General features: G+C 35.2%; 8 protein-coding genes across 13 annotated transcripts; 3 read left to right on the forward strand and 5 right to left on the reverse strand.

Annotated features, from left to right (window-relative positions):
* Positions 1 to 853: 853 nt before the first annotated feature.
* LOC127803937 (protein DA1-related 1-like) lies at positions 854 to 10,021 on the forward strand. 4 transcript variants are annotated; one of them, XM_052340589.1, is made up of 13 exons: positions 854 to 1,251; positions 1,409 to 1,507; positions 2,008 to 2,154; positions 2,451 to 2,541; positions 4,299 to 4,434; positions 5,466 to 5,586; positions 5,742 to 5,825; positions 8,324 to 8,443; positions 8,588 to 8,800; positions 8,903 to 8,965; positions 9,075 to 9,190; positions 9,305 to 9,363; positions 9,458 to 10,021. In XM_052340589.1, exons 3-13 carry the CDS (start codon positions 2,047 to 2,049, stop codon positions 9,757 to 9,759), a joined length of 1,413 nt encoding a protein of 470 aa, XP_052196549.1. In that variant the 5' UTR covers positions 854 to 1,251; positions 1,409 to 1,507; positions 2,008 to 2,046; the 3' UTR covers positions 9,760 to 10,021. The 4 variants fall into 4 exon arrangements, with proteins under 4 accessions (XP_052196549.1, XP_052196547.1, XP_052196548.1 ...); XM_052340587.1 differs by having other exon boundaries at positions 855 to 1,251; positions 2,004 to 2,154; XM_052340588.1 differs by lacking the exon at positions 854 to 1,251 and having other exon boundaries at positions 1,266 to 1,507.
* Positions 10,022 to 10,657: 636 nt separating this feature from the next.
* On the forward strand, positions 10,658 to 14,190 carry LOC127803171 (pentatricopeptide repeat-containing protein At5g66631). Its single transcript, XM_052339227.1, has one exon. It carries the CDS (start codon positions 11,224 to 11,226, stop codon positions 13,246 to 13,248), a length of 2,025 nt encoding a protein of 674 aa, XP_052195187.1. The 5' UTR covers positions 10,658 to 11,223; the 3' UTR covers positions 13,249 to 14,190.
* A 91-nt stretch (positions 14,191 to 14,281) lies between these two features.
* LOC127803736 (pentatricopeptide repeat-containing protein At5g66631-like) lies at positions 14,282 to 15,244 on the reverse strand. Its single transcript, XM_052340176.1, has one exon. It carries the CDS (start codon positions 15,242 to 15,244, stop codon positions 14,282 to 14,284), a length of 963 nt encoding a protein of 320 aa, XP_052196136.1.
* Positions 15,245 to 16,639: 1,395 nt separating this feature from the next.
* LOC127803737 (pentatricopeptide repeat-containing protein At5g66631-like) lies at positions 16,640 to 17,395 on the reverse strand. Its single transcript, XM_052340177.1, has one exon. It carries the CDS (start codon positions 17,393 to 17,395, stop codon positions 16,640 to 16,642), a length of 756 nt encoding a protein of 251 aa, XP_052196137.1.
* Positions 17,396 to 17,833: 438 nt separating this feature from the next.
* On the reverse strand, positions 17,834 to 20,593 carry LOC127804275 (protein LYK5). Of its 2 annotated transcripts, XM_052341112.1 has the most exons (2): positions 19,683 to 20,593; positions 17,834 to 19,533 (listed from the first exon to the last, which is right to left on the reverse strand). In XM_052341112.1, exons 1-2 carry the CDS (start codon positions 19,810 to 19,812, stop codon positions 18,026 to 18,028), a joined length of 1,638 nt encoding a protein of 545 aa, XP_052197072.1. In that variant the 5' UTR covers positions 19,813 to 20,593; the 3' UTR covers positions 17,834 to 18,025. The 2 variants fall into 2 exon arrangements, with proteins under 2 accessions (XP_052197072.1, XP_052197071.1); XM_052341111.1 differs by having other exon boundaries at positions 17,834 to 20,593.
* A 132-nt stretch (positions 20,594 to 20,725) lies between these two features.
* On the reverse strand, positions 20,726 to 31,838 carry LOC127804276 (cold-regulated 413 plasma membrane protein 4-like). Its single transcript, XM_052341113.1, has 5 exons — positions 31,672 to 31,838; positions 31,375 to 31,500; positions 21,404 to 21,511; positions 21,242 to 21,312; positions 20,726 to 21,098 (listed from the first exon to the last, which is right to left on the reverse strand). Exons 1-5 carry the CDS (start codon positions 31,728 to 31,730, stop codon positions 20,863 to 20,865), a joined length of 600 nt encoding a protein of 199 aa, XP_052197073.1. The 5' UTR covers positions 31,731 to 31,838; the 3' UTR covers positions 20,726 to 20,862.
* Positions 31,839 to 33,777: 1,939 nt separating this feature from the next.
* Positions 33,778 to 34,761, reverse strand: LOC127804250 (probable calcium-binding protein CML41). The gene has a single exon (XM_052341077.1). The coding sequence runs from the start codon at positions 34,537 to 34,539 to the stop codon at positions 33,913 to 33,915; it is 627 nt and encodes a 208-aa protein (XP_052197037.1). The 5' UTR covers positions 34,540 to 34,761; the 3' UTR covers positions 33,778 to 33,912.
* A 30,350-nt stretch (positions 34,762 to 65,111) lies between these two features.
* LOC127803236 (probable vacuolar amino acid transporter YPQ3) lies at positions 65,112 to 68,064 on the forward strand. Of its 2 annotated transcripts, none has more exons than XM_052339324.1 (12): positions 65,112 to 65,560; positions 65,692 to 65,734; positions 65,820 to 65,846; positions 65,964 to 66,092; positions 66,189 to 66,295; positions 66,418 to 66,589; positions 66,740 to 66,844; positions 66,964 to 67,059; positions 67,174 to 67,194; positions 67,329 to 67,387; positions 67,608 to 67,698; positions 67,818 to 68,064. In XM_052339324.1, the coding sequence occupies exons 1-12, from the start codon at positions 65,316 to 65,318 to the stop codon at positions 67,902 to 67,904; spliced, it is 1,182 nt and encodes a 393-aa protein (XP_052195284.1). In that variant the 5' UTR covers positions 65,112 to 65,315; the 3' UTR covers positions 67,905 to 68,064. The 2 variants fall into 2 exon arrangements, with proteins under 2 accessions (XP_052195284.1, XP_052195285.1); XM_052339325.1 differs by having other exon boundaries at positions 65,116 to 65,560; positions 65,994 to 66,092.
* The last annotated feature ends 2,687 nt before the right edge of the window (positions 68,065 to 70,751 follow it).

A 70,751-nucleotide genomic window follows, 5' to 3' on the forward strand; every position in this document is an offset into this window, starting at 1 on the left:
TCTCTAAGTTATATAAGATTTATAAATTACAACATAACAGAGCTTTCATAATATATCTAGAGAGTCTAAAAAGCAAGAGCTAAAATAGAAGAGCCACAAGGCAAACGTTAAGGGAAATCAAACAGCCACTAGACAGACTAGACTGAATTGAATTTGAGAATAATGACCAAAAGAGAGACAGAGACAGAGTTATATTCTATAGTAATCAGCCAACTTGATGTATTGTGATGGGCATTTTAATAAAAAAAAGTTGGGCTATTGGGTGGACTAATTTAATTTTCATATCAATCAAGCGTCGTGGCTGTAATTTTTCCTTTTATTTTATTGAATATATTTGAATGTGTGTGTGAGAGAGAGAGAGAGAGAGAGAGAGGAGAAGTGAGTGTTTTCGGGTCGGCTTAGCCTGTGACCTTGGACTAATTCTCGTCTTGGACTTGGTCTGTTCATTCATTCCTATAGGCCCAAAAGGAAAACAAATTTGAGACCATTAATGAACCAAGGGCCCAACCCAATTGCCCTGCTCTAGTTTTGTCATTTTCCACCATCACCCAGCGTGATCGTAGGTGGGCCTTTGGACCCAAAAATGGCCTAGGAGATCCATTAATCTTAGCAATAACAAAGCCTTCTTAATCATCATCGTCAGCTCCATTTTGACCTAAATAAGTTAAGACTGGTGAGATTACATTGGTAATGTTAGTTAATTTCTAAAAGTTAAAAATTCATGCAGAAAAACATGCGGTCCTGATACAACCCTCGGGGAATAATTTTTCTGTTAATGAGTTCAGAAAAAACCCGTTTTCCCAGGGTAGGTAGGGCGTAACTGAGCACAATTTTGGGATGGAATAGAAGCAAAACAAGGGATTATCTTGGAGGGACTAATTTCTAGAGCCTATTTCCAAGTATGGCAAGGCAAAACTGTAGACGTTTTCGTCTCTACAGATAGAAGGATCTAGGATGTTGTTACAACAGCAAGGAAGACCCAAACCCATTATCAATTTGTCTTCCATTTCGTCAATTTGTTCATTATAAGAGGTCTTACGTTTGTCTGTTTCTTGACATGTGGTGGACGGCGGTTGAAGATTGGGGCAGAGGTCCCACATGGCGAAATCCTTTTGAATTTTTGGACCAAACTGGTCTGCTGATCCGATCCTATGGCTATGGACACCAGTATTTTTTAGAATTAAAGGCTTCGACTTTCTCTCACTGCTGCCGTCCTCCGTTTTGCCTTTATTCGGCGGCTACATATTTCAAGTCTTCTTCTGTTCACTTTTTTCTTCCTTTTTTGTTGTTTTCTCTTCTCTTTCTTCACTAGAAGCTTCATCGGACTGTGTGTTCAATCAGCATACGAGTTAATCTTCCTTTATCTTCTTCTTCTTGATGACTGATTGCATTTTCTTTTGCTTTCCAGTTCGTGACGGTGACTGTGCTTGCAAGTGACTGACTGATCATCAGGCCTGTCAGGGATTCATCGGCCTTCTGTCTCTGCATAATCTCTCAACATATCTTGGTGAGTTCTGACAATTGAGGTCACTTTTTTCTTCAGTCTATTGGCAACTTTTACATATGAATTAGAAATTTTTGAAAGCACATCAATCTGGAAAAGCTCATTTGTTGGATTTGGTGGTGGTTGTTCAATATAATTGTGCGCTGTGGAAATATTCATAATAACACTTAGGTAGAATGTTTAGGATCTTTGTACCACCTGATGGGATCCACGGAGAAGCAAAATCAAAGAGAAATCATACCCAAATAAAAGGAGAAAGAAAGCAAGATGATTTAACTGAGTTCAGCTTTTCTATGGACCGATGTCCACAATTTCTGAAAGGGAGACAATACATCATCACCAATAAAGTTACAGTTTTTGAACAGAAAGCCTGCAAACACTCTCATCTCATACTACACCGATAATTCAATTGCATCCTCCCTCAGATAACCCTATTGAATGCGTGTTTCACAAAAACTATGAGGTACTCCGTCTAAGTTACTATAAATTTTTATGTCAGGCAGGGAAAAATTTTCTGCTAAAACCAATAAATTTACCGCATTATGGATTGGCTAACTGATGCATACAACGCCTGGCGGGATCACATGTCAGAAGGGCAACATCGTGGAAAGTATGGGGATGACAATTCTTGGGGCAACCCTTCTACTGCGGTACTTTTGTTTTTCCTTTTTTCTTTCTGTTTACTATAAGCTCCTTCTATTTGGTTGTTCTATTTATTTGCTGTGGTAATTACTGCTGTAATTTATTTGATATGGTGCATCTGCATTCGGTTGGTTGTTTGGTATGATATGTGATCATTATTGATTCTAGGCTAAGCAAGCATGTTTTCAGTAATGATGGGACAAAATACTTGTATCCCTCTATGTTTCTTTATATACAAGCTCCCAGGTGAATTCCTGGTAAGTTCTCCTGTGCTAACTCTATGTTGTTGGGGTCTTGGATATAGGGTGCATATTCTGAATTTGAGAAGGAAGATATTGACCGTGCTATTGCACTTTCCCTTTCAGAAGAAGATCACAAAGGCAAAAAAGTAGTCGGTAAGTTATCAATAATATAAGCAGTGACCTTGAACATTCAAGCTAATAGTGAATAGGGAATTCATGGTTCTTATCCAACATTTAATGTTGAATTAGTGTGAGTTGTGAAATAGATAGAGGAATGACAAATGAAGATGAAGGTAGTTCTTCTAATACCATTTTCTGATATGTAGGTGCATGATCATTTATTCTTGGTGGATATAGTCTTAATTAGGTTTTACTTTTATTCTAGTTGAGTTAGCTTGTGCTGGGTAGGAAACTAACCAGCACTATGTTCCCTACTATAACTGTAAATTGTTGTGTCAATAATAGTTGTAAGATGTACAAAACCATTGAAGAACCTTTGGAATATAAGGCACCCATATTCAGTTGGTTTAGGATGTAGTCATTGTATTACACTCCTGCGATGACCTCTTGGAGGAAACCTAAGCAATCTTTAGATAACAATGTTTGCATTAATCAGTAGTGTTAATGGTATGAGTGGTTCTAATAAAATTGAAGTTGTCAGCATATGGGTGACTTCTTGCATTGAAGTTAATTTTGCTGATAGTATGTTCTCCTTCATATGTGATACTCGGTGCTGTGGATCATAGTTGTCAAGGGTGCAGCTCTGTGAGCCTCATCACCACTGAGGCGCAGTGCCATGCTTGCTGTGCTGCCTAAGGGCACAAGGCTCACCCCTCATGCAATGTGCAAGGCTCTAGGCGCATGAGGTGCATTCCTTGTATATATAAGTGTATTAAAATCCTATTTCTTGTCCATTTGTCATTTTAGATCTTATTTCTTGTTGATTTGATTACATATTCTTGCGTGTTGGTAAGAGGCAAACCTAGCGGAGGCCTGTTGGATCTCGCAGTCACCTGGATCCTTTGGCAATGATGCCCACTCGCTAAAGAACTACTCATGTCTTTGTTCTGCTTCATGTCTTTTTTCTTCTTTCTTCTATTTTCTTTTGCAATTTTGAAGAAACTAAATCTATGTTGTAATTGTTTTTTGCTGTGTGTTTTTTGTTGCAATTTAGAAGAAACTAATTCTATGTTATAATTGTTTCTCTGTGTGGTTTTTTGTTACAATTTAGAATAAAATAATTGCTAAGAAACAAATGTTTTCATTGATCTACTGATTTTTTTTTTCTCTCTCTTCTAATTTCTTTTGCATTTTAAAAGAAACTAATTATTTTTCTGTAATTTTTTGTGTTGTGTGCTTTGCTGTAATTTTTTTTCTTTCTTCTAATTGCAAAAGAAATTGAGAGAAACAAATTGTTTTCCTGTAATTTTTTTTACCATGCATTCTGTTATAACTTTTTCTTTCTGCATTATGTTATAACTTTTTCTTTCTTCTAATCTCCTTTGTGGTTAGAAGAAACTAATTGTTTTTTTGCAATAGTATTAGTAGTTATTATAGGGTTAGTTAGTTGTCATTTATGATTTTGAGTTTGCATTTACCTCCTTATAGGTACATATTGAAAAGAATATTGCATAAGTATATAATTATTTTGAATAAATGTGTGCCTCATGTGCCAGAGGCTCGCACTTCGCCTTGTGCCTCAATGCGCCTTGCGCCCTTGACAATTATGATGTATATTGTAACTGAAGGCAGAATCAAATATGCCTCTGTCAATGATTCCCCTCATTCTGGTTCTAAGCTATCATGATTTCCATCATATATCTGCCTTTAACCGGAGGGAAAGGCACCTATTAATTTATTCCTTTAATTATTTGTGGGCTTTAATCTTCCTTCTTATATTGATTTACTAGAGCATGAGTCCCAATTGGAGGAAGATGAACAACTTGCTATAGCCCTTCATGAAAGACTGAATTTGGATTCTCCACCACGATCTTACCGTAGAAATCTGTCTCCACCTTATCCATACTTCTATGCAGCCGGTTACAGGTAAATGGCTCTTGTCACGTTTGTTAAAATTTCAACAGGAAAGTTAAACTTATACTTAGAACCACTTTGAAGAGAAAAGATATATATATATATATATATGCACGTATATATAAATATAGGGTGGTTGACTTCCCTTCTTATGCATTACACTGGCAACATGACAAGAAGGTAGCAGGCATATATAAACGCTACCCCTATCCTCTCATTACATTCTCTCCCTTTTGTTAATATGTACCTCCTCATAAATTTATAATCATATTTGTCGAGTTACCGTGTTGCTACCTGTGCACGGCAAGAAGTAATTTTTGTTGAGATTAATTTCTTTTAATCAGGCATTGGCTAATTCCACCTCTACCATCACAAAGGCAGGAAATATTCTATTTGATGAAAGTCTAAAATATTTTGACTTCTGATTCTTGACATTTCTGCATTGATGCCAAAACTGAACGTACATACTCTATACCAGTTCATGGCTTTATGCCTCACTTATTGCCGGAAAGATAGAAAGCGCATTTCTATCTATTTGAGGTCAAGTGGTGTGGTTGGATTTTTCATTTGTAAATCTATGCTTTTAACGTGGAATTTTGAAATCTAATGATATTTTGACTTCTTAAAGCAGCAAACATTTGGATTAAGGAGCAACTTTTTTATGCTAAATAATTTCATCCCATGCATTAAAATGTTAATGTTTGTCATTTTCAGTCCATCTTAATAATTGAATGACTCCTATCTAAAATAATAGTAATAGTAATAGTAATAATTAAATGACTTGTTTAGTACAGTAGGACCAGTTGAATTTGAATTTAATTTGTTCCTAAGTGTTATGGGAGGGAATATACTTAAGAAAACCATCTTGGAACCACATGACTATGTGCTTGAATACTTGTATTCCAACAAGGCATTGTTATGGGTATGTATATCCGTATGAATCTTTCGCCCACTCGATTCTCTTTCAAGAAGATAAATGTTTCTGCTTTCATGGGGTGTTATATGAGACCTGACCTTTTTATTTGAACAATGAGATATTGTAGGATCTGTGCTGGTTGCAATGCTGAAATTGGTTTTGGACGATTTCGGAGTTGCATGGGTGCTTTTTGGCATCCTGAATGTTTTCGTTGTCATGCTTGCAATCTACCCATTACTGATTATGAGGTCCAAAACTTGTTCCAAAACTTGTTAAAGGCTGTTTTGATTTTGTTTATAGTTGGCTAACAAAATCTTTGAACTTTCAGTTTCTGTCTTTGTTGTTCCTTTGTGTCACTACAATGATGTAGACTGAGGGTATCAGCTGTTCTTTTTGTTTACAGTTTTATACATCTGAGAATCGCCCTTACCACAGATCCTGCTACAAGGAAAAGCATCATCCAAAATGTGACATCTGCAGGAACTTTGTGAGTATCTATCTGTCACTGGCAACTATTTCTTTATTTTGTAGTATTCATTTTTTAATATACTAATAAATGCTCCTAACATGCCGTTTCCCAAATTTTATGGTTTCTGTTGACTTTATAGTTTTGGGTAGTAATTTTGTTCATTTGTTTTTACAGTTTTACTCCCCTTCTTCCGATATTGTTTTAAGGCTGAAAGAGAATGGTCAAAAACTTCACTTACTAAAAATATGGACTATAATACATCGAATCAAATGCTCTGTTTCTATCTACAAATTCAGTTCTCCAACTGACAATGTTTGACAGGCTGTCTGATGGAAAGCATGAAATTCCCCAGCGATTAAAAATTGAAAGAAATTAACAGGCCCACAATTAATTAGTTCCCTAAGAAAATTTGAGAAAAGTTTATTAACTCTCTTTGTTCCTAATTTTCTTGTAAGTGTTTCAAAGCGACTTCCTGGAAGCGTTGGCCCATTTTTCCAACAAAATAATTGCTTTTGAATGGATTTGCAATTACAGCACAACATTTGAATTTAAATGAAGGCAGATCTTTTTTGGTATATGCCTCTGGTACAGAATTTATGTAAAAAATTGCAGTACATCAATATGTTAGCATCTGTGATTTCAGGCATTATCATCTGTTTAAGGGATAATTAAAAAGAAAGATAGTGCTCACTAAATACAATTTCTTGCATGTATCTCTCCAATACTGGACTGGACCTCAGATACTCAGTTCTATTAAAAGCTTAATCTATTATAAATAGGCTCTACAATGTATATCAAGCTATTGAGTTACAATGCTGCTCACTTATTGTTCCCCTTATACTATGACTTAAGAGTCTGGACTAATAGGTACACCAACAGAAGTAGTACACAACAACAGATAGGATAAGGATGCACCAACGCAAACAAAATGAGTGTGCATATCATGAGACTGGAATCTGATACCTCTTAGAACCTGAGCTCTAATGCTATTTTAGATCTCTTGCAGTCCCAAAAGTTATAACTCTTGAAATGAGGCCAACAATGTATGCCAACCTATCAAACACTTGAGATAGACTAATTTAACTTTTCCAGAAATGGTTATGACACTTACTGAAAAAGAATCATTCAACAGTATTGTTCAAGCAAATTGCCTGGTATGTTATGAATTTGATCTCCATTGACACTCTACAAGCAAACTTGAATGACCATTTGAATAATTGGGTCTAAGAACCACCCATGAAGACAGGCAAATATAGAGAACCGTTATGGTATCAAAGTTAACTTCATTCAAGTTGTCCTTGAAATTGGCTGCAAATCATCATTGTGCTACTGCTTTCAGCCACCTTACTTTACAGCTAGCAACAGACAACTCAGAAAGTTTCAACAACGGCCTCATTGTCCACCACCAATTCATTGCCATTTTGGAGCTACCTTCAGGCCATAACCTTGTTCAAGACACCAAAAACTCCAGCATCAATTTCATCAATCACTGCTGCAGCAGATTGTTGCAGGAAGTGTAGGGCTTGCAATCATGTTAAGAAGACTCTAGCAAGTGAAGGATGTTTTTTTTTTTTTTCCCCTAAGCATTGGCCCCTTCTTGGAACTTCACTGAAGTTTTCAGAGACGCACCATGGAGGCATAGGTATTATTGAGATCCATGGTTGTATCCTGGATAGTTGGAGTTGTGACATTGTTTTAAGTTTTAACTCTCCAGAGGAGAGTTCTACTCGGCCAGAGAGAATGATGGATATCAGGAGTTCTAATTATTTTGGAACTTTATAATTCAGTTATGTGGGGCTTTAGTTATTCATGAGCTACTTTAATTTGAATTCCTAGTTTAGTAAAGATTAGGTTGTTTATGTTCTTGTTTACTAGTTTAATTTAGTTCCCTAGGTTCTAAAAGAAGTGTATACATAAATACCTTACAAGTGTAAAAATTATCTGACCCTGGAGGTCTAAATCCATGTAGCCAACAGCACCTAGGGGTATTAAAATGTATGATTGTTGTTGTTGTAAGTGTAGAAATTTTTCAGACTTGAATTATTGGTTATCAAATACAAGATTTGAATTCTTCTTTCTTGAATATTTTTTCCTCAAGAGTTCCTTCTTTTCTGTTGCTTCTTTTTTCTTCTTATCTATCTCCTTGCTTTGCTACACCACTTTGCCTTGTTATCTTCATTATTTCACATCTCTTTGGGTACCAGTGCTTGTTGGTCATACATGATAGCCTAGGGGTCATTGCGACACAATTAACTATTTTATTCTAAGATTGGAAGGGCTATTCTACAATTAAACTTCAGATACAAACTCTCTAATTTTACTTTTCTTTTCATAGTAACAATTTATGCCATCATCCCTGTTGCACCTTTGATATTTCCATTTTAAGCTCTCTGGAGACTTGCACATTTGTTATTTATTCCCTTTTCTATACTAATCTAAAAAAAACCAAAGTTTTTCCTGATTTGTCTCTCTTGCTAATATGACGCTATCCTTGGTTATCATGCTACCTCGTCTAGATCCCAACAAGTGCCGCTGGTCTCATTGAGTATAGAGAACATCCTTTTTGGCGACAAAAATTCTGCCCCTTGCATGAGCATGATGGGACTCCTAGGTGCTGTAGCTGTGAAAAATTGGAGGTCAGTTGAGAAAAAGAATTAAGTATATTTGAAGAAAGGGAAAGATAAATATCACAACATCAAGATATTCCTCTTGTAGCTTGCCAAGTTCTATTTTCATGTTATATTTTCTTGGCATTGTTAGTAACAATTCTATATAAGCAGCCAAGGGATGCAAGATATCTGGCCCTTGATGATGGTAGAAAGCTATGTTTGGAGTGTCTAGACTCTGCAATAATGGATACACACGAGTGCCAACCTCTTTACCTTGAAATACAAGATTTTTATGAAGGTTTAAATATGAAACTGATACAGCAAGTTCCTTTACTTTTGGTTGAGAGGCAAGCACTGAATGAAGCCATGGAAGGAGAAAAAAATGTGAGGCTAATGAATTGAAATTTATTGTGCCAAAAGATTTTTCTCATGTATTTCAAGATTTATTTTGTTAGTGTCATTCATTATGTTCTTTATGGTGTGTAGGGTCATCATCACTTACCTGAAACAAGAGGACTTTGCCTATCGGAAGAACAAACTGTCAGCATTGTATGCAATCAATTTACTGACATCTCATCCATAAATTACGAGGAAATAACTCATAAAGCTGTTTCTTCATTGAATTTAGTATCCATATTAATTTTACAAAAATTGCCAGATCTCAAGAAGGCCAAGGATTGGGGGATTCCGGATTCTGGACATGTTTACAGAGCCCTGTAGGCTAATGCGTCGATGTGACGTGACTGCTATCCTCATATTATATGGTCTCCCCAGGTACTTATTTTCTTATTTCTTTCTATTTTGTCTTGTATGATAGTGTAGTTCATACTGAGATTTGATTTTTCTGCTACCAAAAAAAAAAAAAAAACTGCATGTGAATGAATTCAGGTTGTTGACTGGATCGATCCTTGCTCATGAGATGATGCATGCGTGGCTGCGGCTCAATGGTGCTTTTTTCATCTATGACAAAAATTTATTTGGTACTTACTTTCTAATATGCTCGTAATTGAAAGTTTATTCATGGCATTGCTTAATTTACAGGGTACCCCAACCTAAGTCCTGAAGTTGAAGAAGGCATCTGCCAAGTGTTGGCTCATATGTGGTTGGATTCTGAGATAATGGCTGGTTCTGGTAGTAGTGTTGCTTCCTCATCTTCGTCGTCAAAGAAGGGTCAGCGTTCTCAGTTTGAGAAGAAACTTGGCAAGTTCTTTAAACACCAGATAGAGTCAGATACTTCAGCAGCATATGGAGGGGGATTCAGAGCAGGTAATGAAGCAGTGCTCAAGTATGGTCTTAGGAGGACCCTTGATCATATTCAGCTGACTGGATGCTTTCCATACTGAATCTAGTACTAGTAAAATTCTGAGTCTGATTGTTGCTTTGAACCTGTCATATTATTAGTTATAAAGCCCGAATGAATGGCACGAAAACATCATAATATATGCTCTAATAGGCAGCAGTGTATAGTGCCTAGTGCATAGTGCCTACATTCTATGAGGAAGTGATGGACCTTACACGTACCTTGCCATTGGACATTCTATCTGTTGTTGAGATATATATCATATGCAGAAAAGAAAGACTGAATGAAAGTGACTTCGTCATGCATTGCCGTTCTCGTTGCATATACATCATCCTCAGGGCCTTAGTAGAGGAGCAACCAAGTGCAGAATGCGGGCGGGGCTGCGGCCAGCATTCTACATTTTGTTGCTTTGCTCTGGAAATTACATTCAACCTCGTTTGTTTTATTTTAGATTTGTGCCTCTTGGCTTCCGTCTTAGTGTTAGTGCCCGTTGTTGTGTTCCTCCATTATCATTTAATAAAATTTATCCCTTTCATTTATGCATGTGTATAATGTATATATACACCCACCCACACATTGAAAATGATAGTCAAGTGGTAGTCTCACAGTCAGTGTACATAATTTAATCAAATCAGTTTATATAGAGAGGTAAATGAGTTCTTAATACGCTCCAATTAATAAGAACAAAAATAAGTATAGATATAATATTTATTTGAAAATATATTGAAACGAACATGAAAATGGGACTAATTAAGATCCCTAAGTTTATAAATTGTAAAAATCCAAACAAAACCAATTAATTTAGGTTGGTTTGGTTCAGTTTAGATTTTCTTTTTATTTTAAATATGATTTTTTAATCTGTGAACTTTTAAAAATATGACATAATATTTTGCTATGTTATCCTTAAATTTGTAATTGATGTTTGACAAGCCAAACGGGTTGTAATGTTTTCACTATTGAGTATCTTATCCAGCTGGATCCGACCCGTACCAGAATTTTTACAAACGTTTTTCCCTCTTGAAACGGTTTATTTGGGGGCATTTTTAAAAATGGATTGCGTTGTTTACCTTCTCAACAAACAAGCCTCGCACCCATAAACAGTTTTTAAATTACTCACCGGCGGCAGGTGCGGATTGGGCCAAGTGGCCGAAACCGCATCCAACAGAAGAGACCGTCTCCCAGTTAACTGACTGTTTCTCTCTCCGTCACCCCATGGACACCAGGTGTTTGATGTTTGTCCTATGAGGCTTTTCTGGGTTTGTTTCTTCATCCGCGACCGCGTTGAACTTCGAATTCATGCCACGTACAAGTTATCACCATGATGCCTGTGTCTGAATCTCTCTTTCTCTCCTCTTAATTGGATTTGCGTTTATATACTCCTATTTTGCTCTGCTTAGGACATAGTTTGGAGCAAGCTTTGAATTCTGGAATGCCGGTGGATGCTGAGTGACATGTTTTATGGGTTCTTGCTCAAAAATTTTCTTGAACCGCGTACTTTTAGTTTTGAATGATGCCTATCTTCGCTGGTCTTTATAAAACTGGAGCTATCAATCTTTTCTTGAAGCATTATAGAAGAAAAGAGCACTGCAATTCATTTTGCAAGAAGTGCCAATGTATATCAGCCAATCCATTCAAACAAGGAACTTTTAACAGCCTAACTCGCTACTTCGCTAGCAAATCACAAATTAACAAGGTCTCCCTTTACCTTCAACGGGCCAAACTCATTGATTCAATTCGGCTTGCTCTTCGGTCCAATGCTCCAAGGTCCCTTATCTCCCTTTTGAATGATCCCAATCTAGATTCCTTTGTGGTCACCAATGCAATCCGATCTGCTCCCTCTCTGGACTCTGCTCTCTCGCTTGCTGAAACCCTGAAAACCATACCACATTTCACACACACTCAACATACACTGCATGCAGTGGCCAAAATCTTAGCCAAGTCCCAACAAACCGCAAAACTCAAAACCCTTGTTGATGCTATCAATTCTGGGAAATTTTCAAATGTTGCACGGGTCAGCTTCATGGACCGCTTGCGGTGGTATGCTGCTGCAAGAGACCTTGATTTGCTTCTTAGTGTTTGGGATGAATGGAGAGCCCTGCAGAAACGACCTTGTGTTGAGGCTTACAACATCGTGATGGGTGCTTATGCACGTATGGCTAAGAACTCAGAGGCAGTGAAGATATTCTTTATGATGATTGATGAAGGACTGGTTCCTAATTCTAGAACTTACACTGTTATCATTGAGCATCTTGTGAACTCTGGAAAATTGGATTCAGCAGTGCAGATTTTTAGTGTATTGCCATTGATGAGGATCAAGCGTACTCTTAGGCAGTATTCACTTTTGGTAGGGGCATTCACTGTTATCAAACAGTTTGATGTGGTTAAGAATTTACTACAGGAAATGCAGACAGATGGAATGTTGCCTGGTCAATCTATGCTATTGTCATTGCAGTGCATGCGGATGGCTGGATTTATCAAGGAGTCAGTTGAGTTTAATAAAGAAATGTTACCAGATGAGAGGATCCATAATATAGAAGCTTTTGTAGATGACGATGATGACTTTCCCAATGATGATATTGATGTGAGCACAATTCACTTGAAACCATGGTTGGACCCAGTGGCTTTGGCAAGTGCCTTGAATAATTGGGGACCTGAAGAGGTATCAGCGCTGGAAGATGCAAATTTTGTATGGACAACTCGGTTGGTTTGCAAGATGATCAGAAGTTTCAATTCAGCTGAAGCAGCATGGCAGTTTTTCTGTTGGGTTGATTATCAGCCAGGTTTTACTCATAATGTTTATACGTTCTCAAAGATGGTTTCCAAGTTAGCACAGCATGGTCGTCTGGATTTAGCTGGTCAACTCCTGTCTAAGACAAAAAAGGAGCAGATTAAATTGCCAGTCAGCACAGTGAGATTGATTATCGACTTCTATGGCATTTTTCATAATGGTCAGGCTGCTATAAAGGTCTTCCGTGATGCCAAATCACTCTGTGGTCCACTACCAGAATCTAGTCTGTTGATTTTATATTCTTCACTTTTACACACGCTGGCGAAGTGTAAGATGAACTCCGATGTCTTGGATATCCTTGATGAGATGATTTTGGATGGTATTTTACCAGATATCCAAACTTTTTCTGGATTGATCCATCATTTTGCACTTCAGAGAGATATTAAAGTGGTGCAGAGACTCTTTGGGATGGTAAGGCAGGGTGGTATAGAGCCTGATGCTTATTTGTTCAAGGTACTTATTCGTGCTTTCTGCAAGTGTGACAGAGCTGTTCTAGCATTAAGAATTTTTGAAGATATGAGGAACTCCAATTTGACACCTGATGTTGCCACAAGAGAATTGCTTGTCAAGAGTCTCTGGAAAGAAGGTAAGCTTAGGGAGGCAGCTTCCGTGGAAGAGAGGAGTAAAGAAATAATTGGCGCCCCTCCACTTGCATTGCGTGGCCATTTGTATTCTGTGAGCTCTACGGATCTCACTAGAGTTTGTAAACTTTATTCTGACAGCTTTACAACAAGCCATTGTTAAGAGTTATGATAAAGGTTTCTATATCAAAGTAATTATCTGACGGAATGCTTGTACTCAGCTTCAGAGCAATGCCGTGATGTCATTTGAATTGGTTGCAGATGGATCGACAATATATGATGTCTAAATGTTAGTTAGTTCATTTCTCCTTTTTGAGTTTGCGCTGGGTGGTTAAACCCCCTTCTAACTCTACTCCAATGCCAACCTCCTGGAACGTGCCACCAGAGGAAGGTCTCTCACACTACTGGCCTCACAAAGTAGAAGAGGTTAACAGGTTCTAGTTACGTTTCCTGTAGTTTTTTTTTTTTCTCCCTGTGTTTTATTTCTATTCATGTTTTAATCCGCATCCGAGAACCTATATTGCATCTTTGCTCTGGATGATGGCCATTCCTGCCAAGATACCATCAAATGTGGGTTTGGTAATGGATTTTATCCCCCCAAGGCTACAGTGAAAATTTTATGTTACGAAAGGTTGTGGAAACCAAACAAGACACGTTAGGAAACTAACCAAATTTCACCTTCTCAAAACCCCCTTGAGATTGAACCTAGAAAGACCCCTTAATTTAGTGGCGTTTACCTTAGAGTGACTTTTCAGGCTTTTTTTTTTTTAACCGTCCACCTCATCTTCCTGTAGATCTGTACCCACACATTACACATACTGCTAGCCATAAGGTGAAAGTTCCCTCGTCTGTTGGCTTGTGGGCTTTGTGTAATAGAACTGGAAATGGTAGGTAGCTTGTTGCCTCCCCAAATTGAGTTCTTGTATTAAATAAACATCATCCTTACACACTATTCTAGCAATAAAATAGCTAGAGTGGGAGTGTCGAGACTCTTCATTGAATATATTAGTTAGGCGTCATTGTAGTGTCTATATTCCTACAAGTAGCTGGAAGAAGAAGAAAAAAAGAAAGAAAAAAGAAACAAACAAATCAAAGCTAGGGACAAGGTCTTTCTGAATTTCATTTACAGCAACCGCATCACAAGCTAGATACAAGGTCTCTCATTGCAAACTGGCTCTTGCATGTTCCTCTTCCTATCATCCAGCCATCCGCATGCACTGCAATGACAATAGCATAGATTGACCAGGCAACATTCCATCTGTCTGCATTTCCTGTAGTAAATTCTTAACCACATCAAACTGTTTGATAACAGTGAATGCCCCTACCAAAAGTGAATACTGCCTAAGAGTACGCTTGATCCTCATCAATGGCAATACACTAAAAATCTGCACTGCTGAATCCAATTTTCCAGAGTTCACAAGATGCTCAATGATAACAGTGTAAGTTCTAGAATTAGGAACCAGTCCTTCATCAATCATCATAAAGAATATCTTCACTGCCTCTGAGTTCTTAGCCATACGTGCATAAGCACCCATCACGATGTTGTAAGCCTCAACACAAGGTCGTTTCTGCAGGGCTCTCCATTCATCCCAAACACTAAGAAGCAAATCAAGGTCTCTTGCAGCAGCATACCACCGCAAGCGGTCCATGAAGCTGACCCGTGCAACATTTGAAAATTTCCCAGAATTGATAGCATCAACAAGGGTTTTGAGTTTTGCGGTTTGTTGGGACTTGGCTAAGATTTTGGCCACTGCATGCAGTGTATGTTGAGTGTGTGTGAAATGTGGTATGGTTTTCAGGGTTTCAGCAAGCGAGAGAGCAGAGTCCAGAGAGGGAGCAGATCGGATTGCATTGGTGACCACAAAGGAATCTAGATTGGGATCATTCAAAAGGGAGATAAGGGACCTTGGAGCATTGGACCGAAGAGCAAGCCGAATTGAATCAATGAGTTTGGCCCGTTGAAGGTAAAGGGAGACCTTGTTAATTTGTGATTTGCTAGCGAAGTAGCGAGTTAGGCTGTTAAAAGTTCCTTGTTTGAATGGATTGGCTGATATACATTGGCACTTCTTGCAAAATGAATTGCAGTGCTCTTTTCTTCTATAATGCTTCAAGAAAAGATTGATAGCTCCAGTTTTATAAAGACCAGCGAAGATAGGCATCATTCAAAACTAAAAGTACGCGGTTCAAGAAAATTTTTGAGCAAGAACCCATAAAACATGTCACTCAGCATCCACCGGCATTCCAGAATTCAAAGCTTGCTCCAAACTATGTCCTAAGCAGAGCAAAATAGGAGTATATAAACGCAAATCCAATTAAGAGGAGAGAAAGAGAGATTCAGACACAGGCATCATGGTGATAACTTGTACGTGGCATGAATTCGAAGTTCAACGCGGTCGCGGATGAAGAAACAAACCCAGAAAAGCCTCATAGGACAAACATCAAACACCTGGTGTCCATGGGGTGACGGAGAGAGAAACAGTCAGTTAACTGGGAGACGGTCTCTTCTGTTGGATGCGGTTTCGGCCACTTGGCCCAATCCGCACCTGCCGCCGGTGAGTAATTTAAAAACTGTTTATGGGTGCGAGGCTTGTTTGTTGAGAAGGTAAACAACGCAATCCATTTTTAAAAATGCCCCCAAATAAACCGTTTCAAGAGGGAAAAACGTTTGTAAAAATTCTGGTACGGGTCGGATCCAGCTGGATAAGATACTCAATAGTGAAAACATTACAACCCGTTTGGCTTGTCAAACATCAATTACAAATTTAAGGATAACATAGCAAAATATTATGTCATATTTTTAAAAGTTCACAGATTAAAAAATCATATTTAAAATAAAAAGAAAATCTAAACTGAACCAAACCAACCTAAATTAATTGGTTTTGTTTGGATTTTTACAATTTATAAACTTAGGGATCTTAATTAGTCCCATTTTCATGTTCGTTTCAATATATTTTCAAATAAATATTATATCTATACTTATTTTTGTTCTTATTAATTGGAGCGTATTAAGAACTCATTTACCTCTCTATATAAACTGATTTGATTAAATTATGTACACTGACTGTGAGACTACCACTTGACTATCATTTTCAATGTGTGGGTGGGTGTATATATACATTATACACATGCATAAATGAAAGGGATAAATTTTATTAAATGATAATGGAGGAACACAACAACGGGCACTAACACTAAGACGGAAGCCAAGAGGCACAAATCTAAAATAAAACAAACGAGGTTGAATGTAATTTCCAGAGCAAAGCAACAAAATGTAGAATGCTGGCCGCAGCCCCGCCCGCATTCTGCACTTGGTTGCTCCTCTACTAAGGCCCTGAGGATGATGTATATGCAACGAGAACGGCAATGCATGACGAAGTCACTTTCATTCAGTCTTTCTTTTCTGCATATGATATATATCTCAACAACAGATAGAATGTCCAATGGCAAGGTACGTGTAAGGTCCATCACTTCCTCATAGAATGTAGGCACTATGCACTAGGCACTATACACTGCTGCCTATTAGAGCATATATTATGATGTTTTCGTGCCATTCATTAAGCACGAATAAGTACCTTGAACAAATAAGCATCAGGCTCTATACCACCCTGCCTTACCATCCCAAAGAGTCTCTGCACCACTTTAATATCTCTCTGAAGTGCAAAATGATGGATCAATCCAGAAAAAGTTTGGATATCTGGTAAAATACCATCCAAAATCATCTCATCAAGGATATCCAAGACATCGGAGTTCATCTTACACTTCGCCAGCGTGTGTAAAAGTGAAGAATATAAAATCAACAGACTAGATTCTGGTAGTGGACCACAGAGTGATTTGGCATCACGGAAGACCTTTATAGCAGCCTGACCATTATGAAAAATGCCATAGAAGTCGATAATCAATCTCACTGTGCTGACTGGCAATTTAATCTGCTCCTTTTTTGTCTTAGACAGGAGTTGACCAGCTAAATCCAGACGACCATGCTGTGCTAACTTGGAAACCATCTTTGAGAACGTATAAACATTATGAGTAAAACCTGGCTGATAATCAACCCAACAGAAAAACTGCCATGCTGCTTCAGCTGAATTGAAACTTCTGATCATCTTGCAAACCAACCGAGTTGTCCATACAAAATTTGCATCTTCCAGCGCTGATACCTCTTCAGGTCCCCAATTATTCAAGGCACTTGCCAAAGCCACTGGGTCCAACCATGGTTTCAAGTGAATTGTGCTCACATCAATATCATCATTGGGAAAGTCATCATCGTCATCTACAAAAGCTTCTATATTATGGATCCTCTCATCTGGTAACATTTCTTTATTAAACTATGAGAATATATATCATCAACTCCAGGTTCAAGGCCTGAATATCTCCCATTCTAGACCTGTATAAAGCTCCGTTATGTCAGACTTTGATGTTTTTTCTATTAGGGACCTCGGGCTATTCCACTGGAGTAGGTTGCAGGAGAGAAAGCCATGAAAGAAAAAACCATGTCACTCTTATCATCTTGGGAGATGTAAGAGAGGTCTTCAATGTCGGGTTTGGAAGCAGAAGATGCCATTCAAATTATCGGTCCTGTAAAAGATAGTTGACTTGGTTCTAGCATGCGCACTAGTTCAGTTCTCAAATTTCCGGTTCTCCATGCTTCATGTGAAAGAAAATGGAAAATTCTAGGATTTTCCATGCGGCATATTCATGTAAAGCCATAAGTAGAGATAGCAAAAGAAGACAAAAGCCATAAGTAGATAAATACGAGTTCTATTCTCACATTGGCATAAGCAACAAAAATCCAGAACAAGCTTGTACATCTTCAGCCTACTTTGATTCTGATGTTTATTAACACACATTATTTTAAGTAAAATGCACAGCATCAAAAAATAAAAATAAAAATGAATGAAAGAGAGAGAAAAGCTTAAGTACACCTTTGTAACATTGACATATCGCTAAGAAACAGTAAAGTTTTCTGCATCCTCCAACTGAATCCTGGTTAGAGTTCGGAATACTTCAGCCATGTTTAATCTGCTTTCTGGTTCTTGTGCCAAGCAGGCTATACTCAACTTGATCACGCTTACTGCAAGTTCTGATCGATCTATGGTGTAACCAAGTGGGTGTTTTACTTGTAGGCGAGGGTCTATTAGATTCCCGAACACTGCATTTCCTCCATGTGCGATCGACAGTACTGCATCTGAGAGTAGCGATTCTTCTCCATCCTGCTCGGAAACCGCATCCTTTCCTGTAATCAGCTCCAACAGAACAACCCCAAATGCATAGACATCCATCATGGGTGTCACTAGTCCCGCTTCTGAGTATTCTGGTGCCACGTAGCCTTTTCTGTTGAGAGCACACCTTGCTGACGACTGTTGATTTTCTCCTTGTTCTGCCGATTTTGCAAGGCTGAAGTTTGCAATCTTGGCCCTTAGATCTCTGTTTAGTAGGATATTGCTACTATTAATATCCTTGTGTATGTATGCAGGCTGTGTGAAGTTATGAAGATAGAGAAGCCCGTTAGCGACATCCAAAGCAATTTGAATTCTGCGGCTACAACTCTGAAGCTCTTGGCAACACTCTTTGTGGAGCCAATCCTTTAAAGAACCGTTCTCCATGAATTCATAAATAAGGTAGAAGACCCCATTATTTTGGCACGCACCATAAAGGCTTATCAAATTGGAGTGGTTGATCCTGTTGAGAATTTGCAGCTCGCCAGATGCATCTGTGTTCATCTTCTTAATGGCTAACACTTCCCCGCAAAGGACTCCCCAATAAACAGAGTTGCTCAGCCTGTTTTGTGGGGCAAAATTGCCAGTGGCGGCCTCTAAGTCTTTGAATTCGTGGAGTTTCAAAGCTCGATCGACTTTGGTTATACCAAGGAGCAGATCTCTTGACAGCTGAAGTTTCTTTTTCTCCTCCTCAACCTTCCAAGACACCACACGTACGCCGTTTCCCTTACGACGCATGAAGCCCAAAAACAAAACAAAGCAGAGAAGCGCAGCAGCAACACCAGTTCCAGCACCAATATACAGTCCTTTCTTTGACTTTCTGTTCCTCGGCTTACCTCGGCTCTGAGAGCTCGAAGGTTCAGCTGGGATCGGAATTAGAATAGTAGTGAAAGGGTAGAGAACTGGATCTTCTTCAGAGAATCCATTGGCATCAACAACACTTCTAGCACTTACACTAAACCTCTTGCTAACTTCAGGAATCCTGTCGTTCCATGTAACCAAGTAAGTAAGTATAAACTTTGCGCCACTAGCAACCTGGTTTCTGGAGGGACAGGCACATCTAAGCGGTACCTGCAACTTCAGACCACGATAACCCAAATCCAACTTCCCATAAACGTTCTCGCGCATGAGTATGTCGCAAGTAGATAGACCCTGGAATGTCTGGTTCGCAATGATGAAATAGGTCTCATGAACAGTCGAGGTAACATAAGTCGTGTTGGCCTGATAGTACCAGCCTGCACAAGAACAATTTACAGGAACGATTACCTCTTTTTGAGGAGGAAAGAGCTCAGAGATTGAAACATCGTTGATGCGGGCAAGCTCTAGCGGGTCTGAAGAAGTAAGGTTTGAAATGGTAGCGACTGAGTTGTAAGGAAACTGAGACCTGAAGATGAGAAAAGCTCTGCAAGACGGGCTTTTGCCAGTACAGGAGTAAAGGAAGGCTGGAGATGGGCCTCCTTCGTCTGTGTTGTTGCAGTCAAGAACTTGGTTTCCTGCATACTGTTGTTGGGCATCGAGTACAGAATTCAGAAAGCCAAAGGTTATGAAGAAACCAAGCAGAAAGCCCTCCATGATCGTTAGTTCACTTGAAACCGAGTTATTTGCAGATGAGAAGCTTGAAGCTGCAATCAAATAGGATTGAAGACTTGGGAACTGTTAGAATAAGCCAACTGAGTCTGAGGTGATGTTTAAACGGAATGAGAATGAGCCAGTTAATTTGGAGGAAAATACAACCAGATTAAGACTTACACTTTCTTCTTCTTTGTTTATTGAAATAGCTCTTTCACTAAACAAAATAACCGTATATATGGTGGCGGCAAATATTCGAAGGCATATAAATTTGAAGACCGGTGACCCAGCAGCAACACCAACTTATCAAGTTCGTATTGATTTTATATATCTTGTGAACGCGGGCAGCAGCAGCATCTTTTTGACTAAAATGAACCCATTGAAGAATCTCTCTTTAATCCACAAAATACACCACTTTTGAAAGAAAAAATAACCCATTTGAGATTTAGTTCCTTTACTGGAAAAGATCTTTCACTAAACAAAGGGGTTCCGTGATACCTACATGATTTATAGAAAATAAAAAAACATTGGTCAAGGCCAGTGCATCTTTATAAAACGGAGGACCTTCAGAACCCTTGTTTTATTATTATTATTATTAGTGCATGATGTAAGCCGTGAAGACAAACTGAAAGCGACTTGAATGGTGTTTACAGCTTTCCATTGGGCAAAAACCAAGAGAGAATTCATTCGGATGTGCAGCAGCTATACTAAAATAAATGCTTCCTTCAGACGTTTCCAAGGACTGCATAGCTTATTCCTTGTGCATGTTTCCCTGCTCGGAAAACTTGATTCCCGGAAATCGTTTTGAGTTATAGATGGGCTAAACTTGTACTCAACTCTCTCAGTTACAGGTAAGAATGAGAAGAAAGAAAAAGAGAGCAGTTAATCTTACACAGAAACAACTAACAGAACCAAGGAGGTCTGAAATTTTTGTCATTTACACACAAGATTTACAGAATCTGTACCAGCGAGAAGTTAAATGCACTTCTATAGGTCTACCATGTTCCCAGGCACAGATATAATACAGGAAAGAAGAGCAAGAAAACTATACCAAGATGGTAAACACAACAATATGGACTAAATTCCCAATTACCACATCCTCCCATTTCTCGAATCTCAAATACAAGAACCAATATGCCAATTGTGAGACAAACCACACCCCCAACAATGCTATCTCGTAGCACATCGGCCAGGGCGTCTGGAGTGATGACAAATAGGAGAAAGCGAGACACTGCAGGCATGGCGACCAGAATGTACCAAAACAGTGAGGAACGAAATTACTACTTGTGAGTAAAGCAATGAAAAAAAATAATAATTATGCCGATAACAGTAGTGTTATGAGCGCAAGAGAACGGAAAAGGAAAGGATCCAAACCTGGAAAGGTCATGGGGAAGAAGAGATTTGCTGCAACCGCAAGAAAGGCAAGCCAGCATCCAAACTGCCCACTGTATACTTGCACGAGGTAATGTTGTTAACTTGCAAGACAGAGTGCAAATACAAGCAAATAAGATCTGGCGCAAGAGAATTAGAAAACACCTTAGAATCTTGAACAGCACTGTTGGGAAGCTTGTGAAAAGATAGAGGACAAGCAGGGTAGACGGCATGGATGATCTTCGCCTTGTATATCTCAAGATTAACAAGAATCTGTTGCAGAGAGACAGAACCAGAGAAGTATTCCAGTAAGGGAAGTGCCAATGCAATAAAATTTCAACAGAAATTTAAGCCAAGGGAAAGCTTCCCAAGAGCATTGCCAGCTATCCAACCTAGTACAATCACCTGCATTATTTACTTGGCCAAAAGAGTGGGGAAACGGGGATTGAACCCAAAAAACTAAAATACAAGCAAAAGAAAATGATGGTCGTATCTATGCATGCATGCTAAAATTTCATAAACTGAGGATTCGTTATTTCACTGTAGGTCGGGCATGGATAGCAACAAATGGTAACAATGTTATCAATCTGGCACTAATTTACAAACTATAGAAGAAATTCACTTATTTATTTTTCGTTTCTTTTCAATCGCTTGATCATGGAGGTGTATTATCCTGCCGTAACAGTTGGTGTTACAATTGTGATTCGAAATTCAAATTTGACTGAGATTGGAACTCTTAATTTGACCGTAATTATGACTTTGAATTTGACTATGATTATGATGTCAAATTTTATTTTATATGAGATTTATCTCATTTGGAGGAATATCCTCATAAATCATCTTCTGATCAGAATATGGTTTCCTATGTACATTTATAGATGATTTTAAGTCTATAAATAGGTGTTTAATATTTTGAAATTAGTTGCAGTTATATTATTTTTGTATTACCAATATTTGGTTAGTGATATTTTGTTTCTTTTTGCCCATGATTTTTTTCGATTTGGGTTTTCCACGTAAATTATGTGTTCATGTGTAGTTGATTGGTTTGATTGTAGTTTGTTGTCGATCTAATTTCGTAACAAAGTGGTATCAGAGCCGTTAGATCAGTCCATCGACGTTTGGCAGATCTTAGTCGTTGGATCTGCATCATCATCATCTGCCTCAACTGGTTTCAGGTTGCCCAGCACATTTAGCCCCCATCACCACCACATGTCCGCCTCATCATCCATCGTCGACAACCCTGCTTTCACCATCGACCATCTTTGCCCTCATCGTCACTTCAGATCTGGTCATTTTTCTCCACCTTATTGATCATTTTCCCTTTGTCGTTCATGCCTTCATTAATTGGAACATCGTCAGTCGCTATCGAGCTTCTTGTTGCCGATCTTCTCTCTCTTCCACCATTGATCGTCGGCCAGCCTTCGTCGCCTTGCTCTTCTGTCGTCTACCATCGGCCTTCCTTGTTGCTTGTCATTCTTCAACACAACCACCATTGTCGATTGAGTTTCTCCATTGCAGAAGACCATTGTTTCAGCACACCCAGATCTAGTTAGATCCAAACCATCAGGTCTAGACCCGCTTCAGATTTGGTTAGCCCAGAGTTGACCTATTAGGCCATATCCGACTAGCTAATCTGTCAACCCAGATTCAAATCTATTTTTGTCCAGATTTGTTGTCCAATCCAGTATTCTAGTTTGTTTTCTATCGGGATTTTTGTTTATCAATCTGTTATATTTTGTGAAACATAAAAAGAGGCCCAAGTCTGGGGGGCCTCTTGTGGCAACCTGGGCTGCCCTTTTAGGCACCCACTGGAGGGCCACAAGATGCAGCCAGCTTGGGCCAGCCCTCTTCTCTTATCCTTTGATCTGTTGTCGTTTTGTCTTCTGCTGCTCCTTTTGCACGATTTAATCCAGACCTTCGACGCTGCTTTTTCTGAGGCAATCCAAGCCATTCATTTCGATTATATCTCGCCTCGAGATCACCATTTTCTGATGGCATTGAAGACGAGTTTGATAGAGGGGTTCGGCAGAGAGTCGGTCATTTTTAGGGTTTCATTTTTGCTCTCTCTCTCGTTCTCTCTCTGTAAATGTTGTATAGTTTGTCTTCTGTAAGCGTTCCTTGTTTTTGTTTTGTGTAAGGTAAGCTCCTAATCTGTAAGTGATTTCGTGGCTTATTGTTTAGAAAATCAGGGTTGTTTTTGTTATCGTTTTTGTTGTAATCAGATTGAATCTATTTTAGTGAAGTGAGCTCTTCTCACCGGAGCTCAAGTGGATGTAGCCCTATTTTTGGGTGAACCACTATAAAATCTTGCGCCTCTTGTTTCTGGTTTACGTTTCAAATACTGTCAATATTGGGTGCGTTTAAATTTTTCAGTTCGTGTGATTTCATCTGTGTGGGATTTTGACGGTGTGTTTTGTGTTTGGAGATTTTGCTATCTCTGTTTATTTGTAACAGTGGTATCAGAGCTCTCTGGTTTATCGTATCCAACGTTTTAGGGTCAAAATCTCGACCGACTCTGTTTTTTCGAAAACCTAGGGTTTCCTTTACTTACTGTGTCGGTGTTGTTTTTTATAAGAACTCTAGGGTTTTCTGAAGAAAGCCTGTCAGCGTGAGTTTGCTGTACAGGTCTCAGTCAGTAAACTAGGGTTTTTTGTTTTGTGAAATTTTCGTGTATTACGAAAATGACAACAACCCAATTTGAAATCGGTACATTTGATGGAAAGGGGGATTTCGGTAGTTGGAAAAAGAAGATGAGGGTACTTCTCTCTCATCACAAAGTGCTTATAGCACTTAAGACAGATGACCGGAAATGGTCACTTGAGCAGCTGGCTCGAACTGATGAAATCAGAGAAGAGGCATTTAATCTGATTTTTCTTCATCTTGGTGACTCTGTAATCCGTAAGGTTGACAGTATATCTCTACCTCTTGAACTTTGGAATAGATTAGAATCTTTATATTCTGTAATGTCTGCTCCAAATTTAGTTTATTTAAAGGGCATGTTGTTTAACTTTAAAATGAATACATCTAAGTCTATGGATGAAAACATAGATGAATTTACTAAACTCACCTTGTTATTGAGAGGTACTGATCAGGCTTTAGGAGATACTAGTGAGGCAATGATTTTGTTAAATTCCTTACCTGATGATTATGATGTAGTGAAACATGCTTTACGTTACACTGGTATAGTACCTAATATGGAACTTGTTATATCTGGTATTAAAGCTAGAGAACTAGAACTTAGTACATCTAAGAAATCTGGCAACAATTTGTTTGTTAAAGGGAATACAGATAAAAGAAATTAAACTGTGAATACTGAACAACACAATGGGTCAAGGTATAAGGGAAAAAAGAAGGAAAAGAAGGGAAAACGAAAACAAAAGTGGAAATGTTACCACTGTGGGAAAGAAGGTCATATAAAGAAATACTGTTATGATTACTTGAAAAAACAAAAGCAAGGGGGAAATGTAATAGTAGCAGCTAGTAGTTCTAATTGTTTGGCTGAGGTGCTTAATGTTTCCTCAAGCTCAGTTTTAAATGAATGGATTATGGACTCTGGCTGTTCTTTTCATATGTGTCCTAATATTAACTGGTTTCACAACTTTAATAACAAAGAAAATGGAATAGTGTACATGGGAAACAACCAATCTTGTAATGTTCAGGGTAGAGGAGACATAACTCTTAAGTTGCATGACAACAAAATTAGAACTCTTACTGATGTAAGATATGTCCCTGATCTTAAAAGAAATTTAATCTCACTTGGTACACTTGATGAGTTGGGATTCTCATACAAAGCTGAAAATGGTTCCTTGAATGTTTTTAAAGGAGATGAACTAATCTTAACTGGTTTAAAGAAAAATGGTTTATATGTTTTAAAGGGCTGTTTTCATTCCTTTGTTATATCAAATTCTGCATGCTATGTTAACACTGATAAGACTGATCTGTGGCACTTGAGACTTGGCCATATGAGCCTGAGAGGTATGCAGGCACTGTCAAACCAAGGATACCTTGGTCCAGTGTCTGCTGAAACCCTCGGTTTTTGTGAACCATGTGTGCTTGGCAAGCAACACAGGATAAGTTTCCATAAGGGAACTCACCTGGCGAAGGCATGCCTTGAGTACTTACATGCAGATCTGCTGTGGGGACCCTCCCAGGTCCCCACCCATGGTGGCAACAGGTACTTCCTTTCTATCATTGATGATTATACTAGGAAGGTGTGGGTTTTTCTGTTAAAATCAAAAGATCAAACATTAGAAAAATTTAAAACCTGGAAGATCTTAATAGAAAACCAAGCTGATAGGAGAATCAAAACTCTTAGAACAGACAACGGTTTAGAATTCTGTAATAAAGAGTTTGATGATTTCTGTAACTCCCAAGGAATAAATAGGCATAAGACTGTTAGGAATACACCCCAACAAAATGGGGTGGCTGAAAGAATGAACCGGACTCTCCTTGAAAAAGTGAGGTGCCTTTTGTTCACATCTGGCTTGCCTAAATCCTTTTGGGGAGAGGCCTTAGCAACAGCCTCACACCTAGTAAATAGAAGCCCCTCCACAGCCCTTAATTTAAAATGCCCTAAAGAAAAGTGGATTGGAAGAAAATTAAACTTCAACTACTTAAGAACCTTTGGCTGTGAAGCCTATGCTCATCAGTCAGAAGGTAAGCTGGAACCTAGATCCACTAAGTGTGTTTTTGTTGGGTACCAGGAAGGAACTAAGGGATATAGGCTATGGGAAAGGCAATCTAAGGGTGTAAAAATTATCATCAGCCGAGATGTTATATTTAATGAATCAGTCTTCCCTTGCAAATTATCTAAAACTGATGACATAGACAATTCCACCAGTTTAGGAGATACCCAAATAGAGGTGGAGCATCAAGTTATAGATAACAATCCTTCAAATGCTCCAGCTATACCAGTCCTTCAATCTGAAGGAGACCCTACATCAAACCAAGACCAGACCTCTGATCATGAATCTGATCATGAGGAACAAAATGATGAAACAGAAATTGAGGTGGAGCAATTTGACACCCCTCAACATAATCTGGAAAATTATCAACTTGCTCGAGATAGAAGCAGGAGGTCTATTAGACCACCTTCAAGGTATAATTTCTCAGATTTGGTGTTTTGTGCCCTAGTGGCAGGTGTTGAGATGAGGAGCAATGAGCCTTCCTCTTATGAGGAGGCTGTCAGCTCAAAGGAAAGTAAAAAATGGCAACAAGCCATGGATGAGGAAATGGCCTCTCTAATGGCAAATGGAACTTGGGTACTTGTCCCTCGTCCAGAAAATCATAAACTGATCCAATGTAAGTGGCTGTTCAAATTAAAGAAAAGTATATTCCTAGATGACCCTATTAGATATAAAGCAAGACTAGTAGCTAAGGGGTTCACACAAAGGGAAGGGATAGATTACACTGAAATTTTTTCTCCTGTGGTCAAATTTAAGACAATTCGCATGATGCTTGCAGTAGTAGTTCAATTTGACTTAGAACTTGAACAATTGGATGTTAAAACTGCATTTTTACATGGAGACCTAGATGAACACATTTACATGGTTCAGCCCAATAGTTATGTTGTGTCTGAAAAACCTGATCATGTTTGTTTGCTGAAAAAATCTTTGTATGGCTTAAAACAGGCCCCAAGGCAATGGTACAAAAAATTTGATAATTTTGTTCTAGGGGCCGGGTTTATTAGAAGTCAATATGACAACTGCTTCTATTTCATGCTTACAGAAATTCCTGTTTATCTACTGCTTTATGTAGATGATATCCTTCTTATTAGCAAATCTAAGTCAAAGATTAATGAGTTAAAATCTATGTTAAATTCAGTTTTTGACATGAAAGACTTAGGTCATGCTAAGAAAATACTAAGAATGAAGATTGAGAGAAATAGAAGCAACAATAGCCTTAAGATACATCAGCATGATTACTTGGTGAAAGCTGTTCACAAATTTGGAATGGGAAATTATAAAACTGTCATAGTTCCACTGGCAGGACATTTTATTTTATCAAAATTACAATGTCCCACATCCAACTCTGAATTAATAGAAATGGAAAATGTCCCTTATGCAAATGTAATTGGAACAATTATGTACGCAATGATAAGCACTAGGCCTGACCTTGCATATTCAATTTCATTACTCAGTCGATATATGTCTAACCCTGGTAAAACTCATTGGGATGCCTTAAAACATTTGCTTAGGTACATAAATGGTACTGCATGCATTGGTTTAAATTTTAAGAAAATATTTGACACTCTAAATCTTGCTGGTTATGTTGACTCTGATTTTGCTGGAGATAGAGACTCCAGAAAATCCACCACTGCTTACTATTTTACTTTGGGTGGAAATTGTATAAGCTGGAAGTCTCAGTTACAGCCTCTTGTAGCTCTGTCCTCCACTGAGGCAGAGTATGTGGCTGTAACAGATGCCTTTAAGGAAGCCATATGGCTTCAAGGCATACTAAAAGAAATTCACTTGCTTCAAAGCAAAGTGATGGTTTTCTCGGATAGTCAAAGTGCCATCCACTTGTCCAAAAATCCTGTGTATCATTATAGGACCAAACATGTGGATGTGAAGTATCACTATGTAAGAGAAATGATAGCCAACGGAACTGTGGAAATTCAGAAAGTATCTTCAGCCAACAATCCAGCTGACATGGGTACCAAGGTATTAACTGCAACTAAATTTAAGCATTGCTTAAAATTGTTGCATATTGATGATGGCTAATTTTCTGGTCATCTAGAGCTATGAAGGTGAGGATTGTAGCATGCTTTACTTATATTTTCATATCTGATTATTTATTCATTTTATGTTTCAAGGTGGAGTTTGTTATATTTTGTAAAACATAAAAAGAGGCCCAAGTCTAGGGGGCCTCTTGTGGCAACCTGGGCTGCCCTTTTAGGCACCCACTGGAGGGCCACAAGATGCAGCCAGCTTGGGCCAGCCCTCTTCTCTTATCCTTTGATCTGTTGTCGTTTTGTCTTCTGCTGCTCCTTTTGCACGATTTAATCCAGACCTTCGACGCTGCTTTTTCTGAGGCAATCCAAGCCATTCATTTCGATTATATCTCGCCTCGAGATCACCATTTTCTGATGGCATTGAAGACGAGTTTGATAGAGGGGTTCGGCAGAGAGTCGGTCATTTTTAGGGTTTCATTTTTGCTCTCTCTCTCTCGTTCTCTCTCTGTAAATGTTGTATACTTTGTCTTCTGTAAGCGTTCCCTGTTTTTGTTTTGTGTAAGGTAAGCTCCTAATCTGTAAGTGATTTCGTGGCTTATTGTTTAGAAAATCAGGGTTGTTTTTGTTATCGTTTTTGTTGTAATCAGATTGAATCTATTTTAGTGAAGTGAGCTCTTCTCACCGGAGCTCAAGTGGATGTAGCCCTATTTTTGGGTGAACCACTATAAAATCTTGCGCCTCTTGTTTCTGGTTTACGTTTCAAATACTGTCAATATTGGGTGCGTTTAAATTTTTCAGTTCGTGTGATTTCATCTGTGTGGGATTTTGACGGTGTGTTTTGTGTTTGGAGATTTTGCTATCTCTGTTTGTTTGTAACACAATCGTTTGGCATTATTTGGAGTTATTTAATCTTTGTATTGGCTACCTTAAAGTATGATATTCTATCTTAAAGTATGATATTCTATTATCGGATTAGAATATCTTGATTTTCACTATTGCAAGTTAGGATGTGTGCAATTTTAAACGAATGGATTTAGATAAAGATGGAGTTATCGATGGAGATTTATATTAATAAATGCAGAAATATTAAAATCAACAAAGATATGTTGAGGCTAATTTGTAGCTATGCTTTAAGTGCGGCTGAAGATATCCATTTAACTGTGTGAATTTGGGTGATATTTCATGTGGTGCAGTTTTGGTTGGTATTTCTCATGAGATTAATTCTCTGTGATTTTGTTAAAAGAAAGAATTTTGAATAATTGTATATTTGAATTTCATGTCAAGGTGGAGTTTGTTACAATTGTGACTCAGAATTCAAATTTGATTGAGATTGTGACTCCTAATTTGACCGTAATTATGTCTTTTGAATTTGACTGTGATTATAATATTGTTAAATTTTATTTTATATGAGATTTATCTCATTTGAAAGAATATCCTCATAAATCATCTTTTGATCAGAATATAGTTTCTTATGTATATCTATAGATGATTTTAGGCAGTGTTTTAAAAATCGGCCTAGGCGCTAGGCGGCCGCTGGCCGCCCAGAAATTGCCCTAGTTGAGCCTCCTAGGCGTTGGCCCGAGTAATAGACCGGCTTGGGCGCCCCAAGTGGCGCCTAGTCGACCCGTGAGCCTAGGCGCCCAATTCGTTGACTTTAAATATTAGCCATTTTTAGGGTTTTTTTTGCTAAATCAAAATCGAACCTCTCAGCGTCTCCCCCTCTCACTCTCTTCTCACCTCAACGTTGTTGCTGCCTCAACACTGTCACCTCAACGTCGCCAAGCTTCATCGGCCCGCCAGTAGTTCACCGTCATCGCTGCGTCCAACTCCATCCTCGCCGCCAAGCTTCATCGTCGCCGCCTCTTATCCATCTTGTCCTCCTCGTCCTCGTTGCCTCAGCGTCGTCGCCCCCGTCCTCCCTGTCGAGCTCTATCTCCACTGCGGTAAGCTCCATCTCCGTCGTAACCTCTCTCTCTCTCTCTGTGGTTATTGGGGCATTTGCTACGTTTCGGTTTCTAGTTTTTGATTTTTGTTTTTATTTTTTATTTTATTTTATTTTTCTTTTCTATTTATATATAATTATTAAATTTATATTTAGTTTTTATTATTAATTATATATATTCTATAATATTTCTAAGAAATCCACTTAGCTGCATGCTTATAGTATTGATTGTATGACTAAATTAAAATGTTGTTTATCTGCTATTGATATGTGGCTATGTGGTTTGGATATATTATTATATAAATTTATGTTGCATTATTAATGCTTTTCAACTTTGATTTAATTAAAAATAACATCAAATTACATCACAAAATTTAAAAAATAAAAAAAAATAGCAATTTTTCTAGGCCCCAATTTGGCGCCCGACTAGCGTCTAGCGCCTAGCGCCTTTTAGAACACTGATTTTAGATCTATAAATAAATTTTTAATGTTTTGGAATTAATTACAGTTATATCACTTTTATATTACTAATATTTAGTTAGTGATATTTTGTTCTTTCTGCTCGTGATTTTTTTCAATTTGGGTTTTTTACGTAAATTTTGTGTTCGTGTGTGGTTGATTAGTTTGATTGTGGTTTGCTGTTGATTCAATTTCGTAACAGTTGAAAAGTAAAATTTGATGAACTCATTGCAAATTAAAGGTTAAGCGCCCAAGGGAGAATATTTTCCAGATGAATAATCCGGAGCTAAACTGGATGCATAGGCATTGATCAAACTGAACATGAAGGTCTATTCTTCTATGGTTTAGAAACATAAGCATAGATTTGCTTTTACTGACCAGCAAAAAGAAAAACGAAGGAAACAAAGAAAAGAAATATATGCATAGATCGAACTCTCAAACGAGAAACAAAGCAGAGACGGCGACTAGATGAACTTGTATATACAAGGAGAACTCAAGGAAGGTTCTTTCTCATATAAATACGCCATTGTTGATAATCTTGTCTATTTAACATATTTTATACCACTTTCTCGTTCATAATAATTATCGAAACAAATAGAAATTGATGAGAAACACACTTCTCATCCATTCTCTTCTAAAATTTTATTTTATTTTTTCTTCCCACATTGGGAGAGATCGATAGGATGGAAACAGATATATATATATATGTATTGAAAACTTTAACCTTAATAATTTTACAGGAATTAAAATTTCCCCCTAGTTTAGCAAAACATTACATTCCATTAAAATAGAATTAATTATCTTCTCTGTCCATATCTCCATGATTCCTTTACTATCTCAAGGGGAAAATATATAATGTGCTGAATCCATTTTTTCCCAGTTCGTTTGAACCGAATGGATAGAGAAGAGAAGAAATTGCAATGAAAGCGTGACACATGCACATGGAAAACCGAAAAGGCCTCAAAACATCAAAAATCGAATTTAAACGCCGAATTTGAATGAGGTTAAGCCGTAAAAAGTAGAGAGAAATTAGGGGAAAGTAGATTGAGATTGAGAGGGTACATGGCAGAGAGGGTTCCACCCCACTGAAAAGCGGTGTGACCGCCGCTACTATCTGAAGATTCGGTCGCCTCCGCTCCGCCTTCACCGAACCCACCGCCCAACGCCCACGATGCCATTTCAACTCCCCTACGAAACAACAAATTCAGTTCCAGAATTCACTCGACCCGCCGCAGCCGCAGCCGCCGCCTACGGCTTACCGTCAGATTCAAATATGGGCGGCGCGTTGCCCTACAAACAGAGCGCAAATCTAATCTGTTTTGAGTAATTCTGGTTCAGACGACAGGTAGGTAGACACACCTCGGAGCTTGTTCGGATCCTAGAATTAAAGTTGCCATCAGAATTGGTGTAAGTTTCATTGGTCTTCTCGTCTTCCCCACTTTTCTATTTGCTTTATTCGATTTGCTTTGCTCTGTCAATTTATATTTCTTTGAGATCTTTGTTCTTAATTGTATTTCTGCTTTTCCATTTTTCTCGCGTCTTATTAGTTGTGTTTACATCGTCCCCTTCAATATCAATTAGTTGACAATGACAGACATTAATCATTATGAACAGTAATTAAGATTCATGTGAAAGCGTGGTTCAACTTCATGTTTCCCCTGTGATTAATCTCTTGTCACGAGGGTGTACTGAGTTTGTCAAATATATGGTAATAAAAAATATTATTTATCTAAATTAGAGATGATCTTCAATTTAGAGGATGCACCTTTTTATAAATATATTTTGTAGTATTATTATTATTATTTTTATTGTGGTTGGACTCTTAACTTAAAAGAAAATGGCTATTTAAAAATTTAAAATTTTAAACATAAACTAAATATCACATAAAAAAAAAAAAACACATAAGATGTCCATAAAAATAACCTGTATATTAACTTCTAGACAATATAATCTCAAGTCCAAAAGCCTCATTATTTGACTTATTGAGAAACTATGTACTGGCAACCAACTGTCAAAATTGATAGGAATATGTCTAGATATGTTAAGTTACTGTAGGATTTGCTGTTTGTTAACTTATAGATCTAAATATCTTAGCATTTAGCCGAAATTGTTAAAAGTGTTAAAGAGTAAAATTAAGTTGAGTATATTCATTAGGAATTCCATCCCCATATAATGTAATGGTTTTACCTTTGTTTGTGGGCAAACACATATTGCCAAATGGATCATGCTACATGTATGACGGGATGTCAAGTTTGATGACCGAATTGAATTTCGTACATCAGACTTTATCATTGATAATTAAAGCATCATAAACGAGAGAAAATCGGGTATGATGAAGCCCGATTAGGCTTCATCTCATCTAGAGGTGATAGCAACAAATTGTGTGAGGGTATTTTTATCATTTAGCACCTTTAACCATTCTCTCAATAACTTAGTTATTTGTACAAGTAGTATTTTTCATGACAAATTAATACCAACCACATTATCCATAGCCAAATTATTAGTTTTACCTTAATATGAAAAAAAATAGCCTTTTATAAATGAAATATTTTTCCCAACAACCTTTCCCAAACAAGGAGCCAATCACTAACATTAGGGCCGATCCAATCATAAAACCATATTTATCATGGCATAAGGCTCCTAAAATTGAAAGGTCTTAAAGTTTTAAAATTTGTAATATATATATATATATATATATTTAATAATAGATATTTTATTAAAAAATTAAATACAAAATATTATAAATATTTTATTATATTTTGTAATTGATTGAATTTTAATTTTTTTAATAAAATGATGAAATGTTAATTTGTATAAAAAAATACATTATTTATTTTTTTATAAAAAAATTAGTACTGCCTCAACAAATCTTTCCGCTTAGGGCCCCAACGTTGTTGGGCCCGCTCTGACCAGCATCCACGTAGGCTCGATGCACAAATATTCGACTTTTCCTCAACAAGCTCTCCAAGCCCTGAACCAGTCACGAGCATCCAAAGAGGCAAAGGCCACTCACGATGGCACACAAAAGCATCGATCCTTTAGGTTTTAAATTTAATCAAAGTTGGTTGCAGTCTTTGAAGGCAGCTGGAAAAATCAATATGCGATGAATATGAAGCGAGACCGTCGGCGATTATAATGGCTCCAAAAGTAAATACCCGTGCTTGTTTGGTCGACGACTACTGTTTATTTTCTTGGGCTGGCTATAGCTAGCACAGGTTAAAGGTTCAAGTCCCACGGGTGGGCAGATTGGTGAAGCTGATCATCTCTGCACATAGAACCATTAATATTAATTATGTGTTGCCGTTGCCGGTGGCCGTGCAAGCTTATTTTAAGCCGTATACTTTATTGAGAAACAAGAACACATATATATTTGTATATATACATATATGTGTGTATAGGTTGTAGTTATCATTTCATAAAGGACATCGAGCCAAACCACAGCCGATCAATCGGCAATCGCGCGAGTTTTATTTGCAAAATTATATTAATTCACCGCAACTTATAATGTATACATATAAGGAGACGGGACTATTGCACGCATGCTTCCCAGATGTATGTAATATAGGTTTTGTTACCAAATGGAATTCGAAGTGATGATGATCAAGCCATCATTCGGTGGAACTCGTGGAAGTCGAGCTCCCCATTGCCGTCGGTGTCAAAAACCTGAATCATGGCCTTGCACTCGTCGTAGGAGTTGACTTCTCCGAGGCGACTCAGCGCTCTCTGCAAGCTTTTCGGCGTAATGCGTCCGCTTCCTTTGTGGAGCTCGAACATCTGGAAGGCTGCCTTGAGGTCATCCTTATAATTGTCATCGCCTTTGACGTCCCTCTTCATCAGCCTCAGAAAGTCTTCCATGTCTATCAACCCGTCTCCATCCGAGTCAAAGTCATTTATCACCACTTGAGCCTCCTCGTGCGACATGTACTGCCCTATGGACCCGAAATAAGCTCTCAGCTCCACCGCCGAGATCTTGCCGTCGTCGTCGCTGTCGAAATACCCGAAGACTTGCCTGAACTCATCGTCTTCTCTTGCGGTAGGCATGATGTGGGGCCTAATACTGGGAGAGGGAGATGTTGGCGCTCGAGTTGGTGGAGGAGATCTAGAGCTCCTTGAACCAGTGGAGCTGGACTTGGACCGAAGACGCTGGAGGCTTAGCTTGAGGCCTCCGCGGGCGCCCTTGAGAGGAAAGCAGCCGAATGATTTTGGAGCTGTACCCCCGGCTTCCATGGGAAGAGAAAATCAAACAAATAATTAATGAATCAATGACGATTCTCTCGAGAAAAATGGGCACGTAATTAAACCAGCTGGGACATAGAGAGGTTTATTTGTATAGTTGTCGTGTGTGAGGATGAAGTGATCTGACGGATGATTATGGGCGCCAGAGCAAGACGGAAGAAATTAAAGAGGTTGGGAGGACATGAGAAAGCAATGAAGCTTAGCTGCGGCCTGCAGGGCGGGCCAGATTACGATAGCTTTCTAATGTGGGTGGGAAGGAAATTGCATGGCAGCTTCCTTGGGAATTGATTAGCATTTCATTGGTGACCGGCAGTTGACCTTAGCTATATAGCTCACGTGTATCGAAAACGAAAAATGCTCATTGTACAAATAATTGAGTTATCGAGAGAATGATTAGAAGTGTTAAATGATAAAAATATTTTTATCCAATTTGCAGATTCATCACTCCTACTCTTGATCGCCTCCTCTCTTCTCTGCCATGGCCGCCTCCAACAAGCTTCACCTCGTCTCACCTCATCGCCGCCTCGCATCGTCTCACCGACCACCGATGCATCCCTTTGTCACCCCTCTGCAGTGCCTCGCGCGACCATTGCTGCATTTTGTTGTCGCCTCATTGTAGTGCCTTGCACGATCGCAACTACATCTTGTCATTGCCTCGTCGTAGTGCCTCGCGCCAACCGCCACTACACCATCTCGTCACCTCGCCACTGCTGCCTCTGGATGAAACCTGGGCGATGAAGTCCAAACTTCATCATCGGTCTTGTCTTCTTGTCGATACAAATAGCACGATCCATAAAAAAATATATTATTTTTCTAAATAAATTATTGTTTAACTACAACATACCAACCCCTATCTTCTTAACTACTACTTGCTTGAAAGGCTTACACATCTGGAGGTGATCGATTATTTGTTCATCGAGTAAATTTAATATAAATTCATTGAATTTTAAAAATATAAGTATTTACTCACTAAATTTTAAAGAATAAATTATATAAAATCCCCCTACACTTAGGGTAATGTGTAACTTACCCCCTGTGTTTTCGATTGTATCAAAAAATCTTCTTACACTTTTAAAATGTTACAATCAACCACAATTTATTGTTATTTTACATAATTTTGTATAATAATCTACATATAAAATACATAATTCTACATACATAATTTCACTATATCAAAAAAATTCAAAATTTTACATTAATTAACTAGTAAATTGCACAAAATTATATAAAATAACAACAAATTGTGGTTTATTACAATATTTTAAAAATGTAAGGGAGTTTTTTTATTTACAAGGGGATAAGTTGCACATGATCCTAAGTGTAGGGAGATTTCATATAATTTACGCAATTTTAAATTGTTATTATCTGCTCATTGAACTTTACTCAATGTTAACCATCCATCACCCGTTTACATATTACAAACGAAAAATGCTCACGTGACTAACAGAATCTAGAAAAATTTTAAAAATACTCACTGAATTTTAAAAATATAACTACCTGCTCACTAAACTTTGGATTGTTACTACATGCTCATTGAATTTTGCTCAACATCAACCATTCATCACCCGTTATATCACCGTTTGATCTTGCAAACGAAAAATGTCCACGTGGCTAATGGAATTCAAAGTAGCTAAATCAAATCTTTATTTTCAACCAACTCAGCGGCACTCTCTCTTTCTCTCTCTCCCTTCCCTTGCTCCAACAGCAGTGGTTCATGCGCGAGCGACGAGGCACCAGGTAGTAAGGCGACAGTGGCAAGAGGGTCTTGTTTCTCTCTCTCTCTCTCTCTCTCTCTCCTATCCCACTTCCCTTACTCCAACAACTATAGTTAGCGAGCAAGAAACAAAGCGATGAGACACAAGACAACAAAGCGGCGAGGCGAGGCGGTGGCGGCGAAAGGGTCGGTGGCAACTGCCCCTACTAAAGCTAAGTTGGCAAAAAATAAGGATTTAATTGGGCTACTTCGGATTTTGTTAACCACGCCGGCATTTTTCATTTGTAAGATCAGACAGTGATGTAACGAGTGATAGATAGTTAACGTTGATCGCAAAGTTCAATCAGCAGATAATAATAATCTAAAGTTCAATAAACAAGTAGTTACATTTTTAAAATTCAGTTAGTGTTTGTTAATTTTTTTTTGATTCCGTTAGCCACGTGAATTTTTTTAGTTTATAAGATGTAACTGGTGATGGATGGTTGACATTGAATAAGTGAGTAGATAATAATAATTTAAAATTTAATAAATAAATAATTATATTTTTAAAATTCAATGAGTTTATATTAAATTTATCCTTACTTCATCTCACTCAACAACCCAAATTTCTCCCTCCATCTTGTCAAATCTTTTGTAACTAAATTAATTTCTTATCGATTACTAAGTGACACATAATCAAATATTAACCTTTCAACCTATGAACCCACATGCACACTCCATCTGTCTAAATTTATTTCTTATTATATGAATCATCTATATAAATATTAATTCTTAATCATTTTTATTTATAATTTTATTTTCAAATTAAATACTTAACTTGTGTTTATGATTCCAACTTTCTAACACCCTATTATAATCATACCATTTTTACATTCTACCTAATAACAATAAAATACCATTAGTTAATATATATATATATATATATATCTGTGTGTGTCTGTAAGATTACTCACACATTCAAGAGAGGGTAATTAATTTTACATATACATACGTAACATCTACGAGACTACGACCTGACTAGTCGAAGATAAAATTACTTGAAAGACACTTAATTATAGCCATGCATGCTAACTGCCAAAGCTCAGTGGTGCACGTATAAGAAAAAATAAATAAAAGATTTTAAATGAAGATGTAGTAGTCGGTAAATGAGTTTGGTAATCTTACTTTAGTTTTTATTTTTTAAGTAAAATTTAAATAAAGAGGAGTGTTAGGTATAGTGATAATATTGTTAATGAAATGTGTTTGCTTATATAATAAAATAAATAAAATGAACCACCTCTACCAGACACCTTTTCGAGGTTTGGTTTTTGGTAACTTCAGGAAATTAAATTAAACAAATATTCTACCTAACAACACTTAAATATTAAGGATAATTTAGTAATTTTATCTGATTTTATGTATTGTTTTTAGTATTATGCTGAATAGAAACCACGAAAAATATTGTTGTAAAAGGATGGTGATATATATATATATATATATTCTTCTGTAAAACGAAAAATATATAATATTTAAATAGAGTTTGTAATATCTCTCCCTTTGGACATGTATGTAATTATCTTTCCAGCCAAAAAAAAAAAAAGAAATAGAGTTTGTGCTTGGAATTGTAAAGATATTGGTAAGAAATGAAAAGAAAAAAGAAGAATTGCAAAGAAGGACAGAGGCGCGCGCGCGCGCACACATATATATATATATATATACAATGTAGTTTTATTTTTTAGATTCTGTACAGAAAACTAGCAACGAAATGAATGAGGCATTATTTCATTTAAGTTAACTAAATCTTTTAATGGGAAAAAAAAAAACTAAATGAAGTTTGTAATGGGAGAAGATTTGATAAGGTTATCATCACTTGTCACAAATCGTGAGGGCTGTCTTTTTAAATTTTAAAAAGATTATAGGCTAAACTAAAAGGAAGTTGTTGTTATAAGGTTATAACAATAAATTTGTAAACAAAAAAAAAATTGTCGATGGATGACCCTCATATGGCTGATCCGAACGATGGATGACTCTCGTGGAGTGTATCTGAGTGATAGATAACTCACTTAAGTGATTGATGACTCTTTCGGGCAATGGGTGACGTGTAGATTATCCAAATAATGAGTAATTATCGAAAGAGATGGGTGAGTCTCCTAGGGTGGAGTGACAGCGATGGATGAGTCTCTTGGGAGTCACAACAGCGATGGATAAGTCTCTCGGGGGGTCACAACAGCGATGAATGAGTCTCTTGAGAGGTCACAACAGCGATTGATGAGTCTCTTGGCTAGGTTGAGAGTGATGGATGACCTGCTGAAAAGAAAATCGATTAAAGGAGCGAGTGAGAATTCTCGCATGGACCCTCTGATGCTTAAGTCAGATCCTTGTAGAAGTAAAATGTTTGAAGGTAAAAATGTAAGTACGAGAGTGAGAGATTGCATACCTAATGAGAAAAAAAAATCTCCTATTTATAACGATGAAAAGGACATCCATGTGTCGAGTGACCTATTTTTCTCGACAGACATATCGGAGGCAATTTTGATCAAGTCTTGCGAGATTATTGATGCGAGGGTGCATGGATGCAGACACACGAGCGTGTGCACAAGGGTGCGCATTAGGCACCCCGAAGGGATCTCCCTCGAGGGTGTGAAAGTACCCCGAGAGACATCTTTCCAGAGTGGAGGCGCACCTCCCTCAGAGGTGTGAAAGTACCCTGAGAGATATCTCTCCGGGGTGGAGGCGCCCCCCGCCCCCATGTTGCTGCGTGGCAGCATGAGGAGGAAGTGGCCATGGCCACTTCCATGCGTCCACGCGGCCCCCCCCCCCCCCCCCACCACATACACACACCATGCTGCGTGGCAGTAGAAGGGAGGGAAGTGACCATGTGTGGCCGCTTCATGTGGCCAGGGGCCCCCCTTCTTGGCTACACGAAGCAGCCAGGAGTGGGATCCCCCCTCCTGGCTGCATGATCAGCCAGCTTTCCCACATGGCATTTATTTTTATTTTATTTTTTTCGATTACTTTGACAAGCGTAACAGAAGCAATTGGCAGAATGAGGTTAATTTATTATGACTATAGTTATGCGTTAAAAAGAAGATGAAGAAGTTTGTTAAGATTTGATAGATCTTAAGCCTAACTTACCCCCCCCCCCCAAAAAAAAAAAAAAAAAAAAAACAAAGATAGGTATTAAGCTTAATTAGCGACGGAATTTAGCGATGGAATATTTTCATCACTAATTACCCACAGGTTAGCGATGGAATAGTAGTCGCTAAATTTTTTAAGCAAATTAGCGACAATTTATTTCGTCGCTAATATTTTTAATATTTTTTTAATTTAGCGATAGAAATATCAGTCACTAAATAATTTTAAATATTTTTAAATTTAAAATTATTTAGTGACGGAATAATTTCGTAGCTAAATGGGAAAAAATTAAATTTGAATTAAAATCTTTTAAAAACAGAAAAATTTCATCTCTAAAATAAATTAAAAAATATAATTTAAAATTATTTAGCGACAGAATAATTTCATCACTAAATAAAAAAAAATTAAATTAATTTTTTTTAGGGATTGAATATTTCCGTCACTTAAAGATTAAAAATTTAAATTATTTAACGATCGAATAAGTTCATCGCTAAATGGAAGAAAATTTAAATCTTTTGGCAACAAAAAAATTAAAAAATATATTATAAGTTGTAGGGAATGAATTATTTCGATATTAAAATGTGAAATTCATAAAATATTTAAATTAAATTTAAAATCTCATTTAACAAAGAAATTTTTCATAAATAAATGTAGAATCTATAAAAATTTAAATTAAATTCAAAATTAGTGACATAATATTTCATCGTTAAGTTACAAAATTAATAAAAGATGAAATTACAAATTAAAATCAAAATAGAAACGAAATTTTTTGCCGCTAATATAATAATTTATAAAACTTCCATTTAGAATTAACAACGAAATAAAATTAATAAACATTAAAATTAAAATTAATATCTATTTGAATTAACAATAAGTTGGAGTATAAAAATATTATTTATATATATGTATATTTTGTTTTCTTAGTATAAATATATTATTTATATAGTATTTTTGGTTTATTATTTTTTGTTTAGTATATTATTTATATATGAATCAATCCTTCTTTGTAGGATCGCTACGACAAAGAGCATTATACCCTTGATCATGAAATATCGATTGGTTGTTGAACCCTGTGAATTATTTAAAAATTAGATACTCCAAATTCAAAATTTTGTATAATATTTAGATATATTATTTTATGTTTATTATTGAGTATAAAATATTATTTATATATATATTATTTATATTTTATGATTTTTTAAAAAAATATTTGAAATATTTTTTTTAATTTTAAAAAATTAAAAAAATATAGATCTCCCGCCGTTAAGTGGATCGCCCCCCTCTAAATTTCCCCCCTCCCCATTCCCGTCCACGCCCCCCCTTGAATTTTCTCTCTCTTTCTTTTAGGGCCCGCACCTTCTCTCTCTAAATCCTCTCCCCCCTGCATTTTTTGTCTCTCCTCTCTTCCCCCTTTCATTTTTCCCTTATGCACTCCCTATCTCACTCTCAAAGTCTTGTCCAATTTTTTTGTTGTATTCTCGTCTTCATTTAGAAGATATGAGTATCACCAAAATTTATAAGGTATTTTTTTTTTCTCTATATATTATATTTTTAGTATTTTATTATTCTAACTTTTAAATGCGTATTTTTTTCTGAATGATTAACTATATTTTTAATTTTTCTATTATTTATATTTATTGTATGTATATTATTATTTATTTTATATTTATATAATTATATATTTTTTATATATTATTGTGTATTATATATATACTAGCGTATATATGCACGTGCCTAAAGGCACGATGTAAATAATATTAAGATTAAAATGCAGTTATAATTTTAGACATCAAGAAACAAAAAACTAGCAGTACTTAAAGTTAATATGGATTTCATTGACAATGAAATGTTATTTCCAAATTAGTTTCTACCAAATCGGATAATAAAATTCAAAATTTTATTTAAATAAATAATTTTCTTGGATAGAAAATACATAACGAGTTACAATCAAGAGGAGAAGAAAAAAAATATAAACATCTAAGAAAAAGGCCAACCCAATATTTAGAATAGATATATTTTAATAATCACATTAAAATGATAAAATTAAAATCAGAGTACAACAATTGTTCAAATTTGAACTCTTATTTTTCCTAACTTAATTGACTTCAATTTTATATAAATGAAATTAAAAACAAAATCAAAACATGTTATAACTTGGAAAGTCCATCATTTATCACTTGGAAAGTCCAAACATAAATTTATGCCAAAAAAAAAATTCAATAGATAACAAAGTCATTTTATAAGATATAATGAATAATAAAATGTTAAAAAGCATAAAATACAACATTGAATATTATACTCTCTTAAAAAGGTACCAAAAAAAAAAAAAACATAAACTCTCTTGCCATATGTTAAAACCATTCCTTTATTTTTAGAATCAGACAACAAATATATTACATTTGGTATAATTTTTTTTTATAATAAAATGTTAAATACATTTTTTTAAATGTGTAAGTTTAATTTTTTTTTTTAAGAAGATCAACTAAGTAAATTACCCTACTTTCTTTTCAAATAAATGAAATAAAAGGGAAAGGACAACAATGCAAACTTCAACCATTTTATTCATTTCAATTTTGAATTCGAATTGGATGCTAACGGGTTCTTTCCTTTCGTCTTCTTTAGTGCGTTCAATGCCTAACATGTGAAACCCTCTCTCCAGCTCTTTCTCTCTTTCTCCATTCTTGATTTTTTCTCTGGTGCGTGCGCTGGGCATGTGTGAGTCACAACCCATGCGTGTTTCAATTCAACTCCCTGCTCTTGTGCGTCTTCTTCTTCCATTCTTCTAGGTGCACCAAACAGCATTCCCACGATCTTCTTCTCTCAACTTCCATTCTCTATTTTTATGTATATATATGTGATATATATATTTCAGAGAATGAGAGATGGTGGAGTTGGAGTGTTGTCGCGGCCAGAGTGAACAACGATCAAAGTGGTCCACAATCGAAGTGAGCTCCAATGAAGGCAAAAGCTAAGAGAGAAAACAAAATATTTAAAATTCAAGAAGAATAACAAAGAGGAAAAGAGAGATAGAGAAGGTAGACAAAGAAATGAGAGGCAAAAGCTGAGATATGGAAAGAGAGAGAGAGAGAGATAGAAAGGGAAGGTGAAGAGGCAAATCATTAATCTCAACCATTGATATATACATTTAAGGTGGAGAAATAGAGAGGATTGTTGAATAGGAACATCCATTAATCTCAATTAGTTATATTAATTTAAAATTCATTTCAGCTGTAAGCACCCCGCCCGGATATCCCCAACCACCCGGACTACCCGAACGGGAGCACCTACGGGAGGAGAGAGAATGAAACACGAGACAAAGACCACCCTGGCATGCATACATAAAATAAGAACGGAAGCAAAGCTCAAGACATGCATGCACTACGGGTACCTCGCTAACACAGCGGTCACAAGATAAATAAAGAAACACAAACTCCTATGCCGGCATACACGAGACTCGAGGAAAGACCTGGCACAGTACAAAATAATAGGGTAAACCCTACTCAGACATCAGAGTTGATAGGGATTGACGGGACTGCCTGTACACCGTACCGACTAGGCCGCTAGACGCTGACTCCCTTGCTTGGACCCACGCTGGCACTACCTGGAATGATGGAAAGCAAAATGAGTCGAGAGACTCAGCAAGCATAAAGAAAAGAAAGGCTGAAGGCTGAACATAACCAGAAAAACTCTCCCCAAAATAAACCCCCAGGTACACACAAGGCATGAGACGCTACAACACAATAGTAAAGCATAATAAAAGCACATACTGGTCCTTGGAGCCCACACAAGACACACAGCACCCAAGTCCCATACCAACCTGCCGCTGCCCTGAAAGGCAACAAATATCTCCACAAACCTGCGCGCGCGATCCCGGGCCGGTACTCCCGTCGCCCGTCCCCGTCAGTACTCCCGACAACCGAGCCATAGGCTCCCTCGGAACGGTACTCCCGTCCAAGAACTAATAACTACCAGTAGCCATGCAATGCACATAAAAATGCAATGGCGTAGTGAGCATCAACGTGATACAAGGCGCCCATACATCCAGGCATCAGGCCATGCTCCGCCCACATAGTAAACCACACGCCATGCATATGCTCGCGCTGGATGCAACCTAACCAAGCTAGAATGTCCGTGTCCAAGCATACTCAACAAATGAATATCCCAACATGCATCCCGTACCCATATGCATATCAAACCATGAACAGTAATACAATGCATCTACTCGTGCAGTAAATCACATACCGATAGAGCTAGTCAGTAATGCCCGGCACCAGTCAACGACCAGTGACTAGGGGTGTCCACCCGACGGTCCACTTCAGGGTCGTACAATAGTCTACCCCAACGTCACCAACAACCGACCCTTGCCCCATTGCTCGATAGCTCTAACCGAACCATAAATAAATCTGAGAAAAACTGTAAGTAAACCCAATAAAATCGTAAATAAACCCTCACATCTAGGAACCTAGTCCCCAAACCGGTTCAGCATCATTCCCGAAAGGAGTGGGGGCGGTACAAACCCCTGTAGGCACTCAACAAATAAACTCTAAAAGTCTCGGATTTAATTTAAATTAAAATAAATGAATAATAATTTAACAAATAAAGTTAGGTGCCGAATTAGAGTAAGGGAGAGGATAAAGTATAGGAAATCACAGGATCTTTCACGGGAAGTAAAAATTAGGAAGAAAGGGTTAAGAGCTTGCCTTTACACGACCGTTCCTTGCTTTTCTTGCGCACCCGCTGCGAAGTAAAACATTCGCTGGCAATAAATAAAATCGCAGCTTTAATTAAATAAATCTACCGTGTAATATTAATAATTTAATCGTCTAAAATCCCTCGTAAGCGCACCACACTAAAATCCCAATAAGCCTCATTTATTTTAAATTAAATCACGCTAATAAAATTCTCGAAGCCAGCTTAATAATTTAAATTTAAATCAAACGATTCAAAATTTCATAAGTAATAAACGGGCCGAAATAGACGAAGGGAGGGTATAAAATACGAGAAATCTCAGGGTTTCTCACGGGAATTAAGGAATACGAGGGAAGGATTACGAACTTGCCTGAAACTAACTAATTCCGACTTCTCTCAAGCTCCCGAGGTAAATTAAATCATTTCCTAGCAAATAACACAACTGAGACTCAAATTAATTAATTTTAATAGCGTAAAATTTATAATTTAAACATATCAAACTTTTATTAATTTTTACCCACGTACCTGATCACTTCCCATGCCGAAATAATCCCAAAATTCTTTCTTTTCTTTTCTTTCCTTTCTTCTTCTTCTTCTTCCCGCAGCTCCTCCCCTGCGCCTTGCTTCTTCCTCTTCCTTCCTTTCCTTCTTCTTCTTCCCGCAGCTCCTCCCCTGCGCCTTGCTTCTTCCTCTTCCTTCCTTTCCTTCTTCTTCTTCTTTTCTTCTTTTTCCTTTCTCCTTCTTTTCTTCCAGCGGCTGCTGCTGTTCATCATCTTCCCCACGCGCACGTTGCAACTGCCGAGGCTGCCATTGCCGTCTTCCGAAGCTCGGCCCAGCCATCATGGCCGGCCAAACGGCCTCTTGCCGCTGCTAGTCGCAACCTGCCGGCCGCCTCCATGCATCGCCGCACGCCATCGTCGCTCGCTGGACCGCCTCTTCAGCCGCTGCAATCGGCCATGGCCGCCGCTGGTCGCTGCTGCTTCGCTCGGCCAGCTTCTCTCCCTCTCGAGCTCTCTCTCTCTCATGCTGCTCTTCTTCTCTCTCAAGCTCGATCTCTTCCTCTCGCAGCTTCTTCTTCACTCGGCCACACCCCCTCCCCAATCTCCCAGCTCTCTCTCTCTCCTCTATTTAATTTTCCAGAGAGTGGTACTGTGCAAAGATTGGCCTCCAAGATTACACGCACAGCCACTCGTTTAATCAAATAATTGATTTAATTAATTAATTTAATTTAATCTTTTATTGATATTTTATTATTATTATTATTATTTTTTTCCAGAATTTTGAAATACTACATCAGCTATACAACTAAAATGTGTCTTTTGATACAATTTATACATTTTCAAAAATCCTTCTCACTTATTATATAGATTATTGATAATTTAAACGAGAAATCATTAGAAAATGTGTAAACAAGAAATAAAAAATTATTATATTAATTTTTTTCAATGAAATATTAATTATATATAAAAAATAAAATGAATATACAATTTATTTGTAAAAATTATTTTTAATAGTTATTTATTAAATATATCATAATGATTTTAAATAAAAAACTTAATATTTTTATTTTAATTAGTTCTCATTTGTATTTTAAAATTAGAAATACAAATATAATGTTATAAATATTATTGGCAAGTTAGTTATTTATTAAATATAAGTTTTAAAATTAGAAATACAAATATAATGTTATAAATTTTAATAAAATTTTTTATTTATTTGGTAAAAAAAATTCAATTTCTATTCAATTAATAAAAATGCATTGTTAATTATCAGAAATTTTATTTATATATGTTTATATTAAATAAATATAAAAATTTACGTTTAAATTTTAATTTATAAAATTTATATATTTTTTATTTTATTTTTATTTTTTTCTTGAATCAACAACAGAAAAAATCCTTTGCTGATTTAGTGACAGAAAATTCCATTGCTGAATCAGTAGGGAAATCAACGATGGAAAAAATTTCGTTGCTAAAATTTAGCAATACCAATTTTAACAACGAAATATGTTCGTCACTAAATTCATTGCTAAATAAATTAGTGATGAAATTTGAAGTTTTAGTAATGAAAAAAATTCATCGCGAAAAACTAAATTTTTTATAGTGATGATAATGAAACATGCAAAATAGAAATATTAGTTAAGAACATGATGACTTGTAACTCACAATGTTAAAATAAATAATAATTGGCTTAACAGTGTATATATATGACATTTATAAATCAAAACGAGATTTAAATATGGTAATTAACATTTGACTCCTTATTAGGAAAAAATGAGGCATGTTAAGATTTGGTGAAACTATATATATAAGTTCAAGCATCGAGTTAATTTGTCTGCTTAGCATGCACAGTGTTTGGTTGAAAATACTTGCATCATACTCGAAGCACTGGGAGGTAAGGTTGGCAATAGTTTGGTTTGGTTTTGGTTTTACTAAAATTATAACCAAATCAAACTTAAAATATTAAAACTAAAATCAATCCATTAACTCATTGGTTTTAAAAATTAAAAATTATAACCAAATCATTCGGTTTCGGTTTTAACTATGATTTTTTTGGTTTGATCCATACCAACAAATAAAGATAAACTCTTACAAATAGCATTCATACAAACTGAATCTGCATGCACTACATTATGCCTTTTATAGTTGTGGCAACTAACAATAACATTATGCAAACATATATCTAACTATTAGATGAAAATCCTAACATTAACCCCATGTTTCTGGCTTCAAATTGACAGTGACTCTTAAATTGCAATAATTTAATTTATTTATACATCTAAGTGACAAACATAAACACACCCACAATATATATTAACATTTGAGCAAAAAAATCGATGCAAGCGCGAAGGGAGGAAACAGAAAGTTCGACCTTCCAATTCATTGCAGTAAGGGGAAAAAGAACCAAAACAGATGAGTAAAGAAAGAAATAGCAAACACAAACACATTATTAAATATTACAGATTTACATAAAAATATAGAATGAAAGTTAGATTTAGATTTAGGTATTTGTGCATCAGTCAGACCAAAATAATAAATCAAGTCAGAAACCCTAATTTGTGAGTTACCGAGAGAGAGGGAGACCTTGCTGTCGGCGTACAGAGATAAATTGCATGAGGCAATTCAAGTGTAATGCTCATAAAACGAAAGTCCACGACTCCCGACTTACCTGGTCGATGCTTCTTGTGTTTTGATTATTCCTCTCAAAACTATATTTGTATTACATAGAGGGCAAGGGAAGGCGAGATAGGTAGCGAGCAAGAGTGAGGGCGAGCAGCCGAGGGCGAGCAACAGAACGAATCGAGAGAGAAGGGGAGAGGGAGAAGGGTTTGCTGCTATTTGCAAGAGGGGGCAGAGTGAGAGCAAGAGAAAGGCAGAGAGCGAGGGCGAGCACGAGTAAGAGGGGCCGAGAGCGAAGGCGAGCAAGAGTAATAGAGGCAAAGAGTAAAGGCGAGCAAGAGAGAGGCAAAGTGCGAGTAGACGAGCAATAGCGATGAGGCATAGAGCGAGAGGCAACGAGGGTGAGAGAGAGCGAGAGCGAGGTCGAGAAAAGAAGGGTTTGCAAGTGGGCTGGGGTGGGGTGGGCCGCCCCTCTAATATATAATATATATTATATATATTTATATATTCGATTTGGTTTGGTTAGGTTTGGTTACTCACACAACGGTTTGGTTTTAGTTCATGTTTTGATTTGGTTTTAGTGAAAACCATAATCAAATCATACCCATTGAAACAGTGTTCGATTTTTCTCCAAACCAAATTATTACCCAATCAAATAATTTTTAACCGCGTTGACCAATTTGATTTTGGTTCGATTCCCCACGATTTCAGTTGTAATTGACATCCCTATTGAGAGGCCTCAAGAACCATTTGGAGAGAGAGAGTGACTGGGATGATGATTATAAAAAGAAAATAAAAGAAATTTAGTAGTCTAAAAGGTAAAAATATAACCACGTGAGTCAAATAACAGCTACACTATTTCTTTTAGGAATCATAGCAAGCACTCTTTGTGAGTTAAATTAAGTGTTTGAATTACGATAAATTAGAATTTATATTAGTAAGTTATGGGCTCAATTTCTTATCATGTAAGTGAAATAAAATCTTATTTACGATTTATTTTATCCATTGAAATCAAAAATACAAATTATGGAGTACCGCACAACAGCAACAATCCTAAATACTATTTGTTTAAAGATCCTCTTCAAATCATCATTTCATTTTACTTCCATTTAGGAGAATCGAATTGGGAAATGTGCGTGCAAATTGCAACCAACCCGTACCCAGCCCAAAATTAAACAGCCATATAGATATTCAATTAAGCATATGAGTCACCAGCAAGTTTGGATCCATTATATTCAATTAAGCATATGAGTCACCAGCAAGTTTGTATCCATTGAACTCACAAAACTGAGTTTTCAGCTTCATAATTCAGAGTAGGCTTAACTAACTTGGAGATCTAAGGCGAAAAAGTTTATCCGAGCTTTTTAAAGTATTAAATTTTTTGATAAAACAATAAATAATACACCTTTCTATTAAAAAAATCAATCATTTCATTAAATTAAAAAAAAAAGTTGAAGTTCAATCAACTATAAAATACAATAATCTATTAATGATAGTAAATTTTTAATTAAAATAGAATATCTAAGAGATCAAAAAAATTCAAATAACTTACTACAATAAACAAAAAAATAGTAAAATTTAAGAAGAAAAAATTGGGAACAATGGAATTTTTGTTATGACTTCAATTGAAAGATTCATTGTAATATCCCGATATTTGAAAATAAGTAATAATTATTTAAATCGATGTTTGAGGACATTAGTGAATATTTGAAAATTTAAGAAGAAATATTTATTTATGTGATTTTGAGAAAAATAAGGAATTAAAGGTAATTAATTAAATTATTTAGAAATGGTTAATAATTATCAATTATTGTATTTGTGGTGATTATTGAATATTTGTGGGTTAAAATGAAATATTAATTTATTTGGTATTTGGAGATTTAAGAAAAATGTTTATTTATGTAATTTTGAGGAAATAGGAAATTAAGGGTAATTAATTATTTTATTTGGGAGTATTTATGAAAATAGTAAAATAAATTAATTTGGTGAATTTTTAAAAATTATAGGGTGGAAGTGTAATAAAGGGAAAATGAAGTTCGGGCGTGTGTGTAATTAATGGAAGTTGTGGGTGTTGAAGCGTGATTTGCGGAAGTGGCCGCAAATCACTTTAAATATAATTGGAGCAGCTTATATAATGAAGAAGCGTTTGGAGCAGGCGGTCAGCGCGCGAAGAGGCGAGGTCGCGGGTTCGAGCCAAGGGTAGTGCGCGCCCTTGGGGGAGTAAATGCTGAATTTTATCAACAAAGGGGCTCCCCGAAACGATGTCGTTTCGGGGAGGCGGTGATGCCTTCAGTGGTCGCCAAGTGGCCCCTTCCCAGCCGCTCGTTTTTGCTCAATTTAAAGCCCAATTCGTGCGCCCTAGAGCAGTGATTTCAACGAGCAAAAATTGAGAAAAAGGAATAGCGCGCGGACAAAGATTGGGATATTTTGGGGTTGAAATCAATATTAAATCAAGTTTAATCGAAGATTTAATTTGCCATGTAGAGAAGTTAGTAATAAATATTATGTGCGGTTAAAATTTCGTTTAGAGGTCAATTTTATTAATTTTGGCAAATTATTGTAGTGTTACAGTTTGTATAATTTTTACCGCTTTGGGACAGAACAAGTCTAAGGATATATTCGTTAAGGCAAGTTCTTTATTCCCTCTGTGATGTTCTTTTCGTTATCAATTTATTTACCCTCTCTTCATCTGTTTCGGCCCGTTTATTAATTATGAAATTTTGAGTTGTTTAATTTAAATTTAATCTATTAAGTTGGTTTCGATGATTTTATTAGAGTGATTTAATTTAAAATAATTATGAGACTTATTAGGATTTTATTTGTGGTGAGCCTACGTGGGATTTTAGATGGCTAAATTAATTTTATTACATAGTTAGATTTAATTAATGTGAGTCACGATTTTATTAATCGCTATTAAACGTTTTACTTCGTAGCGGGAGTGCAAGAAAAACAAGAAACGACCGTGTAAAGGCAAGCTCATAACTCTCTCTTCATGTTTTTTAATTCCCCTACGAGACTTCGTGATTTCTCGTATTTGATCCCCTCCCTTACTCTAATTCAGCGCCTAACATTATTTATTGAGTTATTATTCATTTATTTTAATTTAAATTAAATCCGAAACTTCTAGAATTTTATTTGTTGTGAACCTACGGGAGTTTGTACCGCCCCCATTCCTTTTGGAATGATGTCGAACCCAGCTTGGGGACTAGGTTCCTAGACGTGCGGATTTATTTACGATTTTTCTCAGATTTATTTATGGTTCGATTAGAGCTATCGAGCAGTAGGGTAGGGGTCGGTTGTTGGTGACGTTGGGATAGACTATTGTACAGCCCTGAAGTGGACCGTCGAGTGGACACTCTTAGTCACTGGCCGTTGACTGGAGCCGGGCACCGCTGACTAGCTCTGCCAGTATGTGATTTACTGCACGATTAGATTCATTATATTATTATTCATGATTTGATGTGCACATCGGTATGGGTTGGATGTTGCGGTATTCATTTATTGAGTATGCTTAGACACCGACATTCTAGCTTGGTTAGGTTGCATCCAGCACGGGCATTGTTGGAAATGTATGCCCTAAAGACACGTTTTGTTTATGGTAATGATGTTTCTTTTATTCAGTTTATGGCACATATATTATTTGCATTTAATTGTTGGAAAGGTGTCCATGCTATTAAGTAAGTGATTTATGTGATGGGTCGTTCTTCACAGTTAGGCATGAATCATGGGTACTTAATAAGCAAGAAAATATTATTCTTGATCTTTTGATAGAACTGGGCATTCTATCATGATAAGATCATTGTGCAATAGATCCTAATGGAGGATGGCTTGCCTTAGCCAATAAACAGTCCGTTTACTCTAATTGTACAAGCGCATTTGGAATGCGTAGAGTGGACCTGTGATAGAAGCTAATGACAAAGTACTAATTATCATGGAGCTAGTCTATCACTGCTACTACGTGGACGAGTACTCTAATACTTGAGTATTAGTTGGTGGTCTAGTGAACCTAGAGCTATATTCTTAGATTCATTGTAGGTGAGGTCTATCAAAGATCAATATCCTTTTGAGTTGGGAGTATGGTTTCTAATTAGCTAAGACAGACTAATACAAGATAGTTTCTGTGATTCACCCCCTTGTGATTGTCCAAGAATAATCAAATAATCCAGGGCCCTGGGAACGTGACTTAAGAGTGTGTGCTTCTGGGTAGCTCCCAGTGATAAGCAAGTACATTCGAGTAGTCACGGATTATTGGACTAGTGATCTAAGGATGGTAGAAATCATTTAGAAATGTGTTAGTACATTATTCCTTTCTAAATGATGGGTGTTACGCAGAGGGGTGTTTTCGTCATTACACTAGTAGGTCAAAGACATGGCATATGCAAAATTATTCGTGGGGTCAGTGTTACCATATGGTGATAGTTGAAACACTTAGAATGACAAAATATAGCAACTAGGTAGCAGGGATATTTTGGTCATTTTAGTAGCCGTGAATAATTTGTCTTTTGGTCCCCGGGGTAGCTCGATGTAACTCATGTATTTTTTAATACATTTGGCTTGTTGGATGAATTACATTGAGAGAGAATTATTTTATTCAGAATGGTCCATAATTAATTGGGCTAGAATAAAATAATAGTTCATTAGGGTTTTTAATTAATTAATTGGGCTAACCCAATTAGATATTAATTAAATGATCTTGGCCCATTAGGGTTTGGCCCACTAGGGTTTTAACCCTAGGGTTCTCCCTATATATATCTCTCTTTGGTTGTTTTTCATCCAAGTCGTTTTTCATTCTTCTTCACCGAAGAAAGGCCACGAGTTCGAGTCATATTTCGGAAGATCGAAAGAGAGCCTCGAAGTTCTGATGCGAAGGAGCCAAAGGATAGTAGGACAGCCGTCGTCTCCACCACGCGAAGAAGCTACCGCGCATCCTGCCCCTATCGCCCCATTCCGACCGGTAATCCGTCGTAAAAGTAAGTCTCTTAGATTCTAATCAATATGAGGATCGTTTTTGATTAAAACGCTTCCGTTGCATGCTTTTGTATCCTCGTTTTTGATCCTTCAGGCATATGCATCGCGTGTGGTTTACTATATGGGCGGAGCATGGCCTGATGCCTGGATGTATGGGCGCCAGTATATCACGTTGATGCTTACTACGCTATTGCATTTTTTATGTGTATTGCATGGTTACTGGTAGTTATCAGTTCTTGGATGGAAGGACCGTTCTGAGGGAGCCTATGGCTCGGGTGTTGGGAGTACCGACACGGACATACGGGTGACAGGAGCACCGACCCGGGACAGCGTGCGCAGGTTTGTTAGAGATTTATGCTGCCTTTCAAGGTAAGAGCAGGTTGGTATGGCACTTGGGTGCCATGTGTCTTGTGTGGGCCCCAAGGACCAGTATATGCTTTTATTATGCTATGATATTGTGTTGTAGCGTCTCATGGCTTGTGTGTGCTTGGGGGTTGGTATTCTGGGGGAAAGCTTATTGGATCTATACAGCCTTCAACTTTTCTTTCTTTATGTTTGCTGAGTCTCTCGACTCACTTTGCTTTCCATCATTCTAGGTAGTGGCAGCATGGGCCATGGCAAGGGAGTCATTTTTTAGCGGCAGAGTTGGTATGGTGTACAGGCAGTCCCGTCAATCCCTATCAACTCTGATGTCTGAGTAGGGTTTACTCTATTATTTTGTACTATGCCAGATCTTTTCTCGAGTCTCGTGTATGTCGGCACAAGAGTTTGTGTTTATTTATTTATCATGTGATCGATGTGCTAGCGGGGTACCCGTAGTGCATGCATGTGTTTAGCTTCGCTTTCGCTGTTCTTATTTTTGTGTATGCATGCTAGGATGGTTTTTGTTTTGTGTTTCATTCATTTTCCCTTTCGTAAGTGCTCTTGTTCGAATAATTTGGGTGGTTGGGATATCTGGGCGGGGATGCTTATATTCATATTCAAAAATAAATTTGCAATTTTAAAGTCTGTGGGATATTAAAAAAGAAACAGTAAAAATTGAAAAGATAAAATTGGGAATAATGGGAAGAAAGAGTGTAAAAATTAGAAAAAGAAAATGAGGAAGACAAAATATTGTAAATTGATTGTTGGGCAAATTGATTATTAGACTAGGTGTATATGAAAATTTGGATTGAAAGTTGTAATTTTTTTAGTTTAATTTTTTTTAATAAAATAATTTTTATTAATATATATTACAAAATTTTGAGACCTTCGTAAATACAGGATCTTAGGCAATTGCCTAGATGACTTCATGGTCTAGCCGGCTCAATAAATGTGATGAAAAGAGTTATAAGGATAGGAAAAGCTGCAAATTTCTAAGAAAAAGATGAAGTTCTTGTTGATTAAAGTTAAAGAAAATAAAGTTAAGATGAATTTGTTGTAATCATGTCTACCTGCCTTTACTAACTAATTGATTCTAACAAACAAATCAAACAACTAACTCTCTGTCAAGGTGCCACGTATACTATCTTGATACTTCCCCTCAAAATTAATAATTAATTAATTTTTTTATATGTTTTAAGATGTAAATTTAATAATTTAATTTTATGATAATTTTCTTTAAATTCATACTCTGTTTATTTTGTTATTTCATTTGAACGAAGACGTCTCCTAATTCTCAAAGTTTATTAATTATTTTTTAATATTAAATAATGTATAATGAGATGTCATTTAAATAAGAGGGCCCCTAACTTGTTAAATTTATGGATTATTTTTCAATGTTAGACAATGAACAATGTAGTGTAAACTATTAATGCAACGAAAAAAAGAAAAAGAAAAAATGGTATTATTTTAGAAAAATAATTTAATAAAATAATTCTTTAGACAATGAAAATTGTGTCTATTGAGATTCATTTACCTTGGCATTAAAACAAACAAAATTAAATCAGTGAATTTTTTAATTTACAGACTATTTGTAAACTCTTTACAATTTTTTGTTTATTCATGTTTGGATCCATTGAATTCACAAAACTGAGTTTTCAGCTTCATAATTCAAGGCAAGCTCAACTAACTTGGAGATCTAAGGAGAAAAAGTTTATCAGAGCCTTTTTAAGAGTATTAATTTTTTTTTTGTAAAAAAATAAATAATGCACATTTCTACTAGAAAATTTGATTATTTTATTAAATTAAAAAAATTGAAGTTTAATCAATTATAAAACACGATAATTTGATAACGACGGTAAATTTTTAATTAAAATATAATGTCTAAGAGATCAAAAAAGCCAAACAACCTATTACAATAAACAAAAAAAAAAGGTAAAAATTGGGAATAATGGAATTTTTTTTAGGACTTCAATTGAAAGATTTATAATATGTGGGATATTAAAAAAAATAGTAAAAATTGGGAGGATAAAATTGGGAACAATGGGAACAAAAAACGTAAAAATTAGGAAGAGAAAACGTTATAAATTGATTGTTGGGTTGGGTGTATATGAAAATCTAAATTGAAAATTGTATTTTATTGAGTTTAAATTTTTCTTAATAAAATATTTATTATTAAAATATATATTACAAAATTTTGGGGCCTTCGTAAATGCGAGGCCTTAGGCGACCACCTAGATGACTTTATAGTCGAGTCGGTTCAATGAATGTAGAAAAAAAGAATTATAAGAATAAGAAAAGTTGCAAATTTCTAAGAAAAAGATGTAGTTCTTATTGATTAATGTTAAAGAAAATAATGAAGAAAAGGAATATATATACGAAGTTGTTGTAATTGCCTCTACCTGCCTTTACTAACTAATTGAATCTAACAAACAAATCAAACAACTAACTCCCTCTCAAGCTGTCATATGTACTATCTTGATACTCTCTCTCAAGATGAACATATATGTTAATGCGTATTATCTTGATACTCTCCCTTAAGATGAGCATATATGTTAAAAATAGGCGAATTGTCTAGGGTCTCAAGAAAGAGGGGCTCCAAAACTAATAACTAATTAATTTTTTTTTTATATTTTGAGATGTAAAATTATTAATTTTATTTTACGATAATTTTTTTTGAATTCATACTCTATTTATTTTGTTATTTCATTTGAATAAAGAGGCCTTCTAACTCTCCAAGTTTACGAATCATTTTCTAATATTAGATAATGTAAAGTGAGATGTCATTTAGATAAAGAGACCCCAAACTTGTTAAGTCTACATATCATTTTTCAATAATAGATAATAAATAATGTGGTGTAAACTAGTAATGTAACGAAAAAAAGAATAAAAAATGATATTATTTTGGAAAAATAATTTGATAAAATTATTCTTTGGATGATGAAAATTTCGTCCACGAAATCTTCACTTATCTGGACATTAAAAAAATAAAAGTAAATCAATAAATTTTTAATTTGCATACCTAATTGTAAACTCTTTACATTTTTACTTATTCAATTTTTATATTTTCATATTTTTTTCTTGTCTATATTATCAATTGAAAAAAATTTACTTTTTAAACTAGAATATAAAAATATAATTAGTGATTTTACATCTCAAAAAATAAGAAAAATAAATTTTAATAAATTTTATTATTTTTTAGAAGACTGCTAAACTAATTATTGCCTACGGCCCAACAACCCTTGAGCTGGCCCTAGTAAAAAATGCTCATCTTGATCATCAGATAATGATAATGATAATGATAGTACCCTGGCTGCAAAGGCTTAGTAAAAATGTTTGCAAGTAGTGGAAATGTACTGTGATATAATCACTCCATCAACAATCTCATCTATGAGAAAATAGTAGTCAATCACTATATGTTTTATTCTCTCATAGAAGATAGGATTTTTATACAAATGCAAAGGTAATTAACTGTCACAATGTATAAGCACGGGTAATTGGCAAGCTAAGGGACAAAATCCTAATCAACTCACAACATGTATATGCAATGCCTGTATTTTTGCCTGCATGTGCAGTTTAGCTGGTCACAGCTAGGGGCATAAAGTGCCTCCAAGATAAAGTTTGGGACAAAGATCAAGGATCGAGTCTCGTTAGCGACAGTGTGGGAGTAACCTCTCAAAATGAGGGGGGCTCCTTGTGCACAGTGAGCATTGATCTAGCCACTATGCCTGACTGAATCACCATGATTAATCCCCTCACATTCTATCGAACCGGATATGAAGGCGCTTAAGATGAGCGATTCACCTTTGGGGACAATGGCCTGTATACTTCTTATGTAGAATTTTTTACCCCTAGGGTTCGCTTTTTAGATTTCCAACTCACCATAAAACTTCCAAGAAAAATGCATAACCCTATATATAATGGACCTTCTAGTGTCTAGGCAACCTGCCTAGTCACTATTAGAATAAGCTTCCAACTGCAGAGAAAATTGAGCTGGGAAAAACAAGCCTTGTCTTAGTGCCCTCTTTAGATATTTTGAAAACTCTGTATGAAGCCTTTAAATGGATCTATGCTGGTTTGTCCATAAATTGATATAAGACTTGAATAGCATAGACAAGATCACGTCTAGTCATAATTAAAAAATATAAAAAATATATGATAAATAAAAGACTTATCATTGACTGAAAAGCGATAGAAAACAGTAATAAGCGAGAAAAATGCAAACTGAGTAGCTAATTTATTTTCTATTTTAGATAGTCATAATATCTATTCTATTAATTTTAACATATATAACTGTAATTATCAACCATAGCAAATTAAATTTAATTTCTTAATCATGAATTTTGTTGAAATCGTATAACAATGATACCACAACCCAAGAAGGGGTGAAACTTAAACCTTTTTAAGAAATTTTAAAAAATAAACAAGAAAATAATGAAATATAATAAAAATAAATGCAAGAGGGACATAATGATATATAGTGGTTCTATTAAACCAATTGTTGCCCAGAAAAATACCCAAGATAAGGGTGAATTGGGTTTTTAAAAAATTAATAATTTTAGTTCTTTTGAAAACTCTTAAATTTGTGATCTTAATATGTGGTAATTGCAATAGAATTGAAATCAATAAAATCACACAATCACATAGAACAAAAGAAATTTATAGAGGTTCGGCTCTAAAGAGTCTAATCCTTTCTCTTAAGACTTAACTTGAGATTCCATTATGGAGAATCAACACTAGTTTTTAATTGGAGTTAGAACCAACATATAATTCATTGCCTAAGCAAGAGCCATTAGCACACTACTAGCAAATACAATCCCCTCATACAACAAGTGAGTAAAAATAACAAACTTACAACCAGAAACAATTAGAAACAAGTCACCAACGTTTGAGAATTCCACTAGCCAGCACACTTTCAACACTTCGAACTTTCTCACTCTTGTTTGAATGCTCTATCAAGTTTGTTCTACCTTGAGTCTCCATACTTACCCTATATATATACATCTTCCAAACACATTAGCCATTAAAGAAAATGTTAATATGAAATTTGAAATTCAAAAAATGTTTAGGCTTTTTCAAACAATAAGAAAATATGTTTCACCTTTAATTCAAACTAAATTTACTTTTTGCATGAGAAATCAAGATTTGAAAATTCAAATATAAGCTTTTGAGACATAAATGATTAAAACAAGAAAATATGTCTAAAAGCAATATCTTTTAATTCAAAATAAATTTACTTTTTACATGAGTAAGAGCAAACATGTCTAAAAACAATTCTCCTTTAATTCAAGACTTAAAAATTCAAATATAAGCTTTTGAAACATAAATGATTAAAACAAGAAAACATGTTTAAAAACAATTCTTATTTAATTCAAAATAAATTTACTTTTTACATGAGTAAGAAAAAATGTCTCAAAATAATTCTCTTTTAATTCAAAATAAATTTACTTTATGCATGAATAAGAAATGCATTTATCAAGATATAAAAATTTAAACATAAATTTTTGAGACATAAATGATCAAAATAAGGAAACATGTTTAAGGACAATTCACATTTAATTCAAAATAAATTTATTCTTTGTACCCACTTTTAATTGAAAATAAATTTATATTTTTTATGAATAAAAAATATATTTATATCATAAAAATATTCTTGTTATCATCAAAATCATATTTACTTACCTTTGAGCTTAACACCAATCATAATCCACTCTCTTAGTTCCTTTTTAAGGATTTGAAATAATTCACTAAAATCTTCTACCACACTCGGTAAACCCTTTAGTAATTTTTTCAGGAATTACAACCTCCTATTTCACAAGTAGATCATCTAACTCACAAGGTAAAAAATAAGAACATTCTACAAACAACATAGGCCCTTTAGTTATACAAATTGAGAAAACTGAGAATGATCATACAAAAGAGAGAATCTAATAGTAGACACTCTTAGTTACAAGATTTTTCAAAATAAATATAAGACTTGAACAAAATAATACAAATGATAATCAAAGTCTTTAAAAATAAAAATGAAAAACAATGAATATATGAAAGATGAAGTACTTGAAAGCTTGTATTAAATTCTCTTAACTGCTTGAATGAATCACCAACCCTCTATTTATAGAGTTTGATGAGCTCTTTAAAAAATATAGTTGTTTGTGGTAGGTAGCAGCAACTGAGGACTTGATGAACTATCCGTTGAACGAGTCTGAAACAAAAACGGTTGATAGATTCAAAGAATCGATCAACAAGTTAGTTCAAAGTTGAAAAACGGTCTACAACTTAAGAAGAACAGTCGACAGTTACTTTTGCAAGGATTTTGTTGGTCAATAGCTTATGAGAAATGGTTAATTAACACTTACAATGCGAAGATTTTATCAATTGATGGTTTATAAGAAGCGATCAACAGTTTGCTTATGTAAAAAAAATAAAATACTGTAGCAAACGGTCAAAAAACACTATAGCAACGATAAAAAAAAATTGAAAAAAATATTTTTATACAAATTTTTAATCAAATAAAAAACATAATATTCCAAATGTCATTAAGAATTTATCACAAGATTTTGGCATTAAATTGTATGATAAAATTAATTTTTATTTTGGTATTTAATAGAACATATAAAAGTAATTTGGAGTATCAAATTAATAACCATTAACAAAATTATTTTATCATCAAAACAAAATATAATTATTTTTCATCATCAAAACCATATCAAAGGTAAAATATCAAATTTAAATAATTACAATAATATAATTTAAATATTATATTACAATATAAATTAAATATTAATATATTTAATTAAATGATATGTGTTTATAGCTTAATATTTTTAAATTGTTATATGATATTAATAATCCCGTAAAATATCTATAATATTTAATGATATTAGTTAAATCTATTCAACATCAATTAAGTATTCATGATAAAAAAAATAATTTAGTATTTAGAATATTTAGATAAACATATATAAATATAGTAGATTATAAGTACATGAAATGTTAACTTTAATGTGTAATTAATTATTATTTATTTTAATGATTTAAATGGATCAAGTATAATTAGATTCATATTTTTATTTAATTTAAAAATATGAAATTCAAGTCATTTATATTATATTTTTAAATTTCATGTTGCCTCCCTAAAAAGAATTTAAGTTACTTATTATTTAGGATAAATTTCAAAAGCAAATTTTTCTAAAAGAACTTCTAAAGAAAATTGATTAATCAAAGTGAAAAAAAATTGATTATTAAGAAAATCATCTAATATTTTGTATAAATTTCAATTTTATTAAATATTGATACATATATGAAAATTAATTATATATTTTTTAGTACATAAAATTTAATTATATCTATTAATGTTGTATGTCATGTGCCATTAATATTATCTATATACCTTTTGTTTTGTCACCGTTTCTATTTTATCAAAATAATTATTTATCACAATATTAAATAATTGACAAAATTATTTGTCATTATAAAATGTGTAACAAAAATATATTGTCAAATTACCTAACATGTAACAAAATTTATTTTATCATATTAAAAATTATGTCAAATAAGTTTTGTTATTATTCAAATTGTGAGAAAATAATTTATAAATAAACATTTTAATTTATTACAAAATATTTGTTTGTCAAAAGATATAGTTTGTCACGATAAAGCATATGACTTACATCTAAATTTTTGATTTATTATGACTAAATAGTACCTATTATGACAAAAATATTTTCTTTTACAACAAAATAGTTTGTCATAATAAATTAATTTAAGTGATAAAATATTCTGTCACAATAATATTGATGATATTGTAACAAAAATCAGTTATGTCATAATATACTCAATGAGACAAGTGTGGTGTAACTAATGTGATAACAAACCAACTTTATCACAATAAGTATGTTGCGATAATTTTTATAGTTATTATGATAAATTAATTTATTGTAAAAAACTTAAATTCTTGTAATAATACTCTTACCCACAACTCTCATCACTTTTTCAAACTTTCAAGAGCCAACAAATTTGATGTTTTTACGTGATTGCTTTATAAAATAATTGCTTACTATATAGTACCAAAAAGTGAATCATTTAATCATGTGACATATCAATATTTTAAAATTTGATATGTTCTTCGTGGTTCTCTCTTTAGTCTAAGAATAATATTTTTATATTCTTTAAATACTATTCAATTTAATTTTAATTTACTTTTGAAATAAAAATAAAATATAATTCATACTCTATTTTTTCTTAAATGCAAAAATGCCCCTTTCTCTCTCTCCTTGCCTTTTTTTTTTCATTTTGTATACATACACATGTAAATTATTATACATTAATATCTATTTTAATTTATAATTTTTTTATATATTTAGTCTACATAAATATATATTTAATTTTATATTTTATGTACATGAAATATATTTTTATATATTTAGACTTTAAATTAAATAAATATATTTAATTTTGGGCTATATTTATAAATAAAAATATTAATTTTTTATAAATTAATATTTTCAATTCATTTTGAGTTTTAGACGAGTATAAAATTTATCTCAATATTCAGGTAATTTTTTGTCTCAAATTTGAGATGGATAATTTTTTGTCTCAAAATGCGTCTACAAATTTGAAACGGATATTATTGATCTCAAAATCCATCTTAAATTGAGACATAAATTTTTTCTTGTCAAATCTGAGACGGATATTTTTCGTCTCAAGTTTAAGATAAAAAAAATTTTTGGCAAAATTTGTCTCGAATTTGAGAAAGGTAATTTTTTGTTTCAAATCTGAAATAGATATTATATGTCTCAAAATTCGTCTCAAATTTGAGATGAGTAATTTTCTGTCTCAAATGTAAGAATTTTTTTTCGTCTCAAAATCCGTCTCACATTTGAAATGAAAGTTTGCTCGTCTTAGATTTTAGACGAGTAATTTATGTCTCAAAATGCTCTCAAATCTAAGATGGAAAAATTTTGTCTTAATTTCTGTCTTAAATTTGAGATAGAGTTTTTTGTCTAAAAATTAGTCTCAAATTTGAGAAGAATAACATCCGTCTTAAAATTCATCTAAAATTTTAAACGACAAATTTTTTGTTTTAAAATCTATTTCAAATTTTAGACTATGTTTTTGTCTCAAAATTCCTCTTAAATTTGAGACGGATAAATTTTCCATATCAAAATCTGCCCCAAATCTTCCAAACAAAAAAATGCAAAATTTATCTCAAATTCGTCTCAAATTTGAGAATAAAAAAATCCATCTCTAATTCGTTATTATTATTATTATTTTTTTGTTGTGATTGTTTATTTCTCTTGTATCATTGTAAGATTTATCAATTTGATGTAAAATCAACATTTCTTAATAATTATCTCGAAGAAGAAGTTTATGTTGAGAAACACATGGGGCATGTGATAAAAAAGGTAAGAGAACAAAGTGATGAGATTAAAGAAAGTCTTGTACGGAATAAAGCAAGCACCATAAGCTTAGAATAGTCGCTTTAATAAATATTTCTAAGAGAATTGCTTCATGAGGTGCATGCATGAATATGCACTCTATATAAAAAAGCAAAATGAAGGTTTATTATTTATTTGCATCTATGTCAACGATCTTATTTTTACAAGCAACAATCCAATCATGGTTAAAGATTTCAAGTTGGCTACGTTAAAGGAGTTTGAGATGACCAATATGGGCATCGTGACATATTATTTGGGCATTAAAGTCAAGCAAACAGAGGATGGCACTTCTATCTCACAAGAAAGCTACACACAAAAAAAGTACTTAAAAGGTTTAATATGACGTTTGTCATTCTATTAGTACGCCTATTGAATATGGTGCTATAAGTTGTCCAAAGAAGATTCAAGTGATGCAAATGAAAGGTGGATCCAACCCAATTCAAAAGTCTTATTGAAAGTCTAAGATATTTGATTTGTACAAAACTTGATATTTATTTTTCAATTGGGTTTGTGAGTCGATTTATGAAAAATTCTTTCATTTGCAGCCAAGAGGATTCTATGATATCTAAAAGGTACTCCTATAGATGGGTTATTTTACTCATCTAAAAATAACTTTGAACTAATGAGTTATTGTGATAGTGACTTTGTTAGTGATGTTGATGATAGAAAGGCACCCATAGTTTTGCAATTTTGTTTTGGAAAATAATGCAATCTATTGGAGTTTAAAGTTGTTGTTGATAGAGAGAGTATCACTAGTTTTTGCAATTTTTTTGGAAAATAATGCGATCTATTAGAGTTTGAAGATGATGATAGAAAGAGAACCACTAGTTTTGTAATTTTTTTTTGGTGAATAACGCAATCTCTTGGAATTCAAAGAAATAACCCATCGTTATACTCTCTTCATATGAGTATATATGTTGCTACAACTGCTTGTACTTGTCATACACTTTGGTTGAGGCATTTGTTGACAGAGCTTCATTTACCTCAAAGTGAAGTTACTGAGATTATGATAGACAACAAATCAACCATGATTTGATTTGGGTGAAGTATTCAATTTTTCATAACCATAGTAAGCACATTAATTAATACAAGGTTTCACTTATTCGTGAGTGCATCAATGAGATTGAGCTAAAATATGTGAAGACCTTTGATTAAGTGGCTCATGTTTTGACGAAAGTTCATAAATATGATGATTTTCAAATAATGATAATGCTTCTTGGAGTAGTGAGTAGTGTAAAGGTTAAGTTTGAATGGGGGTGTTAGAAAATAAATATATAACCTTTAATCTATCATCTATCCAAATTCTCAAAACTCATTTTTCAGCTTCATTTTTCAGTTGTAGCGATGGGCTTTAGGCTGTCTCGGACGGAATAGCTATTCTGCTCGTCAAGTTAAATATAGCAAACCAAATGTAAATCTGTGTGTTATTTTCAAAATTATTCGTCAAAAATTTGATAAAACTCAAAATCATCATATGGCAATTAAATTCTGTCAAACCATACTCGCTATCTCTCTTCTACAACGGCCATCAACACTGAAAGGGGCCAAATCAAAAGCGACCAAAACAAAATCGATAAAAAAAAAAGAAGTTGCAGACACAGTGATCACCAGATCTAGAGAAAATGGGTAGAGAAGATATACAAGTTGTAAGCACGACAAAAAATGAAATCAAGGCAACGACCATAAGATTCACCGGTGACGGCAACGAGCAGAACCCACGGTGGTGATGTCTTCTTTGGCGAGATGCAGATCGAGCATTGGGTTTGTGATTTTGAGAAATTATTTATTTATTTTTTATATTAGATGAGTGATATTGTATATTTATTTATTTGATTATTGATTTTGTGTATGTGTATATTTGATTATTAATTTTGTGTATGTGTGTATCTAATTATTTTATATATTTAATTATTAATTTATATATTTGATTATTAATATTATATATGCATGTATTTAATTATTTTATAAATTAAGTACTTAAAGATAATCTCACGACTAGATTAAATAAATTCCTAAACAAAATGTGACTAGAATTTTTGAACAAAATTAATTTCTATAGTTTAAAAAATATTAGTAAATTTATTTAAAAATATATTAAATATTATAATAATAATTTAATACCTTCATACATATTATTAAATTATAAAATAAATAATAAATTTTTATAGTAGTAAAAATTATAAGTAAGTTAAAATAAATAGAATTGATATTTATTTATAAATAAACAAAATAAAAAATTAAATAAAGAGAAGAATAGGAAGTATGATTAGAATAAATATAATTTTAGAAAAAAAATTAAAAGAAAAAATAAATTATTTATAATATAATAAAAAATAAAATAAAAAAGGGAGATAGTCGTAGACTTAGAGACTACTCATATTGAACAAACATTACATATATAGCGGTTGCATACTCACTGCACACGCGTCGCAGCGCACCGTCGCCGCTTTCTGTGTCTTATAGTCGCCTCTCATCCTCTGAGCGGCTATTTCACCTCAATATTAATTTCAAATTCATTTATTACGTGAGAGGGAGGGAGAGAGAGAGAGAGAGAGAGAGAGAGTAGGTGTAATTATTGGAGTGGAAAAATCCAAAGGGAATCATCGTCGTCAAAAGATGAGAATGGGATAGAACAGGATAGGATCCTCGTGCGTAGCCCAGTTGTAGCGATGGACATTAGACTACTCATATAGTGGTTGGATACTCACTGCACACGCGTCACCCCTTTTCTCCATTCCACCTCGCAGCGCACCGTCGCCGCTTTCTCTGTCTTCTAGTCGCCTCATATCCTCTGGGCGGCAATTTCACCTCAATATTAATTTCAAATTCATTTATTACGTTATGCGTGTGTGTGTGAGTGAAGCAGAGAGCTTGAGAAACAGCCACAATCGGGCCCTGCTGTGTGTATTAAATGCTAGAAATGGTTATGTTTATGTTAAAAAGTTTTTCAACAAGATTAATTATCACACATTATAAATCAGTTCAACGAGGTGGGCTCAGTTGAAAATAAAAAAATCATTACTCTCTCACGCTTGACAGCAAGACAGCCGTGTCGTTTTGATTCATCTGACATTAGATATGATTTGTCGTCATTTTGGCATCGTTCGTTTAATGGATGTGATTTGAATGGGTTGATCCTGATGTATCATATAGGGAACTAAACAAATGGAAAAAACCAGATCCATATATAGGTGCATTAACCGGTGGGGGGGGATGTTCAACAATAAAGTTCTACTCCATATATCGAATAGTTTTATCTGATTAAAACCTCTGGTTGCCCAAAAGAAGCAGAGCTACTAATTAATAAGGCCTCTGCTCTGCTAATCTCTGCTCTTAAGTTTCTAAGCCCTTTACACACACACACAGATGGAGATGAAGGCCCTGCGGAATTCACTTGCGTATTGTGTCAAGGAGAAGAAGCCTTGCGTTGGGTGGGTTGACAAGTATTTCAAAGATTGCCTCTGCAACCTCAAGGATGAATTTTCTTTCGCTTTTGGGCTCGTCAGTCTCACTTGTTGGGGCGTGGCGGAAATCCCACAGATCATCACCAACTTCCGCTCCAAGTCCAGCCATGGCGTCTCTCTTTTGTTTCTCCTCACTTGGGTTGCCGGGTAAGGAACGTAGCTTCTCTTTCATTCATTAATTTCCATGTCATCTCATCAACCTCGTTTTCAAATCTCTGCTTAAGAACGTAGAAATCATCATAACTACGTTGGTTCTTCTGTTCCCTTGACGCATGCAGTGATATCTTCAACCTAGTAGGTTGCCTCCTTGAGCCTGCAACAGTACGTCTTCTCCTCTGCTTTTAGTTCATCTTTTAGCCCCGAAGCAGAAAGAAAACCGTTTGTAACTTTTATCTTCTGGTTGCAGTTGCCTACTCAGCTCTACACAGCTCTGGTACTCCAACTTTACAACTGGCCTCTGATATAATTAAACATTCTATTTCAACATTTCAATTCAATTTCACAAGTTGTCTTCTTTTTTCTGGATTACATATATATGTTTCAATCCCAGCTGCACCTTGCACTATTTTTACCATTACAGCTCTACACGGCAAGCACTGTAGTACTGGTGCTGCAAGGCCTTTACTATGATCACTTCTACACCTGGTGGAAATGCCGTCATGCTGAAAAAAACCTACGGGTATTATACATTAATTTCCGTTACTGAATATTAAACATCCTTCCATTTCTAGCTAGGCTCCTATATATATATATATATTATATTCATATTGTTCAGATTGAAGATGTGAAAAAACCATTGAAGCCATCAGCACCCGCGGATTCTGGAATCCCAATTCCAGTTGGCACCCCAAAAGCGAAGCCCCAAAGGGAATATTACTACACGTATGTACACGTGCAAGGTTTCTCTACAGTACCAGTTGCTTAATTTGATTCCTTGTCGATTTGTGTATAATATACTTACTGAATTTTAAGTCGGCTGAAGAGAAAGACGACACATTTTCCAGGTCCGCAAGATCTCTGGCAAGGAGCAGCACGCCGCCCACTTGGTCTTATTTAGGAACAGCAAGAAGTGGTCCTTCGGCTATGGAGCTTCCGGGTGACTCATCATCAGATGATGAGTCTATCCAGTCGTACTCCAAGAAACCAATCACCGTACCTAAATCAATTCCAAGATCTGTGAGAAACAGCCTCCATCCCTTTTTGTGCCTCATCACTTCCAAGATTGTTTAATTAACCTTACTTGATATCAAGATCTCTTGAGCTTTAATTATTGCGATATTAATTTGTAATTCTGGAGAAGGAAGTAACTAATTAAGGATTGGGCAGGCTGGCTATGGAGCATTTCTTGGTGCATCAGTAGGCTTGCCTCCAGGGAGCAAGGCCTTCAAGGAAGGAGTGTACGTGGGATTAAGTGGGAGGAGACTCTTACAAGTATGTAAGATAAATATATAATATGCCTAAAGTTTATTAATAATTTTAATTATAAACTTGAGTCATTTTAATTAACTGTACGTTGCTGGGTTCTCAGAAGTATAACGAATATATGGCAGGAACATGGAATGGAGGAGAGTGCGTATGGGCAATACTTGGGATGGATGATGGCTGCCATATACATGGGAAGTCGAATCCCTCAGATTTGGCTCAATGTAAACGAAGCAGCTCTGTTATTGAAACCCTTTTCGTTCTTTCTTTTTTTTTTCTCTTTTTCTTTTTATTTTTTTGGATATTTCTAATGGAAATTTTACGGTTTCATTGACCAGATTAAACGAGGGAACGTGGAGGTGCAATTTCTTCTTTTTTTTTCTAAGCACTACTGGATTTTTTTTTTTTAATATTATTGAAGCCCTGTTAATTATTCTCCATTTCGAAACTGGATAGAGCTAAGACATTGTTGAAAACCATATAATAATTATAGGGATTGAATCCGCTCATGTTCGTCTTCGCATTCATTGCAAATGCCACTTATGTCGCAAGGTTCTCTCTCTCTCTCTCTCTCTCTCTCTCTCTCTCTCACTAAATTCTAAGCATATTACATATAATTATAATATGCTTTGATTGATATATATAATTATTTATCTCTCTCTCTCTCTCTCTCTCTCTCTCTCTCTCCCTCCCTCACTAAATTCTAAGCATATTATATATAATTATAATATGGTTTGATTGATATATATATATATATAATTATAAAATGCAGCATTGTTGTAAGGACCACAGAAAGGCACAAAATCAAAGCCAACATGCCCTGGTTGCTGGATGCTGCAGTCTGCGTGGCGCTTGATCTCTTTGTACCCTTCTCTACCCTACTGTTTTAAATAAGTTTTCTGACATAGTTTCCATACGAATGATGTGTCTCTCTTTCAAAATTTCAAAGCTGTTAGTAATTAATTTGCTTTCATAATGCCAGATCATACTGCAATACATCTACTACAGATACATCCGAAGTGGGGGAGAGGCGCAAGGGGACTACTTGGAAGCAAATAAGGCTCCTTAATTGTCTCGACTACTCATTGGGTTTATTTTTAGGAATTAATTCTGCATTTGTGTTAACAAATAATATATATATATATATATATAGAGAGAGAGAGAGAGAGAGAGCTGTTGATGTATCTTCACAAAACTAGTGTTCATCATTAATTTGCTCTTTTCATCAACTGCTTCTGCTGCCGCACACATTAAACCCTTGGAAAATTAATTTTGATTTCAAACCCCCATTTGTTCAGCAGAAACCTTTCCTTTTATTCCTTCTTTCTCTTTTATCTTTCTTCTCTTTCTATGGTAAGAGGGTAAAATGAACCAATACTTGCACTAAACACCTCCTGAATAAATTTATGCTCTTTTTTTTTTTTTGTTAATTAAATGAATAAATTTGAATAAGATATTGAAGTTGGTTAAATAGATCACAAACTCAGATCGAGCATAAGTTCGTTTGAACAAAATATCGGTTGTTGAAATAAGGGTATGGTCGTATATAATTAATTTAGTCAGAGCTCGTTGTTTATTGTTCGTTTGAAAACTTCGTTTAATTTTGTGTCTTTAATATATTAGACTTTTGTCGTTAGTTGGTTTGTTTATAGTTTTATTTGTAAATGAGTGAAGCCCAGACTTTTTAACTCATTTCTATCGTTAGAAGAAGTCCTCAAGCGTGCCGTGAAAGCCCATTTATGTTTATAAATGGTGGCCGCATCCCTATAACCATAGATTTTGGGCCCGCCCCGATGGAAAATCGAAGTCCATTGAAACCCAAATCAACAGCTGAGGGAATTATGTTCAAAAGAAGCCCTATTTGTAAAGAAAATTCCTCACAAAATCCACAAACCACATATTAAATTAGAGAAAAATGAAAAAAACAATAAGTTAAAAAATCAAAAGAGAAACCGAAAGAACAAAAGCAAAAGAACTCCGACAATCGAGATGTTAAAAGTGGGACTTTAAGGCTCAGATTGATTGATTCAAAATTTACTAAAATAAGCCAAGAATCAGTCTTAAGAAAAATCCAAGAAATCAATCTCAAATCAAACCTAAATCTGCCCAAATCAATAGAAAATAATGAATATTAACAGCCACTCGCGTCTCCTCTTCGACAACTCTCGAGCTCTTTCTCTTTCTTTTTTTCTTGTCCATTCAAAAAATCATTCTAATAAACACAATATATATGTAGATAACCATCGAAGCATCTCACAAAGATGAGGCTCCTAGGTATCCAAAAGAGATAAGATAGGGTGAGAAAAAAAGAGAAAAAAACAAACCTAAATTTGAATCACAACGATCAAGTCTCCAACCTCCAAGAACTTCAAATAGGCTAGATCACATAAGTAATGGGCTTAAAGATGAGTGATGGGTTAATAGGCTAGACATATACAAGGAGAATAATAGACTTTCTAATAAGCTTTAGACAAAGCAACTAGTAAAATGAATTGGGCTTAGTTCTTGTTTTAAGCAACTAGACCAAGCCTACTTTCCTCAAAAAAATAAGATAAACTTACTTGAGTCATATTTTTACCGAACTTTTTACAAGAAAATTTGAACCTTAAATCTATTCGTCCGTAATCAAAACTTATAATAATTTTATATTTATCCAATTTTACCATCACTTTTTAACACTTGTTGGGCATCACATCCCAACACTATCTTCCTATGCATTCCTCTGTGATGATGAGCAATCCGTAGACTTTTACCTAGAAATGCTCTCGTGGTCAAAAAGAGAAAAGAAAACACCACACACATGTGCATCAAAAAAGGAGAAGACAAGAGAGTCCAAATTTGTTGTCCCAATTTGGTGTCTATTTTTTTATTTAGTCAATCAAAAATAGTCACATTACCTATCATCAAATAGTAATTTTTATAAAAATAATATAAAATCAAACAAAAAAAAATTATAAATGATATATATATATTATTATTTGATTTTATAATTTTTTATTTAATTTTATAATATTTTTATAAAAATTACTATTTAATAATAGATTATGCGACTGTTTTTTATTTTATTGATCAGACAAGAAAGGGGACCAAATTGAGACAGCAGATTTGGACTCAAACAAGAAAAGTTGAGGGCATATATAATCATCTCTTGGCAGAATGGATGGAGCATCTCTTCACCTTTTATTCAAATATTTAGGCAATATGAATACAGAAAATTACTTCATTTTCTGCAAGTTATTGGAACAGTGAGTGGTGAGGTTACAAAGATAAAAGATAAAACCTTGATTGCATTTAATATTTAGTTGTGTTATTATTATTTTTTGAAGTTTTTAACTATCGAGGCTTTTGGTTTAAATCAAAAGTATAGTTTATTGCAAGTGAAAAGAAGTCAATGTTTTCATGTGCCCTGTAGGCCTACCTAAGTCCATACGATCCCGAATTTATGAGAACGTATAATGGGACGGGACGCCGTCGTGGGCGGGCGGGCGCATTTTAAGGTCTGATATTAGGGTCTAACACTTACAGTAACAGTAACAGAGGCTCAAGGTATCTATCTCTAAATTAATCAATTTAGACGTATTCTTTTTAGTAATGGGGTGGGTGAATTGGAGGGAAATGAAAATTGCTTTTTCGCTGCTTTGATTTATTTTTCAATCAAAAGCATAAATCTGTCCTGGATTCAAGTGAAGGGGGGCGGTAATGGTAATTATGACCCTTTTTGTGATGTGATTCCGAGCCCAAGGGATTCGATTTCGACTCCGGCCGGGCTCGTGGCTTTCAAAATTCATACTGCCAGCTGTGCCCATGTCTCTATGCAAAATTATTATTAAATAATGTGCAATGTGATGCAATTCAATGGACCCATCTGCGATGGGTTCCCAAGTATTTAGCTACAGTGAACCTCTGCCAAATGGGA

This window comes from Diospyros lotus, chromosome 6 (assembly GCF_014633365.1).
Source record: "Diospyros lotus cultivar Yz01 chromosome 6, ASM1463336v1, whole genome shotgun sequence".
Classification (NCBI taxonomy): Eukaryota; Viridiplantae; Streptophyta; class Magnoliopsida; order Ericales; family Ebenaceae; genus Diospyros; species Diospyros lotus.

Bases quoted from the DNA above. Each gene is read 5' to 3' on its own strand.
- LOC127803236 (XM_052339324.1), top strand. From the start codon at position 65,316: ATGGAGATGAAGGCCCTGCGGAATTCACTTGCGTATTGTGTCAAGGAG. The intron at 66,296-66,417 runs GTATGTACACGT...CACATTTTCCAG, and splicing joins CAAAGGGAATATTACTACAC to GTCCGCAAGATCTCTGGCAA. The intron at 67,060-67,173 runs GTAAACGAAGCA...TTCATTGACCAG, and splicing joins TCCCTCAGATTTGGCTCAAT to ATTAAACGAGGGAACGTGGA.
- LOC127804275 (XM_052341111.1), bottom strand. From the start codon at position 19,870: ATGGAGGGCTTTCTGCTTGGTTTCTTCATAACCTTTGGCTTTCTGAAT.
- LOC127803937 (XM_052340589.1), top strand. From the start codon at position 2,047: ATGGATTGGCTAACTGATGCATACAACGCCTGGCGGGATCACATGTCA. The intron at 8,444-8,587 runs GTCAGTTGAGAA...CTATATAAGCAG, and splicing joins GTAGCTGTGAAAAATTGGAG to CCAAGGGATGCAAGATATCT. The intron at 9,191-9,304 runs GTACTTATTTTC...GAATGAATTCAG, and splicing joins ATATTATATGGTCTCCCCAG to GTTGTTGACTGGATCGATCC.
- LOC127804250 (XM_052341077.1), bottom strand. From the start codon at position 34,539: ATGGAAGCCGGGGGTACAGCTCCAAAATCATTCGGCTGCTTTCCTCTC.
- LOC127804276 (XM_052341113.1), bottom strand. From the start codon at position 31,730: ATGAAACTTACACCAATTCTGATGGCAACTTTAATTCTAGGATCCGAA. The intron at 21,512-31,374 runs GTACCCTCTCAA...TCTCTGCAACAG, and splicing joins GGTGGAACCCTCTCTGCCAT to ATTCTTGTTAATCTTGAGAT. The intron at 21,313-21,403 runs GTGTTTTCTAAT...GCAAGTATACAG, and splicing joins GTGCTGTTCAAGATTCTAAG to TGGGCAGTTTGGATGCTGGC.
- LOC127803171 (XM_052339227.1), top strand. From the start codon at position 11,224: ATGATGCCTATCTTCGCTGGTCTTTATAAAACTGGAGCTATCAATCTT.
- LOC127803737 (XM_052340177.1), bottom strand. From the start codon at position 17,395: ATGTTACCAGATGAGAGGATCCATAATATAGAAGCTTTTGTAGATGAC.
- LOC127803736 (XM_052340176.1), bottom strand. From the start codon at position 15,244: ATGCCTATCTTCGCTGGTCTTTATAAAACTGGAGCTATCAATCTTTTC.